The 70,410-nt window shown below is 48.5% G+C and overlaps 1 protein-coding gene, 1 long non-coding RNA gene and 5 pseudogenes across 2 annotated transcripts; 6 read left to right on the top strand and 1 right to left on the bottom strand.

Moving 5' to 3' along the window:
- The first annotated feature begins 38 nt into the window (after positions 1-38).
- Positions 39-4,708, top strand: LOC134736748 (heterogeneous nuclear ribonucleoprotein A3-like). The gene is made up of 3 exons (XM_063640010.1): positions 39-98; positions 3,242-3,326; positions 3,694-4,708. The coding sequence occupies exons 1-3, from the start codon at positions 39-41 to the stop codon at positions 4,347-4,349; spliced, it is 801 nt and encodes a 266-aa protein (XP_063496080.1). The 3' UTR covers positions 4,350-4,708.
- Positions 4,709-22,061: 17,353 nt separating this feature from the next.
- On the top strand, positions 22,062-23,232 carry LOC134736715 (heterogeneous nuclear ribonucleoprotein A3-like; annotated as a pseudogene).
- A 5,124-nt stretch (positions 23,233-28,356) lies between these two features.
- Positions 28,357-29,527, top strand: LOC134736714 (heterogeneous nuclear ribonucleoprotein A3-like; annotated as a pseudogene).
- A 5,123-nt stretch (positions 29,528-34,650) lies between these two features.
- On the top strand, positions 34,651-35,821 carry LOC134736713 (heterogeneous nuclear ribonucleoprotein A3-like; annotated as a pseudogene).
- A 5,125-nt stretch (positions 35,822-40,946) lies between these two features.
- LOC134736712 (heterogeneous nuclear ribonucleoprotein A3-like) lies at positions 40,947-42,117 on the top strand (annotated as a pseudogene).
- Positions 42,118-47,334: 5,217 nt separating this feature from the next.
- LOC129481881 (heterogeneous nuclear ribonucleoprotein A3-like) lies at positions 47,335-48,753 on the top strand (annotated as a pseudogene).
- Positions 48,754-51,198: 2,445 nt separating this feature from the next.
- LOC129481882 (uncharacterized) lies at positions 51,199-55,796 on the bottom strand. The gene is made up of 5 exons (XR_008657537.2): positions 55,423-55,796; positions 53,757-54,868; positions 52,508-52,623; positions 51,519-51,995; positions 51,199-51,376 (listed from the first exon to the last, which is right to left on the bottom strand). It is a non-coding gene; the product is annotated as an uncharacterized lncRNA (long non-coding RNA).
- Positions 55,797-70,410: the final 14,614 nt, after the last annotated feature.

The following is a 70,410-nucleotide window of genomic DNA, read 5'->3' as shown; positions in this document are numbered from 1 at the left end:
CTCACGTTCCTTTATTCATATAAATACAGTTGAAAGGAATGGGGGAGATTAACATTTCCCGTTTTATGTTTGCGAAATGCTTTGACACAACCTTGACGGTATCTTTCAATGGCATGAGGTTAATTGTACGGTTAAACAACTTTCTATCCTCCGGAACTAGTATTATAGTGAAAATCTTTACAGTAAGTTGATGTTTACAACCTATAAGCAGGTGAAATCTCTGTATGTGACCTGTTTATCAGTTGTATTATCTTAGCTCTTGTGAACAGTGTGGAAAAGTAAGCCGTGAGGAGGGCGATGTTACCAGCTTTAAAGGACCTAAAGTGTGCTTTTTAAGCACACCCTGGATCACAGAAACTCACTAAGACAGGACTTCAGCAGCCTTTTGCGTTTGGACAAGTCAGCATAAATAAAGAATGACAAGGCAGCAGCAAGAGCTTCAACTACAGAGAAGTGAAGGCATAAGATACTATGAGGAGAGTGAGCAACTTTCCAAAAGCTAGTTAAATGTGCTTATACCAACTGAAATGTCGAAGAAAGTCTAGCAGGAAGGAGCTCTTGGCCTTTTGGAACATCAATGAGACATAGTTGCCACAGTCACTAGGTCTAGCACTTAGACCTGCAAGGAAGGGCAATAAGCATTAGGTAATCCTTGAATTTGAATTCTTTCACTAACTAAAGAGTAATTTACTGGAAAAAAAAAAAAAAAGAAAAAGAGAGAAGCAATGGGAAGCAGGAGGGGACCTGTGCCACAGTCCAAGCCACAGCTTGAAATCCCTGCCACAGGAGCAAGGAGCTTTCTGCAAGATTCACCCCACCCCCAACCCTCCACCGCCCAGGTAGTCCTGACCCAGTTGGCCCTGCACGCGACCGCAGCCGCAGTCCGGCGAAGTCCCTTTGGTTTCCTGACATTCCTTACAGCCAGAAGATTCAGGGAGAGAGTCGGCCTATGAGCAGAGGAGAGGATGTCCCTCAAGAGTGACACAGGAAGTGCAGAGGAAATGCGACAGCACCTGTCCTGGTAGACAAGGCCAGTGACGGTCGCCCAGCGCTGATTCTAGGATGCTAGGGCAATCCGCCCTGTGGACCCCGTGGAGAGGTCAGGCCGGAGCCTCGGAGGCCGGACACCCAAGGGCTGCCACGGAGGACTGCTGCGTTGCCCAGCGTCAGGGACTGGTTTGTAAGACAACCGTGGGAACCACAGTGACAGGAGAATCAGCTAGCTCCTCGCGCATGCGCACTGGCTGGGCCAACTCGCGCTCCGCTGCCAGCAGTCAGGCCTCGTCCCCTTTAAATAAGGGCAGCTGCGCCCCAGCAGAAGGGGATCCTGCTGCAGCCCCGGCGCTGCGGCTGGATCCGGGGTCCAGTTTGGGGCCGCGTGGGGGATGGGGTCGCGGGTGTCCCAGGGCCGAGCACCCAAGAGTCCGGTGTTCAGGACCTCCCTGAGCCGAGTTCCACCGATGCAGCGTGAGCTTCAGGGCGCCTGCAGGGTTCTCAGGACTCCTCTTCAGATGTGACTTTGGACCCCTCCGAGTGAGAATGGATGGGCTCACCACATGTGGTGAGGCGGGCCAGGGCCTCGCTGCAGCACAGAAGGATCCCATGGCCCTCGAGGCGTGGTGTCAGGTGAAAATTCACTGATCCGTGAGCCCTCTGCCTCCCTCCTCCTTTGAAAGAGCAGTGGACCGCCCCGCTTCTAAAAGCCCTGGGGCTCCTGCAAGCCGACACCGCTTTCCAGGACACGTGCAGACAGGGACCCGGCAAATCCGAGTAGAGACGAGGCGATCAGGCGCGCACTGACGTATCCTAGAGCTGATGGCGCGAATGCATGTCACCGGAGGCATATGGGGCGATAGCGAAACCAAGAAGGGTGTCCAGACATGTGCCCGGAGGCAAGGGGGAACAAGTGGCCTTTCCCTGAGTGCCAAGGGAAATGAAAGAAGACCTGGGATCCAGGAGGGGCCTGTGCCTCCGGCCAAGCCACAGTTTGAAATGCCTGCCAGAGGAGCAAAGAGCTTTCCGCAAGATTAACCCCACCCCCAACCCTTCACGCCCAGGCAGCCCTGACGCATCCTCCCCTGCACGCGACCCCAGCCGCAGTCCGGCGCAGTACCTTTGGTTTCCTGACATTCCTTACAGCCAGAAGGTTGAGGGAGACAGTCCGCCTATGAGCAGAGGAGAGGATGTCCCTCAAGAGTGACACGGGAATTGCAGAGGAGATTCGACAGCACCTGTCCTAGAAGACAAGGCCTGTCAACGTCGCCCAGCGCTGATTCTAGGATTCTAGGGGAATCCGCCCTGTGGACCCCATGGAGAGGTCAGGCCGGAGCCTCGGAGGCTGGACACCCAAGGGCTGCCGCGGAGGACTGCTGCGTTGCCCAGCCTCAGGGACTGGTTTCTAAGACAACCGTGGGAACCACTGTGACGGGAGAATCCGCTCGCTCCTCGCGCATGCGCACTGGCTGGGCCAACTCGCGCTCCGCTCCCAGCAGTCAGGCCCCGTCCCCTTTAAATAAGGGCAGCTGCGCCCCAGCAGAGGGGGATCCTGCTGCAGCCCCGGCGCTGCGGCTGGATCCGGGGTCCAGTTTGGGGCCGGATGGGGGAGGGGGCCGCGCGTGTCCCAGGGCCCAGCACCCAAGAGTCCGGTGTTCGGGACCTCCTTGAGCCGAGTTCCACCGACGCAGCGGGAGCTTCAGGGTGCCTGCAGGGTTCTCAGGACTCCTCTTCAGATGTGACTTTGGACCCCTCCGAGTGAGAAAGGATGGGCTCACCACATCTGCTGAGGCGGGCCAGGGCCTCGCTGCAGCACAGAATGATCCCATGGCCCTGGAGGCGTGGTGTCAGCTGAAAATTCACTGATCCGTGAGCCCTCTGCCTCCCTCTTCCGTTGAAAGAGCAGTGGCCCGCCCCGCTTCTGAAAGCCCTGGGGCTCCTGCAAGCCGACACCGCTTTCCAGGACACGTGCGTGCAGACAAGGACCGGGCCAAACCGAGGTGGAGACGAGGCGATGAGGCGCGCACTGACGTATCCCAGAGCAGACGGCGTGAATGCCTGTCACCGGGGGCACGTGGGGCGATGGCGAAACCAACAAAGGTGTCCAGGCGTGTGCCCGGTGGCGAGCGGGAAGGAGTGGCCTTTCCCTGAGTGCCAAGGGAAATGAAAGGAGACCTGGGGAACTCGAGTTGGAAGAGCCGAGTCCGGACTCAAAAGGAAGCTGAAACCGCCACCCTGTCGTCCCCAGCCCGACCCCGGCCGTCGCCGTCCCCGCCGGGGGGAGGAGGGCCATGATCCAAAGGAATCAGAGCGGTTGAGAAAACGTTTTACTGGTGATCTGAGCTCGGAAACTACAGATGACAGTTTAAGAGCACATTCTGAGAAATGGGGCACACTCACAGATTGTGTGGTAATGAGAGACCCCCCATAAAAATCGTTCCAGGGGCTTTGGTTTTGTGAATTATTCTTGTGTTGAAGAGGCGGATGCAGCCATGTGTGCTGGACCACACAAGGTTGATGGGCGTGTAGTGGAACCAAAGAGAGCTGTTTCTGGAGAGGATTCTGTAAAGCCTGGTGCCCATCTAACACTGAAAACAATTTTTGTTGGTGGTATTTAAGAAGATACAGAAGAATATAATTTGAGAGACTACGTTGAAAAGTACGGCAAGATGGAAACCATAGAAGTTCTGTGAGACGGGCAGAGTGGACAAAAGAGAGGATTTGCTTTTGTAACTTTTGACGATCATGACACAGTTGATAAAATTGTTGTTCAGCAATACCACACTATTAATGGGCATAATTATGAAGCGAAAAAGGCCCTCTCTAAACAAGAGATGCAGTCTGCAGGATCACACAGAGGTCGTGGAGGTGGATCTGGCAATTTTATGGGTCGCGCCGGAAACTTTGGAGGTGGCGGAGGTAATTTTGGCCGTGGTGGAAACTTTGGTGGAAGAGGATGCTATGGTGGTGGAGGTGGTGGCAGCAGAGGTAGTTATGGAGGAGGTGATGGTGGATATAGTGGATCTGGAGGAGATGGTGGCAACTATGGCGGTGGTCCTGGTTATAGAAGTAGAGGGGGCTATGGTGGTGGTGGACCAGGATACGGAAACCAAGGTGGTGCACAGGGTGGAGGTGGTGGAGGATATGACGGTTACAATGAAGGAGGAAGTTTTGGCGGTGGCAACTACGGTGGTGGTGGCAACTCTAATGATTTTGGAAGTTATAGTGGACAACAGCAATCAAATTGTGGACCCAGGGAAGGGGGCAGTTTTGGTGGAAGAGGCTCGGGCAGTCCCTATGGTGGTGGTTATGGATCTGGTGGTGGAAGTGGTGGATATGGTAGCAGCAGGTTCTAAAAACAGCAGAAAAGGGCTACAGTTCTTAGCAGGAGAGAGAGCGAGGAGTTGTCAGGAAAGCTGCAGGTTACTTTGCGACAGGCGTCCCAAAAGCGTTAGAGGAACTGTAAAAATCCGCCACAGAAGGAACGATGATCCATAGTCAGAAAAGTGAGTGCAGCTTAAACAGGGAACCCTTCTGGTTCAGGACTGTCGCAGCCACAGTTCGCACAAAGTGCAGCTATTGATTAATGCAATGTAGTGTCAATTAGATGTACATTCCTGAGGTCTTTTATCTGTTGTAGCTTTGTCTTTTTCTTTTTCTTTTCATTACATCAGGTATATTGCCCTGTAAATTGTGGTAGTGGTACCAGGAATAGAAAATTAAGGAATTTTTAACTTGTCAATATTTGTGCAGTTCAGTTTTTCTACATTTTAGTACAGAAACTTTAACAAAATGCAGTTTCCACGGTGTTTCCCTGTGAGTTAACAAGCAAAGAAGATCATTGTTAATTACTACTTTGTAGGAATGTTGCTGAAGTTAACTGTGAAGAAACACCTGCTGACTTGCAGTTTAAGGGGAATCTATTCTCCCCATTTCCAAAGCATGATATGAATGGGCGCGGACATGTGGAGAGAATAGATCATTTGTGTGTTTGCAATGTGTGTTTTAGATAAATAGGGTTGGGTATTTAAATTAGCATTTGTGAATTTAATAGCATTAAGGTTACTTTCAAATGAGAAAAATGTCAACATTTCTATTTGGTTTTGTGCATTTTCTTTTACAATGTAATCATGATTTTAGTGTGTTAGACTTGCTGAGTCCTAGCCGTGTTTAGAACATCTCTATTCTACCTTTATCTTGGTCAGATTTGAACTGCAGCCATAGGTTTTGGGTGTAAGGAGGGTTTAGTGCCCTCCATTTATATTCTGAAAAGGGAGAGTGGATGTTTTCCCTCTCCTACATTAGAAACCATTCTTAAAACCTGTTGAAAATATAGAACCATTAGGCCTGCTATATCTGAGCAAATTAGTGGGTACCTTTTTTTTTCTTCTTTGAAGCACAAGCGGCCCATAAATCTTGAGTTACTTTCCTTAAATTCTTTTTTTTTTTGATATAAGTTTTCAGAGCAAGAGAATAAAAATCATGTGTTATTAAACCCCTAAGTGGCTGGCATGCTTTCCTGTTTGTATTCTATTCCTTTTGCTGGATGAAACCAAGGATAGTTTAGGTATAATTGTCCAAAATAACCTAACTGCAGCAGAAATGTAGCACAGTTGCTTAGTACAGGCTTCTCACTTCTTACAGACCTGAATTCAAACTTGGATAGTCTGAGTTCTTAAGTCCCCAAAGAACACACGGTCATTTCTTGTTTACATTTCAACATAAATCATGTTGTCACCAATGAGTTTGGAAGGCCCTGTTAGAGAAGAGTTTTCGTTACTTAGGTCGTATATACGTATATTAATATAAACAAATGTCTAGTGTTTTGCTCCCGCGAATGCTTACAATTTCATTCGAACCCTGAGTATGTGCCCTACCGTTACTCTTTCTTTGGTAGTTGTACGTTGAATTCAAGTCTTTTTTGTTTGAAGAATTACTAAGCAAACAAGCAATCACAAGGGGAATGGGGCGTGCTAGTGTTTGAAAATGCTCTCTTGTTGCTCTAATTCTGGGCCTCTGTGCATGAATATTTGGATGCGTGCTGTGCCAGCATGGAAATTGGTCTTCACACACACTGCAGTTTTCCAGAAACATTCACAAACCAACAAATGGAACAGACATTCCATTTGTTAATGGGCATAAATGTGAAGAGCAGTGTCGAAAATAGGCTAATATTAGGAAGTGGTTAAGTCCTTAATTACTTCAAGCGTGGTTATATAATGGACACTGTCAATGTTCATAACTTAAACCTGGGTACCCGGTCAAAATAATGCTTGGGAAATATTAAAATTCAGCTCAATTGTCTCACGTTCCTTTATTCATATAAATACAGTTGAAAGGAATGGGGGAGATTAACATTTCCCGTTTTATGTTTGCGAAATGCTTTGACACAACCTTGACGGTATCTTTCAATGGCATGAGGTTAATTGTACGGTTAAACAACTTTCTATCCTCCGGAACTAGTATTATAGTGAAAATCTTTACAGTAAGTTGATGTTTACAACCTATAAGCAGGTGAAATCTCTGTATGTGACCTGTTTATCAGTTGTATTATCTTAGCTCTTGTGAACAGTGTGGAAAAGTAAGCCGTGAGGAGGGCGATGTAACCAGCTTTAAAGGACCTAAGGTGTGCTTTTTAAGCACACCCTGGATCACAGAAACTCACTAAGACAGGACTTCAGCAGCCTTTTGCGTTTGGACAAGTCAGCATAAATAAAGAATGACAAGGCAGCAGCAAGAGCTTCAACTACAGAGAAGTGAAGTCATAAGATACTATGAGGAGAGTGAGCAACTTTCCAAAAGCTAGTTAAATGTGCTTATACCAACTGAAATGTCGAAGAAAGTCTAGCAGGAAGGAGCTCTTGGCCTTTTGGAACATCAATGAGACATAGTTGCCACAGTCACTAGGTCTAGCACTTAGACCTGCAAGGAAGGGCAATAAGCATTAGGTAATCCTTGAATTTGAATTCTTTCACTAACTAAAGAGTAATTTACTGGAAAAAAAAAAAAAAAGAAAAAGAGAGAAGAAATGGGAAGCAGGAGGGGACCTGTGCCACAGTCCAAGCCACAGCTTGAAATCCCTGCCACAGGAGCAAGGAGCTTTCTGCAAGATTCACCCCACCCCCAACCCTCCACCGCCCAGGTAGTCCTGACCCAGTTGGCCCTGCACGCGACCGCAGCCGCAGTCCGGCGAAGTCCCTTTGGTTTCCTGACATTCCTTACAGCCAGAAGATTCAGGGAGAGAGTCGGCCTATGAGCAGAGGAGAGGATGTCCCTCAAGAGTGACACAGGAAGTGCAGAGGAAATGCGACAGCACCTGTCCTGGTAGACAAGGCCAGTGACGGTCTCCCAGCGCTGATTCTAGGATGCTAGGGCAATCCGCCCTGTGGACCCCGTGGAGAGGTCAGGCCGGAGCCTCGGAGGCCGGACACCCAAGGGCTGCCACGGAGGACTGCTGCGTTGCCCAGCGTCAGGGACTGGTTTGTAAGACAACCGTGGGAACCACAGTGACAGGAGAATCAGCTAGCTCCTCGCGCATGCGCACTGGCTGGGCCAACTCGCGCTCCGCTGCCAGCAGTCAGGCCTCGTCCCCTTTAAATAAGGGCAGCTGCGCCCCAGCAGAAGGGGATCCTGCTGCAGCCCCGGCGCTGCGGCTGGATCCGGGGTCCAGTTTGGGGCCGCGTGGGGGATGGGGGCGCGGGTGTCCCAGGGCCGAGCACCCAAGAGTCCGGTGGTCAGGACCTCCCTGAGCCGAGTTCCACCGATGCAGCGTGAGCTTCAGGGCGCCTGCAGGGTTCTCAGGACTCCTCTTCAGATGTGACTTTGGACCCCTCCGAGTGAGAATGGATGGGCTCACCACATGTGGTGAGGCGGGCCAGGGCCTCGCTGCAGCACAGAAGGATCCCATGGCCCTCGAGGCGTGTGTCAGGTGAAAATTCACTGATCCGTGAGCCCTCTGCCTCCCTCCTCCTTTGAAAGAGCAGTGGACCGCCCCGCTTCTAAAAGCCCTGGGGCTCCTGCAAGCCGACACCGCTTTCCAGGACACGTGCAGACAGGGACCCGGCAAATCCGAGTAGAGACGAGGCGATCAGGCGTGCACTGACGTATCCTAGAGCTGATGGCGCGAATGCATGTCACCGGAGGCATATGGGGCGATAACGAAACCAAGAAGGGTGTCCAGACATGTGCCCGGAGGCAAGGGGGAACAAGTGGCCTTTCCCTGAGTGCCAAGGGAAATGAAAGAAGACCTGGGATCCAGGAGGGGCCTGTGCCTCCGGCCAAGCCGCAGTTTGAAATGCCTGCCAGAGGAGCAAAGAGCTTTCCGCAAGATTAACCCCACCCCCAACCCTTCACGCCCAGGCAGCCCTGACGCATCCTCCCCTGCACGCGACCCCAGCCGCAGTCCGGCGCAGTACCTTTGGTTTCCTGACATTCCTTACAGCCAGAAGGTTGAGGGAGACAGTCCGCCTATGAGCAGAGGAGAGGATGTCCCTCAAGAGTGACACAGGAATTGCAGAGGAGATTCGACAGCACCTGTCCTAGAAGACAAGGCCTGTCAACGTCGCCCAGCGCTGATTCTAGGATTCTAGGGGAATCCGCCCTGTGGACCCCATGGAGAGGTCAGGCCGGAGCCTCGGAGGCTGGACACCCAAGGGCTGCCGCGGAGGACTGCTGCGTTGCCCAGCCTCAGGGACTGGTTTCTAAGACAACCGTGGGAAGCACTGTGACGGGAGAATCCGCTCGCTCCTCGCGCATGCGCACTGGCTGGGCCAACTCGCGCTCCGCTCCCAGCAGTCAGGCCCCGTCCCCTTTAAATAAGGGCAGCTGCGCCCCAGCAGAGGGGGATCCTGCTGCAGCCCCGGCGCTGCGGCTGGATCCGGGGTCCAGTTTGGGGCCGGATGGGGGAGGGGGCCGCGCGTGTCCCAGGGCCCAGCACCCAAGAGTCCGGTGTTCGGGACCTCCTTGAGCCGAGTTCCACCGACGCAGCGGGAGCTTCAGGGTGCCTGCAGGGTTCTCAGGACTCCTCTTCAGATGTGACTTTGGACCCCTCCGAGTGAGAAAGGATGGGCTCACCACATGTGGTGAGGCGGGCCAGGGCCTCGCTGCAGCACAGAATGATCCCATGGCCCTCGAGGCGTGGTGTCAGCTGAAAATTCACTGATCCGTGAGCCCTCTGCCTCCCTCTTCCGTTGAAAGAGCAGTGGCCCGCCCCGCTTCTGAAAGCCCTGGGGCTCCTGCAAGCCGACACCGCTTTCCAGGACACGTGCGCGCAGACAAGGACCGGGCCAAACCGAGGTGGAGACGAGGCGATGAGGCGCGCACTGACGTATCCCAGAGCAGAAGGCGTGAATGCCTGTCACCGGGGGCACGTGGGGCGATGGCGAAACCAACAAAGGTGTCCAGGCGTGTGCCCGGTGGCGAGCGGGAAGGAGTGGCCTTTCCCTGAGTGCCAAGGGAAATGAAAGGAGACCTGGGGAACTCGAGTTGGAAGAGCCGAGTCCGGACTCAAAAGGAAGCTGAAACCGCCACCCTGTCGTCCCCAGCCCGACCCCGGCCGTCGCCGTCCCCGCCGGGGGGAGGAGGGCCATGATCCAAAGGAATCAGAGCGGTTGAGAAAACGTTTTACTGGTGATCTGAGCTCGGAAACTACAGATGACAGTTTAAGAGCACATTCTGAGAAATGGGGCACACTCACAGATTGTGTGGTAATGAGAGACCCCCCATAAAAATCGTTCCAGGGGCTTTGGTTTTGTGAATTATTCTTGTGTTGAAGAGGCGGATGCAGCCATGTGTGCTGGACCACACAAGGTTGATGGGCGTGTAGTGGAACCAAAGAGAGCTGTTTCTGGAGAGGATTCTGTAAAGCCTGGTGCCCATCTAACACTGAAAACAATTTTTGTTGGTGGTATTTAAGAAGATACAGAAGAATATAATTTGAGAGACTACGTTGAAAAGTACGGCAAGATGGAAACCATAGAAGTTCTGTGAGACGGGCAGAGTGGACAAAAGAGAGGATTTGCTTTTGTAACTTTTGACGATCATGACACAGTTGATAAAATTGTTGTTCAGCAATACCACACTATTAATGGGCATAATTATGAAGCGAAAAAGGCCCTCTCTAAACAAGAGATGCAGTCTGCAGGATCACACAGAGGTCGTGGAGGTGGATCTGGCAATTTTATGGGTCGCGCCGGAAACTTTGGAGGTGGCGGAGGTAATTTTGGCCGTGGTGGAAACTTTGGTGGAAGAGGATGCTATGGTGGTGGAGGTGGTGGCAGCAGAGGTAGTTATGGAGGAGGTGATGGTGGATATAGTGGATCTGGAGGAGATGGTGGCAACTATGGCGGTGGTCCTGGTTATAGAAGTAGAGGGGGCTATGGTGGTGGTGGACCAGGATACGGAAACCAAGGTGGTGCACACGGTGGAGGTGGTGGAGGATATGACGGTTACAATGAAGGAGGAAGTTTTGGCGGTGGCAACTACGGTGGTGGTGGCAACTCTAATGATTTTGGAAGTTATAGTGGACAACAGCAATCAAATTGTGGACCCAGGGAAGGGGGCAGTTTTGGTGGAAGAGGCTCGGGCAGTCCCTATGGTGGTGGTTATGGATCTGGTGGTGGAAGTGGTGGATATGGTAGCAGCAGGTTCTAAAAACAGCAGAAAAGGGCTACAGTTCTTAGCAGGAGAGAGAGCGAGGAGTTGTCAGGAAAGCTGCAGGTTACTTTGCGACAGGCGTCCCAAAAGCGTTAGAGGAACTGTAAAAATCCGCCACAGAAGGAACGATGATCCATAGTCAGAAAAGTGAGTGCAGCTTAAACAGGGAACCCTTCTGGTTCAGGACTGTCGCAGCCACAGTTCGCACAAAGTGCAGCTATTGATTAATGCAATGTAGTGTCAATTAGATGTACATTCCTGAGGTCTTTTATCTGTTGTAGCTTTGTCTTTTTCTTTTTCTTTTCATTACATCAGGTATATTGCCCTGTAAATTGTGGTAGTGGTACCAGGAATAGAAAATTAAGGAATTTTTAACTTGTCAATATTTGTGCAGTTCAGTTTTTCTACATTTTAGTACAGAAACTTTAACAAAATGCAGTTTCCACGGTGTTTCCCTGTGAGTTAACAAGCAAAGAAGATCATTGTTAATTACTACTTTGTAGGAATGTTGCTGAAGTTAACTGTGAAGAAACACCTGCTGACTTGCAGTTTAAGGGGAATCTATTCTCCCCATTTCCAAAGCATGATATGAATGGGCGCGGACATGTGGAGAGAATAGATCATTTGTGTGTTTGCAATGTGTGTTTTAGATAAATAGGGTTGGGTATTTAAATTAGCATTTGTGAATTTAATAGCATTAAGGTTACTTTCAAATGAGAAAAATGTCAACATTTCTATTTGGTTTTGTGCATTTTCTTTTACAATGTAATCATGATTTTAGTGTGTTAGACTTGCTGAGTCCTAGCCGTGTTTAGAACATCTCTATTCTACCTTTATCTTGGTCAGATTTGAACTGCAGCCATAGGTTTTGGGTGTAAGGAGGGTTTAGTGCCCTCCATTTATATTCTGAAAAGGGAGAGTGGATGTTTTCCCTCTCCTACATTAGAAACCATTCTTAAAACCTGTTGAAAATATAGAACCATTAGGCCTGCTATATCTGAGCAAATTAGTGGGTACCTTTTTTTTTCTTCTTTGAAGCACAAGCGGCCCATAAATCTTGAGTTACTTTCCTTAAATTCTTTTTTTTTTTGATATAAGTTTTCAGAGCAAGAGAATAAAAATCATGTGTTATTAAACCCCTAAGTGGCTGGCATGCTTTCCTGTTTGTATTCTATTCCTTTTGCTGGATGAAACCAAGGATAGTTTAGGTATAATTGTCCAAAATAACCTAACTGCAGCAGAAATGTAGCACAGTTGCTTAGTACAGGCTTCTCACTTCTTACAGACCTGAATTCAAACTTGGATAGTCTGAGTTCTTAAGTCCCCAAAGAACACACGGTCATTTCTTGTTTACATTTCAACATAAATCATGTTGTCACCAATGAGTTTGGAAGGCCCTGTTAGAGAAGAGTTTTCGTTACTTAGGTCGTATATACGTATATTAATATAAACAAATGTCTAGTGTTTTGCTCCCGCGAATGCTTACAATTTCATTCGAACCCTGAGTATGTGCCCTACCGTTACTCTTTCTTTGGTAGTTGTACGTTGAATTCAAGTCTTTTTTGTTTGAAGAATTACTAAGCAAACAAGCAATCACAAGGGGAATGGGGCGTGCTAGTGTTTGAAAATGCTCTCTTGTTGCTCTAATTCTGGGCCTCTGTGCATGAATATTTGGATGCGTGCTGTGCCAGCATGGAAATTGGTCTTCACACACACTGCAGTTTTCCAGAAACATTCACAAACCAACAAATGGAACAGACATTCCATTTGTTAATGGGCATAAATGTGAAGAGCAGTGTCGAAAATAGGCTAATATTAGGAAGTGGTTAAGTCCTTAATTACTTCAAGCGTGGTTATATAATGGACACTGTCAATGTTCATAACTTAAACCTGGGTACCCGGTCAAAATAATGCTTGGGAAATATTAAAATTCAGCTCAATTGTCTCACGTTCCTTTATTCATATAAATACAGTTGAAAGGAATGGGGGAGATTAACATTTCCCGTTTTATGTTTGCGAAATGCTTTGACACAACCTTGACGGTATCTTTCAATGGCATGAGGTTAATTGTACGGTTAAACAACTTTCTATCCTCCGGAACTAGTATTATAGTGAAAATCTTTACAGTAAGTTGATGTTTACAACCTATAAGCAGGTGAAATCTCTGTATGTGACCTGTTTATCAGTTGTATTATCTTAGCTCTTGTGAACAGTGTGGAAAAGTAAGCCGTGAGGAGGGCGATGTAACCAGCTTTAAAGGACCTAAGGTGTGCTTTTTAAGCACACCCTGGATCACAGAAACTCACTAAGACAGGACTTCAGCAGCCTTTTGCGTTTGGACAAGTCAGCATAAATAAAGAATGACAAGGCAGCAGCAAGAGCTTCAACTACAGAGAAGTGAAGTCATAAGATACTATGAGGAGAGTGAGCAACTTTCCAAAAGCTAGTTAAATGTGCTTATACCAACTGAAATGTCGAAGAAAGTCTAGCAGGAAGGAGCTCTTGGCCTTTTGGAACATCAATGAGACATAGTTGCCACAGTCACTAGGTCTAGCACTTAGACCTGCAAGGAAGGGCAATAAGCATTAGGTAATCCTTGAATTTGAATTCTTTCACTAACTAAAGAGTAATTTACTGGAAAAAAAAAAAAAAAGAAAAAGAGAGAAGAAATGGGAAGCAGGAGGGGACCTGTGCCACAGTCCAAGCCACAGCTTGAAATCCCTGCCACAGGAGCAAGGAGCTTTCTGCAAGATTCACCCCACCCCCAACCCTCCACCGCCCAGGTAGTCCTGACCCAGTTGGCCCTGCACGCGACCGCAGCCGCAGTCCGGCGAAGTCCCTTTGGTTTCCTGACATTCCTTACAGCCAGAAGATTCAGGGAGAGAGTCGGCCTATGAGCAGAGGAGAGGATGTCCCTCAAGAGTGACACAGGAAGTGCAGAGGAAATGCGACAGCACCTGTCCTGGTAGACAAGGCCAGTGACGGTCGCCCAGCGCTGATTCTAGGATGCTAGGGCAATCCGCCCTGTGGACCCCGTGGAGAGGTCAGGCCGGAGCCTCGGAGGCCGGACACCCAAGGGCTGCCACGGAGGACTGCTGCGTTGCCCAGCGTCAGGGACTGGTTTGTAAGACAACCGTGGGAACCACAGTGACAGGAGAATCAGCTAGCTCCTCGCGCATGCGCACTGGCTGGGCCAACTCGCGCTCCGCTGCCAGCAGTCAGGCCTCGTCCCCTTTAAATAAGGGCAGCTGCGCCCCAGCAGAAGGGGATCCTGCTGCAGCCCCGGCGCTGCGGCTGGATCCGGGGTCCAGTTTGGGGCCGCGTGGGGGATGGGGGCGCGGGTGTCCCAGGGCCGAGCACCCAAGAGTCCGGTGGTCAGGACCTCCCTGAGCCGAGTTCCACCGATGCAGCGTGAGCTTCAGGGCGCCTGCAGGGTTCTCAGGACTCCTCTTCAGATGTGACTTTGGACCCCTCCGAGTGAGAATGGATGGGCTCACCACATGTGGTGAGGCGGGCCAGGGCCTCGCTGCAGCACAGAAGGATCCCATGGCCCTCGAGGCGTGTGTCAGGTGAAAATTCACTGATCCGTGAGCCCTCTGCCTCCCTCCTCCTTTGAAAGAGCAGTGGACCGCCCCGCTTCTAAAAGCCCTGGGGCTCCTGCAAGCCGACACCGCTTTCCAGGACACGTGCAGACAGGGACCCGGCAAATCCGAGTAGAGACGAGGCGATCAGGCGTGCACTGACGTATCCTAGAGCTGATGGCGCGAATGCATGTCACCGGAGGCATATGGGGCGATAACGAAACCAAGAAGGGTGTCCAGACATGTGCCCGGAGGCAAGGGGGAACAAGTGGCCTTTCCCTGAGTGCCAAGGGAAATGAAAGAAGACCTGGGATCCAGGAGGGGCCTGTGCCTCCGGCCAAGCCGCAGTTTGAAATGCCTGCCAGAGGAGCAAAGAGCTTTCCGCAAGATTAACCCCACCCCCAACCCTTCACGCCCAGGCAGCCCTGACGCATCCTCCCCTGCACGCGACCCCAGCCGCAGTCCGGCGCAGTACCTTTGGTTTCCTGACATTCCTTACAGCCAGAAGGTTGAGGGAGACAGTCCGCCTATGAGCAGAGGAGAGGATGTCCCTCAAGAGTGACACAGGAATTGCAGAGGAGATTCGACAGCACCTGTCCTAGAAGACAAGGCCTGTCAACGTCGCCCAGCGCTGATTCTAGGATTCTAGGGGAATCCGCCCTGTGGACCCCATGGAGAGGTCAGGCCGGAGCCTCGGAGGCTGGACACCCAAGGGCTGCCGCGGAGGACTGCTGCGTTGCCCAGCCTCAGGGACTGGTTTCTAAGACAACCGTGGGAACCACTGTGACGGGAGAATCCGCTCGCTCCTCGCGCATGCGCACTGGCTGGGCCAACTCGCGCTCCGCTCCCAGCAGTCAGGCCCCGTCCCCTTTAAATAAGGGCAGCTGCGCCCCAGCAGAGGGGGATCCTGCTGCAGCCCCGGCGCTGCGGCTGGATCCGGGGTCCAGTTTGGGGCCGGATGGGGGAGGGGGCCGCGCGTGTCCCAGGGCCCAGCACCCAAGAGTCCGGTGTTCGGGACCTCCTTGAGCCGAGTTCCACCGACGCAGCGGGAGCTTCAGGGTGCCTGCAGGGTTCTCAGGACTCCTCTTCAGATGTGACTTTGGACCCCTCCGAGTGAGAAAGGATGGGCTCACCACATGTGGTGAGGCGGGCCAGGGCCTCGCTGCAGCACAGAATGATCCCATGGCCCTCGAGGCGTGGTGTCAGCTGAAAATTCACTGATCCGTGAGCCCTCTGCCTCCCTCTTCCGTTGAAAGAGCAGTGGCCCGCCCCGCTTCTGAAAGCCCTGGGGCTCCTGCAAGCCGACACCGCTTTCCAGGACACGTGCGCGCAGACAAGGACCGGGCCAAACCGAGGTGGAGACGAGGCGATGAGGCGCGCACTGACGTATCCCAGAGCAGACGGCGTGAATGCCTGTCACCGGGGGCACGTGGGGCGATGGCGAAACCAACAAAGGTGTCCAGGCGTGTGCCCGGTGGCGAGCGGGAAGGAGTGGCCTTTCCCTGAGTGCCAAGGGAAATGAAAGGAGACCTGGGGAACTCGAGTTGGAAGAGCCGAGTCCGGACTCAAAAGGAAGCTGAAACCGCCACCCTGTCGTCCCCAGCCCGACCCCGGCCGTCGCCGTCCCCGCCGGGGGGAGGAGGGCCATGATCCAAAGGAATCAGAGCGGTTGAGAAAACGTTTTACTGGTGATCTGAGCTCGGAAACTACAGATGACAGTTTAAGAGCACATTCTGAGAAATGGGGCACACTCACAGATTGTGTGGTAATGAGAGACCCCCCATAAAAATCGTTCCAGGGGCTTTGGTTTTGTGAATTATTCTTGTGTTGAAGAGGCGGATGCAGCCATGTGTGCTGGACCACACAAGGTTGATGGGCGTGTAGTGGAACCAAAGAGAGCTGTTTCTGGAGAGGATTCTGTAAAGCCTGGTGCCCATCTAACACTGAAAACAATTTTTGTTGGTGGTATTTAAGAAGATACAGAAGAATATAATTTGAGAGACTACGTTGAAAAGTACGGCAAGATGGAAACCATAGAAGTTCTGTGAGACGGGCAGAGTGGACAAAAGAGAGGATTTGCTTTTGTAACTTTTGACGATCATGACACAGTTGATAAAATTGTTGTTCAGCAATACCACACTATTAATGGGCATAATTATGAAGCGAAAAAGGCCCTCTCTAAACAAGAGATGCAGTCTGCAGGATCACACAGAGGTCGTGGAGGTGGATCTGGCAATTTTATGGGTCGCGCCGGAAACTTTGGAGGTGGCGGAGGTAATTTTGGCCGTGGTGGAAACTTTGGTGGAAGAGGATGCTATGGTGGTGGAGGTGGTGGCAGCAGAGGTAGTTATGGAGGAGGTGATGGTGGATATAGTGGATCTGGAGGAGATGGTGGCAACTATGGCGGTGGTCCTGGTTATAGAAGTAGAGGGGGCTATGGTGGTGGTGGACCAGGATACGGAAACCAAGGTGGTGCACACGGTGGAGGTGGTGGAGGATATGACGGTTACAATGAAGGAGGAAGTTTTGGCGGTGGCAACTACGGTGGTGGTGGCAACTCTAATGATTTTGGAAGTTATAGTGGACAACAGCAATCAAATTGTGGACCCAGGGAAGGGGGCAGTTTTGGTGGAAGAGGCTCGGGCAGTCCCTATGGTGGTGGTTATGGATCTGGTGGTGGAAGTGGTGGATATGGTAGCAGCAGGTTCTAAAAACAGCAGAAAAGGGCTACAGTTCTTAGCAGGAGAGAGAGCGAGGAGTTGTCAGGAAAGCTGCAGGTTACTTTGCGACAGGCGTCCCAAAAGCGTTAGAGGAACTGTAAAAATCCGCCACAGAAGGAACGATGATCCATAGTCAGAAAAGTGAGTGCAGCTTAAACAGGGAACCCTTCTGGTTCAGGACTGTCGCAGCCACAGTTCGCACAAAGTGCAGCTATTGATTAATGCAATGTAGTGTCAATTAGATGTACATTCCTGAGGTCTTTTATCTGTTGTAGCTTTGTCTTTTTCTTTTTCTTTTCATTACATCAGGTATATTGCCCTGTAAATTGTGGTAGTGGTACCAGGAATAGAAAATTAAGGAATTTTTAACTTGTCAATATTTGTGCAGTTCAGTTTTTCTACATTTTAGTACAGAAACTTTAACAAAATGCAGTTTCCACGGTGTTTCCCTGTGAGTTAACAAGCAAAGAAGATCATTGTTAATTACTACTTTGTAGGAATGTTGCTGAAGTTAACTGTGAAGAAACACCTGCTGACTTGCAGTTTAAGGGGAATCTATTCTCCCCATTTCCAAAGCATGATATGAATGGGCGCGGACATGTGGAGAGAATAGATCATTTGTGTGTTTGCAATGTGTGTTTTAGATAAATAGGGTTGGGTATTTAAATTAGCATTTGTGAATTTAATAGCATTAAGGTTACTTTCAAATGAGAAAAATGTCAACATTTCTATTTGGTTTTGTGCATTTTCTTTTACAATGTAATCATGATTTTAGTGTGTTAGACTTGCTGAGTCCTAGCCGTGTTTAGAACATCTCTATTCTACCTTTATCTTGGTCAGATTTGAACTGCAGCCATAGGTTTTGGGTGTAAGGAGGGTTTAGTGCCCTCCATTTATATTCTGAAAAGGGAGAGTGGATGTTTTCCCTCTCCTACATTAGAAACCATTCTTAAAACCTGTTGAAAATATAGAACCATTAGGCCTGCTATATCTGAGCAAATTAGTGGGTACCTTTTTTTTTCTTCTTTGAAGCACAAGCGGCCCATAAATCTTGAGTTACTTTCCTTAAATTCTTTTTTTTTTTGATATAAGTTTTCAGAGCAAGAGAATAAAAATCATGTGTTATTAAACCCCTAAGTGGCTGGCATGCTTTCCTGTTTGTATTCTATTCCTTTTGCTGGATGAAACCAAGGATAGTTTAGGTATAATTGTCCAAAATAACCTAACTGCAGCAGAAATGTAGCACAGTTGCTTAGTACAGGCTTCTCACTTCTTACAGACCTGAATTCAAACTTGGATAGTCTGAGTTCTTAAGTCCCCAAAGAACACACGGTCATTTCTTGTTTACATTTCAACATAAATCATGTTGTCACCAATGAGTTTGGAAGGCCCTGTTAGAGAAGAGTTTTCGTTACTTAGGTCGTATATACGTATATTAATATAAACAAATGTCTAGTGTTTTGCTCCCGCGAATGCTTACAATTTCATTCGAACCCTGAGTATGTGCCCTACCGTTACTCTTTCTTTGGTAGTTGTACGTTGAATTCAAGTCTTTTTTGTTTGAAGAATTACTAAGCAAACAAGCAATCACAAGGGGAATGGGGCGTGCTAGTGTTTGAAAATGCTCTCTTGTTGCTCTAATTATGGCCCTCTGTGCATGAATATTTGGATGCGTGCTGTGCCAGCATGGAAATTGGTCTTCACACACACTGCAGTTTTCCAGAAACATTCACAAACCAACAAATGGAACAGACATTCCATTTGTTAATGGGCATAAATGTGAAGAGCAGTGTCGAAAATAGGCTAATATTAGGAAGTGGTTAAGTCCTTAATTACTTCAAGCGTGGTTATATAATGGACACTGTCAATGTTCATAACTTAAACCTGGGTACCCGGTCAAAATAATGCTTGGGAAATATTAAAATTCAGCTCAATTGTCTCACGTTCCTTTATTCATATAAATACAGTTGAAAGGAATGGGGGAGATTAACATTTCCCGTTTTATGTTTGCGAAATGCTTTGACACAACCTTGACGGTATCTTTCAATGGCATGAGGTTAATTGTACGGTTAAACAACTTTCTATCCTCCGGAACTAGTATTATAGTGAAAATCTTTACAGTAAGTTGATGTTTACAACCTATAAGCAGGTGAAATCTCTGTATGTGACCTGTTTATCAGTTGTATTATCTTAGCTCTTGTGAACAGTGTGGAAAAGTAAGCCGTGAGGAGGGCGATGTAACCAGCTTTAAAGGACCTAAGGTGTGCTTTTTAAGCACACCCTGGATCACAGAAACTCACTAAGACAGGACTTCAGCAGCCTTTTGCGTTTGGACAAGTCAGCATAAATAAAGAATGACAAGGCAGCAGCAAGAGCTTCAACTACAGAGAAGTGAAGTCATAAGATACTATGAGGAGAGTGAGCAACTTTCCAAAAGCTAGTTAAATGTGCTTATACCAACTGAAATGTCGAAGAAAGTCTAGCAGGAAGGAGCTCTTGGCCTTTTGGAACATCAATGAGACATAGTTGCCACAGTCACTAGGTCTAGCACTTAGACCTGCAAGGAAGGGCAATAAGCATTAGGTAATCCTTGAATTTGAATTCTTTCACTAACTAAAGATTAATTTACTGGAAAAAAAAAAAAAAGAAAAAGAGAGAAGAAATGGGAAGCAGGAGGGGACCTGTGCCACAGTCCAAGCCACAGCTTGAAATCCCTGCCACAGGAGCAAGGAGCTTTCTGCAAGATTCACCCCACCCCCAACCCTCCACCGCCCAGGTAGTCCTGACCCAGTTGGCCCTGCACGCGACCGCAGCCGCAGTCCGGCGAAGTCCCTTTGGTTTCCTGACATTCCTTACAGCCAGAAGATTCAGGGAGAGAGTCGGCCTATGAGCAGAGGAGAGGATGTCCCTCAAGAGTGACACAGGAAGTGCAGAGGAAATGCGACAGCACCTGTCCTGGTAGACAAGGCCAGTGACGGTCGCCCAGCGCTGATTCTAGGATGCTAGGGCAATCCGCCCTGTGGACCCCGTGGAGAGGTCAGGCCGGAGCCTCGGAGGCCGGACACCCAAGGGCTGCCACGGAGGACTGCTGCGTTGCCCAGCGTCAGGGACTGGTTTGTAAGACAACCGTGGGAACCACAGTGACAGGAGAATCAGCTAGCTCCTCGCGCATGCGCACTGGCTGGGCCAACTCGCGCTCCGCTGCCAGCAGTCAGGCCTCGTCCCCTTTAAATAAGGGCAGCTGCGCCCCAGCAGAAGGGGATCCTGCTGCAGCCCCGGCGCTGCGGCTGGATCCGGGGTCCAGTTTGGGGCCGCGTGGGGGATGGGGGCGCGGGTGTCCCAGGGCCGAGCACCCAAGAGTCCGGTGGTCAGGACCTCCCTGAGCCGAGTTCCACCGATGCAGCGTGAGCTTCAGGGCGCCTGCAGGGTTCTCAGGACTCCTCTTCAGATGTGACTTTGGACCCCTCCGAGTGAGAATGGATGGGCTCACCACATGTGGTGAGGCGGGCCAGGGCCTCGCTGCAGCACAGAAGGATCCCATGGCCCTCGAGGCGTGTGTCAGGTGAAAATTCACTGATCCGTGAGCCCTCTGCCTCCCTCCTCCTTTGAAAGAGCAGTGGACCGCCCCGCTTCTAAAAGCCCTGGGGCTCCTGCAAGCCGACACCGCTTTCCAGGACACGTGCAGACAGGGACCCGGCAAATCCGAGTAGAGACGAGGCGATCAGGCGTGCACTGACGTATCCTAGAGCTGATGGCGCGAATGCATGTCACCGGAGGCATATGGGGCGATAACGAAACCAAGAAGGGTGTCCAGACATGTGCCCGGAGGCAAGGGGGAACAAGTGGCCTTTCCCTGAGTGCCAAGGGAAATGAAAGAAGACCTGGGATCCAGGAGGGGCCTGTGCCTCCGGCCAAGCCGCAGTTTGAAATGCCTGCCAGAGGAGCAAAGAGCTTTCCGCAAGATTAACCCCACCCCCAACCCTTCACGCCCAGGCAGCCCTGACGCATCCTCCCCTGCACGCGACCCCAGCCGCAGTCCGGCGCAGTACCTTTGGTTTCCTGACATTCCTTACAGCCAGAAGGTTGAGGGAGACAGTCCGCCTATGAGCAGAGGAGAGGATGTCCCTCAAGAGTGACACGGGAATTGCAGAGGAGATTCGACAGCACCTGTCCTAGAAGACAAGGCCTGTCAACGTCGCCCAGCGCTGATTCTAGGATTCTAGGGGAATCCGCCCTGTGGACCCCATGGAGAGGTCAGGCCGGAGCCTCGGAGGCTGGACACCCAAGGGCTGCCGCGGAGGACTGCTGCGTTGCCCAGCCTCAGGGACTGGTTTCTAAGACAACCGTGGGAACCACTGTGACGGGAGAATCCGCTCGCTCCTCGCGCATGCGCACTGGCTGGGCCAACTCGCGCTCCGCTCCCAGCAGTCAGGCCCCGTCCCCTTTAAATAAGGGCAGCTGCGCCCCAGCAGAGGGGGATCCTGCTGCAGCCCCGGCGCTGCGGCTGGATCCGGGGTCCAGTTTGGGGCCGGATGGGGGAGGGGGCCGCGCGTGTCCCAGGGCCCAGCACCCAAGAGTCCGGTGTTCGGGACCTCCTTGAGCCGAGTTCCACCGACGCAGCGGGAGCTTCAGGGTGCCTGCAGGGTTCTCAGGACTCCTCTTCAGATGTGACTTTGGACCCCTCCGAGTGAGAAAGGATGGGCTCACCACATGTGGTGAGGCGGGCCAGGGCCTCGCTGCAGCACAGAATGATCCCATGGCCCTGGAGGCGTGGTGTCAGCTGAAAATTCACTGATCCGTGAGCCCTCTGCCTCCCTCTTCCGTTGAAAGAGCAGTGGCCCGCCCCGCTTCTGAAAGCCCTGGGGCTCCTGCAAGCCGACACCGCTTTCCAGGACACGTGCGTGCAGACAAGGACCGGGCCAAACCGAGGTGGAGACGAGGCGATGAGGCGCGCACTGACGTATCCCAGAGCAGACGGCGTGAATGCCTGTCACCGGGGGCACGTGGGGCGATGGCGAAACCAACAAAGGTGTCCAGGCGTGTGCCCGGTGGCGAGCGGGAAGGAGTGGCCTTTCCCTGAGTGCCAAGGGAAATGAAAGGAGACCTGGGGAACTCGAGTTGGAAGAGCCGAGTCCGGACTCAAAAGGAAGCTGAAACCGCCACCCTGTCGTCCCCAGCCCGACCCCGGCCGTCGCCGTCGCCGCCGGGGGGAGGAGGGCCATGATCCAAAGGAATCAGAGCGGTTGAGAAAACGTTTTACTGGTGATCTGAGCTTGGAAACTACAGATGACAGTTTAAGAGCACATTCAGAGAAATGGGGCACACTCACAGATTGTGTGGTAATGAGAGACCCCCATACAAATCGTTCCAGGGGCTTTGGTTTTGTGACTTATTCTTGTGTTGAAGAGGCGGATGCAGCCATGTGTGCTGGACCACACAAGGTTGATGGGCGTGTAGTGGAACCAAAGAGAGCTGTTTCTGGAGAGGATTCTGTAAAGCCTGGTGCCCATCTAACACTGAAAACAATTTTTGTTGGTGGTATTTAAGAAGATACAGAAGAATATAATTTGAGAGACTACGTTGAAAAGTACGGCAAGATGGAAACCATAGAAGTTCTGTGAGACGGGCAGAGTGGACAAAAGAGAGGATTTGCTTTTGTAACTTTTGACGATCATGACACAGTTGATAAAATTGTTGTTCAGCAATACCACACTATTAATGGGCATAATTATGAAGTGAAAAAGGCCCTCTCTAAACAAGAGATGCAGTCTGCAGGATCACACAAAGGTCGTGGAGGTGGATCTGGCAATTTTATGGGTCGCGCGGGAAACTTTGGAGGTGGCGGAGGTAATTTTGGCCGTGGTGGAAACTTTGGTGGAAGAGGATGCTATGGTGGTGGAGGTGGTGGCAGCAGAGGTAGTTATGGAGGAGGTGATGGTGGATATAGTGGATCTGGAGGAGATGGTGGCAACTATGGCGGTGGTCCTGGTTATAGAAGTAGAGGGGGCTATGGTGGTGGTGGACCAGGATACGGAAACCAAGGTGGTGCACACGGTGGAGGTGGTGGAGGATATGACGGTTACAATGAAGGAGGAAGTTTTGGCGGTGGCAACTACGGTGGTGGTGGCAACTCTAATGATTTTGGAAGTTATAGTGGACAACAGCAATCAAATTATGGACCCAGGGAAGGGGGCAGTTTTGGTGGAAGAGGCTCGGGCAGTCCCTATGGTGGTGGTTATGGATCTGGTGGTGGAAGTGGTGGATATGGTAGCAGCAGGTTCTAAAAACAGCAGAAAAGGGCTACAGTTCTTAGCAGGAGAGAGAGCGAGGAGTTGTCAGGAAAGCTGCAGGTTACTTTGCGACAGGCCTCCCAAAAGCGTTAGAGGAACTGTAAAAATCCGCCACAGAAGGAACGATGATCCATAGTCAGAAAAGTGAGTGCAGCTTAAACAGGGAACCCTTCTGGTTCAGGACTGTCGCAGCCACAGTTCGCAAAAAGTGCAGCTATTGATTAATGCAATGTAGTGTCAATTAGATGTACATTCCTGAGGTCTTTTATCTGTTGTAGCTTTGTCTTTTTCTTTTTCTTTTCATTACATCAGGTATATTGCCCTGTAAATTGTGGTAGTGGTACCGGGAATAGAAAATTAAGGAATTTTTAACTTGTCAATATTTGTGTAGTTCAGTTTTTCTACATTTTAGTACAGAAACTTTAACAAAATGCAGTTTCCAAGGTGTTTCCCTGTGAGTTAACAAGCAAAGAAGATCGTTGTTAATTACTACTTTGTAGGAATGTTGCTGAAGTTAACTGTGAAGAAACACCTGCCGACTTGCAGTTTAAGGGGAATCTATTCTCCCCATTTCCAAAGCATGATATGAATGGGCGCGGACATGTGGAGAGAATAGATCATTTGTGTGTTTGCAATGTGTGTTTTAGATAAATAGGGTTGTGTATTTAAATTAGCATTTGTGAATTTAATAGCATTAAGGTTACTTTCAAATGAGAAAAATGTCAACATTTCTATTTGGTTTTGTGCATTTTCTTTTAAAATGTAATCATGATTTTAGTGTGTTAGACTTGCTGAGTCCTAGCCGTGTTTAGAACATCTCTATTCTATATTTATCTTGGTCAGATTTGAACTGCAGCCATAGGTTTTGGGTGTAAGGAGGGTTTAGTGCCCTCCATTTATATTCTGAAAAGGGAGAGTGGATGTTTTCCCTCTCCTACATTAGAAACCATTCTTAAAACCTGTTGAAAATATAGAACCATTAGGCCTGCTATATCTGAGCAAATTAGTGGGTACCTTTTTTTTTCTGCTTTGAAGCACAAGCGGCCCATAAATCTTGAGTTACTTTCCTTAAATTCTTTTTTTTTTTTGATATAAGTTTTCAGAGCAAGAGAATGAAAATCATGTGTTATTAAACCCCTAAGTGGCTGGCATGCTTTCCTGTTTGTATTCTATTCCTTTTGCTGGATGAAACCAAGGATAGTTTAGGTATAATTGTCCAAAATAACCTAACTGCAGCAGAAATGTAGCACAGTTGCTTAGTACAGGCTTCTCACTTCTTACAGACCTGAATTCAAACTTGGATAGTCTGAGTTCTTAAGTTCCCAAAGAACACACGGTCATTTCTTGTTTACATTTCAACATAAATCATGTTGTCACCATTGAGTTTGGAAGGCCCTGTTAGAGAAGAGTTTTCGTTACTTAGGTCGTATATTCGTATATTAATATAAACAAATGTCTAGTGTTTTGCTCCCGCGAGTGCTTACAATTTCATTCGAACCCTGAGTATGTGCCCTACCGTTACTCTTTCTTTGGTAGTTATACGTTGAATTCAAGTCTTTTTTGTTTGAAGAATTACTAAGCAAACAAGCAATCACAAGGGGAATGGGGCGTGCTAGTGTTTGAAAATGCTCTCTTGTTGCTCTAATTCTGGGCCTCTGTGCATGAATATTTGGATGCGTGCTGTGCCAGCATGGAAATTGGTCTTCACACACACTGCAGTTTTCCAGAAACATTCACAAACCAACAAATGGAACAGACATTCCATTTGTTAATGGGCATAAATGTGAAGAGCAGTGTCGAAAATAGGCTAATATTAGGAAGTGGTTAAGTCCTTAATTACTTCAAGCGTGGTTATATAATGGACACTGTCAATGTTCATAACTTAAACCTGGGTACCCGGTCAAAATAATGCTTGGGAAATATTAAAATTCAGCTCAAATGTCTCACGTTCCTTTATTCATATAAATACAGTTGAAAGGAATGGGGGAGATTAACATTTCCCGTTTTATGTTTGCGAAATGGTTTGACACAACCTTGACGGTATCTTTCAATGGCATGAGGTTAATTGTACGGTTAAACAACTTTCTATCCTCCGGAACTAGTATTATAGTGAAAATCTTTACAGTAAGTTGATGTTTACAACCTATAAGCAGGTGAAATCTCTGTATGTGACCTGTTTATCAGTTGTATTATCTTAGCTCTTGTGAACAGTGTGGAAAAGTAAGCCGTGAGGAGGGCGATGTAACCAGCTTTAAAGGACCTAAGGTGTGCTTTTTAAGCACACCCTGGATCACAGAAACTCACTAAGACAGGACTTCAGCAGCCTTTTGCGTTTGGACAAGTCAGCATAAATAAAGAATGACAAGGCAGCAGCAAGAGCTTCAACTACAGAGAAGTGAAGGCATAAGATACTATGAGGAGAGTGAGCAACTTTCCAAAAGCTAGTTAAATGTGCTTATACCAACTGAAATGTCGAAGAAAGTCTAGCAGGAAGGAGCTCTTGGCCTTTTGGAACATCAATGAGACATAGTTGCCACAGTCACTAGGTCTAGCACTTAGACCTGCAAGGAAGGGCAATAAGCATTAGGTAATCCTTGAATTTGAATTCTTTCACTAACTAAAGAGTAATTTACTGGAAAAAAAAAAAAAAGAAAAAGAGAGAAGCAATGGGAAGCAGGAGGGGACCTGTGCCACAGTCCAAGCCACAGCTTGAAATCCCTGCCACAGGAGCAAGGAGCTTTCTGCAAGATTCACCCCACCCCCAACCCTCCACCGCCCAGGTAGTCCTGACCCAGTTGGCCCTGCACGCGACCGCAGCCGCAGTCCGGCGAAGTCCCTTTGGTTTCCTGACATTCCTTACAGCCAGAAGATTCAGGGAGGGAGTCGGCCTATGAGCAGAGGAGAGGATGTCCCTCAAGAGTGACACAGGAAGTGCAGAGGAAATGCGACAGCACCTGTCCTGGTAGACAAGGCCAGTGACGGTCGCCCAGCGCTGATTCTAGGATGCTAGGGCAATCCGCCCTGTGGACCCCGTGGAGAGGTCAGGCCGGAGCCTCGGAGGCCGGACACCCAAGGGCTGCCACGGAGGACTGCTGCGTTGCCCAGCGTCAGGGACTGGTTTGTAAGACAACCGTGGGAACCACAGTGACAGGAGAATCAGCTAGCTCCTCGCGCATGCGCACTGGCTGGGCCAACTCGCGCTCCGCTGCCAGCAGTCAGGCCTCGTCCCCTTTAAATAAGGGCAGCTGCGCCCCAGCAGAAGGGGATCCTGCTGCAGCCCCGGCGCTGCGGCTGGATCCGGGGTCCAGTTTGGGGCCGCGTGGGGGATGGGGGCGCGGGTGTCCCAGGGCCGAGCACCCAAGAGTCCGGTGTTCAGGACCTCCCTGAGCCGAGTTCCACCGATGCAGCGTGAGCTTCAGGGCGCCTGCAGGGTTCTCAGGACTCCTCTTCAGATGTGACTTTGGACCCCTCCGAGTGAGAATGGATGGGCTCACCACATGTGGTGAGGCGGGCCAGGGCCTCGCTGCAGCACAGAAGGATCCCATGGCCCTCGAGGCGTGGTGTCAGGTGAAAATTCACTGATCCGTGAGCCCTCTGCCTCCCTCCTCCTTTGAAAGAGCAGTGGACCGCCCCGCTTCTAAAAGCCCTGGGGCTCCTGCAAGCCGACACCGCTTTCCAGGACACGTGCAGACAGGGACCCGGCAAATCCGAGTAGAGACGAGGCGATCAGGCGCGCACTGACGTATCCTAGAGCTGATGGCGCGAATGCATGTCACCGGAGGCATATGGGGCGATAGCGAAACCAAGAAGGGTGTCCAGACATGTGCCCGGAGGCAAGGGGGAACAAGTGGCCTTTCCCTGAGTGCCAAGGGAAATGAAAGAAGACCTGGGACCCAGGAGGGGCCTGTGCCTCCGGCCAAGCCACAGTTTGAAATGCCTGCCAGAGGAGCAAAGAGCTTTCCGCAAGATTAACCCCACCCCCAACCCTTCACGCCCAGGCAGCCCTGACGCATCCTCCCCTGCACGCGACCCCAGCCGCAGTCCGGCGCAGTACCTTTGGTTTCCTGACATTCCTTACAGCCAGAAGATTGAGGGAGACAGTCCGCCTATGAGCAGAGGAGAGGATGTCCCTCAAGAGTGACACGGGAATTGCAGAGGAGATTCGACAGCACCTGTCCTAGAAGACAAGGCCTGTCAACGTCGCCCAGCGCTGATTCTAGGATTCTAGGGGATTCCGCCCTGTGGACCCCATGGAGAGGTCAGGCCGGAGCCTCGGAGGCTGGACACCCAAGGGCTGCCGCGGAGGACTGCTGCGTTGCCCAGCCTCAGGGACTGGTTTCTAAGACAACCGTGGGAACCACTGTGACGGGAGAATCCGCTCGCTCCTCGCGCATGCGCACTGGCTGGGCCAACTCGCGCTCCGCTCCCAGCAGTCAGGCCCCGTCCCCTTTAAATAAGGGCAGCTGCGCCCCAGCAGAGGGGGATCCTGCTGCAGCCCCGGCGCTGCGGCTGGATCCGGGGTCCAGTTTGGGGCCGGATGGGGGAGGGGGCCGCGCGTGTCCCAGGGCCCAGCACCCAAGAGTCCGGTGTTCGGGACCTCCTTGAGCCGAGTTCCACCGACGCAGCGGGAGCTTCAGGGTGCCTGCAGGGTTCTCAGGACTCCTCTTCAGATGTGACTTTGGACCCCTCCGAGTGAGAAAGGATGGGCTCACCACATGTGGTGAGGCGGGCCAGGGCCTCGCCGCAGCACAGAATGATCCCATGGCCCTGGAGGCGTGGTGTCAGCTGAAAATTCACTGATCCGTGAGCCCTCTGCCTCCCTCTTCCGTTGAAAGAGCAGTGGCCCGCCCCGCTTCTGAAAGCCCTGGGGCTCCTGCAAGCCGACACCGCTTTCCAGGACACGTGCGTGCAGACAAGGACCGGGCCAAACCGAGGTGGAGACGAGGCGATGAGGCGCGCACTGACGTATCCCAGAGCAGACGGCGTGAATGCCTGTCACCGGGGGCACGTGGGGCGATGGCGAAACCAACAAAGGTGTCCAGGCGTGTGCCCGGTGGCGAGCGGGAAGGAGTGGCCTTTCCCTGAGTGCCAAGGGAAATGAAAGGAGACCTGGGGAACTCGAGTTGGAAGAGCCGAGTCCGGACTCAAAAGGAAGCTGAAACCGCCACCCTGTCGTCCCCAGCCCGACCCCGGCCGTCGCCGTCGCCGCCGGGGGGAGGAGGGCCATGATCCAAAGGAATCAGAGCGGTTGAGAAAACGTTTTACTGGTGATCTGAGCTTGGAAACTACAGATGACAGTTTAAGAGCACATTCGGAGAAATGGGGCACACTCACAGATTGTGTGGTAATGAGAGACCCCCATACAAATCGTTCCAGGGGCTTTGGTTTTGTGACTTATTCTTGTGTTGAAGAGGCGGATGCAGCCATGTGTGCTGGACCACACAAGGTTGATGGGCGTGTAGTGGAACCAAAGAGAGCTGTTTCTGGAGAGGATTCTGTAAAGCCTGGTGCCCATCTAACACTGAAAACAATTTTTGTTGGTGGTATTTAAGAAGATACAGAAGAATATAATTTGAGAGCCTACGTTGAAAAGTACGGCAAGATGGAAACCATAGAAGTTCTGTGAGACGGGCAGAGTGGACAAAAGAGAGGATTTGCTTTTGTAACTTTTGACGATCATGACACAGTTGATAAAATTGTTGTTCAGCAATACCACACTATTAATGGGCATAATTATGAAGCGAAAAAGGCCCTCTCTAAACAAGAGATGCAGTCTGCAGGATCACACAGAGGTCGTGGAGGTGGATCTGGCAATTTTATGGGTCGCGCGGGAAACTTTGGAGGTGGCGGAGGTAATTTTGGCCGTGGTGGAAACTTTGGTGGAAGAGGATGCTATGGTGGTGGAGGTGGTGGCAGCAGAGGTAGTTATGGAGGAGGTGATGGTGGATATAGTGGATCTGGAGGAGATGGTGGCAACTATGGCGGTGGTCCTGGTTATAGAAGTAGAGGGGGCTATGGTGGTGGTGGACCAGGATACGGAAACCAAGGTGGTGCACACGGTGGAGGTGGTGGAGGATATGACGGTTACAATGAAGGAGGAAGTTTTGGCGGTGGCAACTACGGTGGTGGTGGCAACTCTAATGATTTTGGAAGTTATAGTGGACAACAGCAATCAAATTATGGACCCAGGGAAGGGGGCAGTTTTGGTGGAAGAGGCTCGGGCAGTCCCTATGGTGGTGGTTATGGATCTGGTGGTGGAAGTGGTGGATATGGTAGCAGCAGGTTCTAAAAACAGCAGAAAAGGGCTACAGTTCTTAGCAGGAGAGAGAGCGAGGAGTTGTCAGGAAAGCTGCAGGTTACTTTGCGACAGGCCTCCCAAAAGCGTTAGAGGAACTGTAAAAATCCGCCACAGAAGGAACGATGATCCATAGTCAGAAAAGTGAGTGCAGCTTAAACAGGGAACCCTTCTGGTTCAGGACTGTCGCAGCCACAGTTCGCAAAAAGTGCAGCTATTGATTAATGCAATGTAGTGTCAATTAGATGTACATTCCTGAGGTCTTTTATCTGTTGTAGCTTTGTCTTTTTCTTTTTCTTTTCATTACATCAGGTATATTGCCCTGTAAATTGTGGTAGTGGTACCGGGAATAGAAAATTAAGGAATTTTTAACTTGTCAATATTTGTGTAGTTCAGTTTTTCTACATTTTAGTACAGAAACTTTAACAAAATGCAGTTTCCAAGGTGTTTCCCTGTGAGTTAACAAGCAAAGAAGATCGTTGTTAATTACTACTTTGTAGGAATGTTGCTGAAGTTAACTGTGAAGAAACACCTGCCGACTTGCAGTTTAAGGGGAATCTATTCTCCCCATTTCCAAAGCATGATATGAATGGGCGCGGACATGTGGAGAGAATAGATCATTTGTGTGTTTGCAATGTGTGTTTTAGATAAATAGGGTTGTGTATTTAAATTAGCATTTGTGAATTTAATAGCATTAAGGTTACTTTCAAATGAGAAAAATGTCAACATTTCTATTTGGTTTTGTGCATTTTCTTTTAAAATGTAATCATGATTTTAGTGTGTTAGACTTGCTGAGTCCTAGCCGTGTTTAGAACATCTCTATTCTATATTTATCTTGGTCAGATTTGAACTGCAGCCATAGGTTTTGGGTGTAAGGAGGGTTTAGTGCCCTCCATTTATATTCTGAAAAGGGAGAGTGGATGTTTTCCCTCTCCTACATTAGAAACCATTCTTAAAACCTGTTGAAAATATAGAACCATTAGGCCTGCTATATCTGAGCAAATTAGTGGGTACCTTTTTTTTTCTGCTTTGAAGCACAAGCGGCCCATAAATCTTGAGTTACTTTCCTTAAATTCTTTTTTTTTTTTGATATAAGTTTTCAGAGCAAGAGAATGAAAATCATGTGTTATTAAACCCCTAAGTGGCTGGCATGCTTTCCTGTTTGTATTCTATTCCTTTTGCTGGATGAAACCAAGGATAGTTTAGGTATAATTGTCCAAAATAACCTAACTGCAGCAGAAATGTAGCACAGTTGCTTAGTACAGGCTTCTCACTTCTTACAGACCTGAATTCAAACTTGGATAGTCTGAGTTCTTAAGTTCCCAAAGAACACACGGTCATTTCTTGTTTACATTTCAACATAAATCATGTTGTCACCATTGAGTTTGGAAGGCCCTGTTAGAGAAGAGTTTTCGTTACTTAGGTCGTATATTCGTATATTAATATAAACAAATGTCTAGTGTTTTGCTCCCGCGAGTGCTTACAATTTCATTCGAACCCTGAGTATGTGCCCTACCGTTACTCTTTCTTTGGTAGTTATACGTTGAATTCAAGTCTTTTTTGTTTGAAGAATTACTAAGCAAACAAGCAATCACAAGGGGAATGGGGCGTGCTAGTGTTTGAAAATGCTCTCTTGTTGCTCTAATTCTGGGCCTCTGTGCATGAATATTTGGATGCGTGCTGTGCCAGCATGGAAATTGGTCTTCACACACACTGCAGTTTTCCAGAAACATTCACAAACCAACAAATGGAACAGACATTCCATTTGTTAATGGGCATAAATGTGAAGAGCAGTGTCGAAAATAGGCTAATATTAGGAAGTGGTTAAGTCCTTAATTACTTCAAGCGTGGTTATATAATGGACACTGTCAATGTTCATAACTTAAACCTGGGTACCCGGTCAAAATAATGCTTGGGAAATATTAAAATTCAGCTCAAATGTCTCACGTTCCTTTATTCATATAAATACAGTTGAAAGGAATGGGGGAGATTAACATTTCCCGTTTTATGTTTGCGAAATGCTTTGACACAACCTTGACGGTATCTTTCAATGGCATGAGGTTAATTGTACGGTTAAACAACTTTCTATCCTCCGGAACTAGTATTATAGTGAAAATCTTTACAGTAAGTTGATGTTTACAACCTATAAGCAGGTGAAATCTCTGTATGTGACCTGTTTATCAGTTGTATTATCTTAGCTCTTGTGAACAGTGTGGAAAAGTAAGCCGTGAGGAGGGCGATGTAACCAGCTTTAAAGGACCTAAGGTGTGCTTTTTAAGCACACCCTGGATCACAGAAACTCACTAAGACAGGACTTCAGCAGCCTTTTGCGTTTGGACAAGTCAGCATAAATAAAGAATGACAAGGCAGCAGCAAGAGCTTCAACTACAGAGAAGTGAAGGCATAAGATACTATGAGGAGAGTGAGCAACTTTCCAAAAGCTAGTTAAATGTGCTTATACCAACTGAAATGTCGAAGAAAGTCTAGCAGGAAGGAGCTCTTGGCCTTTTGGAACATCAATGAGACATAGTTGCCACAGTCACTAGGTCTAGCACTTAGACCTGCAAGGAAGGGCAATAAGCATTAGGTAATCCTTGAATTTGAATTCTTTCACTAACTAAAGAGTAATTTACTGGAAAAAAAAAAAAAGAAAAAGAGAGAAGCAATGGGAAGCAGGAGGGGACCTGTGCCACAGTCCAAGCCACAGCTTGAAATCCCTGCCACAGGAGCAAGGAGCTTTCTGCAAGATTCACCCCACCCCCAACCCTCCACCGCCCAGGTAGTCCTGACCCAGTTGGCCCTGCACGCGACCGCAGCCGCAGTCCGGCGAAGTCCCTTTGGTTTCCTGACATTCCTTACAGCCAGAAGATTCAGGGAGAGAGTCGGCCTATGAGCAGAGGAGAGGATGTCCCTCAAGAGTGACACAGGAAGTGCAGAGGAAATGCGACAGCACCTGTCCTGGTAGACAAGGCCAGTGACGGTCGCCCAGCGCTGATTCTAGGATGCTAGGGCAATCCGCCCTGTGGACCCCGTGGAGAGGTCAGGCCGGAGCCTCGGAGGCCGGACACCCAAGGGCTGCCACGGAGGACTGCTGCGTTGCCCAGCGTCAGGGACTGGTTTGTAAGACAACCGTGGGAACCACAGTGACAGGAGAATCAGCTAGCTCCTCGCGCATGCGCACTGGCTGGGCCAACTCGCGCTCCGCTGCCAGCAGTCAGGCCTCGTCCCCTTTAAATAAGGGCAGCTGCGCCCCAGCAGAAGGGGATCCTGCTGCAGCCCCGGCGCTGCGGCTGGATCCGGGGTCCAGTTTGGGGCCGCGTGGGGGATGGGGGCGCGGGTGTCCCAGGGCCGAGCACCCAAGAGTCCGGTGTTCAGGACCTCCCTGAGCCGAGTTCCACCGATGCAGCGTGAGCTTCAGGGCGCCTGCAGGGTTCTCAGGACTCCTCTTCAGATGTGACTTTGGACCCCTCCGAGTGAGAATGGATGGGCTCACCACATGTGGTGAGGCGGGCCAGGGCCTCGCTGCAGCACAGAAGGATCCCATGGCCCTCGAGGCGTGGTGTCAGGTGAAAATTCACTGATCCGTGAGCCCTCTGCCTCCCTCCTCCTTTGAAAGAGCAGTGGACCGCCCCGCTTCTAAAAGCCCTGGGGCTCCTGCAAGCCGACACCGCTTTCCAGGACACGTGCAGACAGGGACCCGGCAAATCCGAGTAGAGACGAGGCGATCAGGCGCGCACTGACGTATCCTAGAGCTGATGGCGCGAATGCATGTCACCGGAGGCATATGGGGCGATAGCGAAACCAAGAAGGGTGTCCAGACATGTGCCCGGAGGCAAGGGGGAACAAGTGGCCTTTCCCTGAGTGCCAAGGGAAATGAAAGAAGACCTGGGACCCAGGAGGGGCCTGTGCCTCCGGCCAAGCCACAGTTTGAAATGCCTGCCAGAGGAGCAAAGAGCTTTCCGCAAGATTAACCCCACCCCCAACCCTTCACGCCCAGGCAGCCCTGACGCATCCTCCCCTGCACGCGACCCCAGCCGCAGTCCGGCGCAGTACCTTTGGTTTCCTGACATTCCTTACAGCCAGAAGATTGAGGGAGACAGTCCGCCTATGAGCAGAGGAGAGGATGTCCCTCAAGAGTGACACGGGAATTGCAGAGGAGATTCGACAGCACCTGTCCTAGAAGACAAGGCCTGTCAACGTCGCCCAGCGCTGATTCTAGGATTCTAGGGGATTCCGCCCTGTGGACCCCATGGAGAGGTCAGGCCGGAGCCTCGGAGGCTGGACACCCAAGGGCTGCCGCGGAGGACTGCTGCGTTGCCCAGCCTCAGGGACTGGTTTCTAAGACAACCGTGGGAACCACTGTGACGGGAGAATCCGCTCGCTCCTCGCGCATGCGCACTGGCTGGGCCAACTCGCGCTCCGCTCCCAGCAGTCAGGCCCCGTCCCCTTTAAATAAGGGCAGCTGCGCCCCAGCAGAGGGGGATCCTGCTGCAGCCCCGGCGCTGCGGCTGGATCCGGGGTCCAGTTTGGGGCCGGATGGGGGAGGGGGCCGCGCGTGTCCCAGGGCCCAGCACCCAAGAGTCCGGTGTTCGGGACCTCCTTGAGCCGAGTTCCACCGACGCAGCGGGAGCTTCAGGGTGCCTGCAGGGTTCTCAGGACTCCTCTTCAGATGTGACTTTGGACCCCTCCGAGTGAGAAAGGATGGGCTCACCACATGTGGTGAGGCGGGCCAGGGCCTCGCTGCAGCACAGAATGATCCCATGGCCCTGGAGGCGTGGTGTCAGCTGAAAATTCACTGATCCGTGAGCCCTCTGCCTCCCTCTTCCGTTGAAAGAGCAGTGGCCCGCCCCGCTTCTGAAAGCCCTGGGGCTCCTGCAAGCCGACACCGCTTTCCAGGACACGTGCGTGCAGACAAGGACCGGGCCAAACCGAGGTGGAGACGAGGCGATGAGGCGCGCACTGACGTATCCCAGAGCAGACGGCGTGAATGCCTGTCACCGGGGGCACGTGGGGCGATGGCGAAACCAACAAAGGTGTCCAGGCGTGTGCCCGGTGGCGAGCGGGAAGGAGTGGCCTTTCCCTGAGTGCCAAGGGAAATGAAAGGAGACCTGGGGAACTCGAGTTGGAAGAGCCGAGTCCGGACTCAAAAGGAAGCTGAAACCGCCACCCTGTCGTCCCCAGCCCGACCCCGGCCGTCGCCGTCGCCGCCGGGGGGAGGAGGGCCATGATCCAAAGGAATCAGAGCGGTTGAGAAAACGTTTTACTGGTGATCTGAGCTTGGAAACTACAGATGACAGTTTAAGAGCACATTCGGAGAAATGGGGCACACTCACAGATTGTGTGGTAATGAGAGACCCCCATACAAATCGTTCCAGGGGCTTTGGTTTTGTGACTTATTCTTGTGTTGAAGAGGCGGATGCAGCCATGTGTGCTGGACCACACAAGGTTGATGGGCGTGTAGTGGAACCAAAGAGAGCTGTTTCTGGAGAGGATTCTGTAAAGCCTGGTGCCCATCTAACACTGAAAACAATTTTTGTTGGTGGTATTTAAGAAGATACAGAAGAATATAATTTGAGAGCCTACGTTGAAAAGTACGGCAAGATGGAAACCATAGAAGTTCTGTGAGACGGGCAGAGTGGACAAAAGAGAGGATTTGCTTTTGTAACTTTTGACGATCATGACGCAGTTGATAAAATTGTTGTTCAGCAATACCACACTATTAATGGGCATAATTATGAAGCGAAAAAGGCCCTCTCTAAACAAGAGATGCAGTCTGCAGGATCACACAGAGGTCGTGGAGGTGGATCTGGCAATTTTATGGGTCGCGCGGGAAACTTTGGAGGTGGCGGAGGTAATTTTGGCCGTGGTGGAAACTTTGGTGGAAGAGGATGCTATGGTGGTGGAGGTGGTGGCAGCAGAGGTAGTTATGGAGGAGGTGATGGTGGATATAGTGGATCTGGAGGAGATGGTGGCAACTATGGCGGTGGTCCTGGTTATAGAAGTAGAGGGGGCTATGGTGGTGGTGGACCAGGATACGGAAACCAAGGTGGTGCACACGGTGGAGGTGGTGGAGGATATGACGGTTACAATGAAGGAGGAAGTTTTGGCGGTGGCAACTACGGTGGTGGTGGCAACTCTAATGATTTTGGAAGTTATAGTGGACAACAGCAATCAAATTATGGACCCAGGGAAGGGGGCAGTTTTGGTGGAAGAGGCTCGGGCAGTCCCTATGGTGGTGGTTATGGATCTGGTGGTGGAAGTGGTGGATACGGTAGCAGCAGGTTCTAAAAACAGCAGAAAAGGGCTACAGTTCTTAGCAGGAGAGAGAGCGAGGAGTTGTCAGGAAAGCTGCAGGTTACTTTGCGACAGGCCTCCCAAAAGCGTTAGAGGAACTGTAAAAATCCGCCACAGAAGGAACGATGATCCATAGTCAGAAAAGTGAGTGCAGCTTAAACAGGGAACCCTTCTGGTTCAGGACTGTCGCAGCCACAGTTCGCAAAAAGTGCAGCTATTGATTAATGCAATGTAGTGTCAATTAGATGTACATTCCTGAGGTCTTTTATCTGTTGTAGCTTTGTCTTTTTCTTTTTCTTTTCATTACATCAGGTATATTGCCCTGTAAATTGTGGTAGTGGTACCGGGAATAGAAAATTAAGGAATTTTTAACTTGTCAATATTTGTGTAGTTCAGTTTTTCTACATTTTAGTACAGAAACTTTAACAAAATGCAGTTTCCAAGGTGTTTCCCTGTGAGTTAACAAGCAAAGAAGATCGTTGTTAATTACTACTTTGTAGGAATGTTGCTGAAGTTAACTGTGAAGAAACACCTGCCGACTTGCAGTTTAAGGGGAATCTATTCTCCCCATTTCCAAAGCATGATATGAATGGGCGCGGACATGTGGAGAGAATAGATCATTTGTGTGTTTGCAATGTGTGTTTTAGATAAATAGGGTTGTGTATTTAAATTAGCATTTGTGAATTTAATAGCATTAAGGTTACTTTCAAATGAGAAAAATGTCAACATTTCTATTTGGTTTTGTGCATTTTCTTTTAAAATGTAATCATGATTTTAGTGTGTTAGACTTGCTGAGTCCTAGCCGTGTTTAGAACATCTCTATTCTATATTTATCTTGGTCAGATTTGAACTGCAGCCATAGGTTTTGGGTGTAAGGAGGGTTTAGTGCCCTCCATTTATATTCTGAAAAGGGAGAGTGGATGTTTTCCCTCTCCTACATTAGAAACCATTCTTAAAACCTGTTGAAAATATAGAACCATTAGGCCTGCTATATCTGAGCAAATTAGTGGGTACCTTTTTTTTTCTGCTTTGAAGCACAAGCGGCCCATAAATCTTGAGTTACTTTCCTTAAATTCTTTTTTTTTTTTGATATAAGTTTTCAGAGCAAGAGAATGAAAATCATGTGTTATTAAACCCCTAAGTGGCTGGCATGCTTTCCTGTTTGTATTCTATTCCTTTTGCTGGATGAAACCAAGGATAGTTTAGGTATAATTGTCCAAAATAACCTAACTGCAGCAGAAATGTAGCACAGTTGCTTAGTACAGGCTTCTCACTTCTTACAGACCTGAATTCAAACTTGGATAGTCTGAGTTCTTAAGTTCCCAAAGAACACACGGTCATTTCTTGTTTACATTTCAACATAAATCATGTTGTCACCATTGAGTTTGGAAGGCCCTGTTAGAGAAGAGTTTTCGTTACTTAGGTCGTATATTCGTATATTAATATAAACAAATGTCTAGTGTTTTGCTCCCGCGAGTGCTTACAATTTCATTCGAACCCTGAGTATGTGCCCTACCGTTACTCTTTCTTTGGTAGTTATACGTTGAATTCAAGTCTTTTTTGTTTGAAGAATTACTAAGCAAACAAGCAATCACAAGGGGAATGGGGCGTGCTAGTGTTTGAAAATGCTCTCTTGTTGCTCTAATTCTGGGCCTCTGTGCATGAATATTTGGATGCGTGCTGTGCCAGCATGGAAATTGGTCTTCACACACACTGCAGTTTTCCAGAAACATTCACAAACCAACAAATGGAACAGACATTCCATTTGTTAATGGGCATAAATGTGAAGAGCAGTGTCGAAAATAGGCTAATATTAGGAAGTGGTTAAGTCCTTAATTACTTCAAGCGTGGTTATATAATGGACACTGTCAATGTTCATAACTTAAACCTGGGTACCCGGTCAAAATAATGCTTGGGAAATATTAAAATTCAGCTCAAATGTCTCACGTTCCTTTATTCATATAAATACAGTTGAAAGGAATGGGGGAGATTAACATTTCCCGTTTTATGTTTGCGAAATGCTTTGACACAACCTTGACGGTATCTTTCAATGGCATGAGGTTAATTGTACGGTTAAACAACTTTCTATCCTCCGGAACTAGTATTATAGTGAAAATCTTTACAGTAAGTTGATGTTTACAACCTATAAGCAGGTGAAATCTCTGTATGTGACCTGTTTATCAGTTGTATTATCTTAGCTCTTGTGAACAGTGTGGAAAAGTAAGCCGTGAGGAGGGCGATGTAACCAGCTTTAAAGGACCTAAGGTGTGCTTTTTAAGCACACCCTGGATCACAGAAACTCACTAAGACAGGACTTCAGCAGCCTTTTGCGTTTGGACAAGTCAGCATAAATAAAGAATGACAAGGCAGCAGCAAGAGCTTCAACTACAGAGAAGTGAAGGCATAAGATACTATGAGGAGAGTGAGCAACTTTCCAAAAGCTAGTTAAATGTGCTTATACCAACTGAAATGTCGAAGAAAGTCTAGCAGGAAGGAGCTCTTGGCCTTTTGGAACATCAATGAGACATAGTTGCCACAGTCACTAGGTCTAGCACTTAGACCTGCAAGGAAGGGCAATAAGCATTAGGTAATCCTTGAATTTGAATTCTTTCACTAACTAAAGAGTAATTTACTGGAAAAAAAAAAAAAAAGAAAAAGAGAGAAGCAATGGGAAGCAGGAGGGGACCTGTGCCACAGTCCAAGCCACAGCTTGAAATCCCTGCCACAGGAGCAAGGAGCTTTCTGCAAGATTCACCCCACCCCCAACCCTCCACCGCCCAGGTAGTCCTGACCCAGTTGGCCCTGCACGCGACCGCAGCCGCAGTCCGGCGAAGTCCCTTTGGTTTCCTGACATTCCTCACAGCCAGAAGATTCAGGGAGGGAGTCGGCCTATGAGCAGAGGAGAGGATGTCCCTCAAGAGTGACACAGGAAGTGCAGAGGAAATGCGACAGCACCTGTCCTGGTAGACAAGGCCAGTGACGGTCGCCCAGCGCTGATTCTAGGATGCTAGGGCAATCCGCCCTGTGGACCCCGTGGAGAGGTCAGGCCGGAGCCTCGGAGGCCGGACACCCAAGGGCTGCCACGGAGGACTGCTGCGTTGCCCAGCGTCAGGGACTGGTTTGTAAGACAACCGTGGGAACCACAGTGACAGGAGAATCAGCTAGCTCCTCGCGCATGCGCACTGGCTGGGCCAACTCGCGCTCCGCTGCCAGCAGTCAGGCCTCGTCCCCTTTAAATAAGGGCAGCTGCGCCCCAGCAGAAGGGGATCCTGCTGCAGCCCCGGCGCTGCGGCTGGATCCGGGGTCCAGTTTGGGGCCGCGTGGGGGATGGGGGCGCGGGTGTCCCAGGGCCGAGCACCCAAGAGTCCGGTGTTCAGGACCTCCCTGAGCCGAGTTCCACCGATGCAGCGTGAGCTTCAGGGCGCCTGCAGGGTTCTCAGGACTCCTCTTCAGATGTGACTTTGGACCCCTCCGAGTGAGAATGGATGGGCTCACCACATGTGGTGAGGCGGGCCAGGGCCTCGCTGCAGCACAGAAGGATCCCATGGCCCTCGAGGCGTGGTGTCAGGTGAAAATTCACTGATCCGTGAGCCCTCTGCCTCCCTCCTCCTTTGAAAGAGCAGTGGACCGCCCCGCTTCTAAAAGCCCTGGGGCTCCTGCAAGCCGACACCGCTTTCCAGGACACGTGCAGACAGGGACCCGGCAAATCCGAGTAGAGACGAGGCGATCAGGCGCGCACTGACGTATCCTAGAGCTGATGGCGCGAATGCATGTCACCGGAGGCATATGGGGCGATAGCGAAACCAAGAAGGGTGTCCAGACATGTGCCCGGAGGCAAGGGGGAACAAGTGGCCTTTCCCTGAGTGCCAAGGGAAATGAAAGAAGACCTGGGACCCAGGAGGGGCCTGTGCCTCCGGCCAAGCCACAGTTTGAAATGCCTGCCAGAGGAGCAAAGAGCTTTCCGCAAGATTAACCCCACCCCCAACCCTTCACGCCCAGGCAGCCCTGACGCATCCTCCCCTGCACGCGACCCCAGCCGCAGTCCGGCGCAGTACCTTTGGTTTCCTGACATTCCTTACAGCCAGAAGATTGAGGGAGACAGTCCGCCTATGAGCAGAGGAGAGGATGTCCCTCAAGAGTGACACGGGAATTGCAGAGGAGATTCGACAGCACCTGTCCTAGAAGACAAGGCCTGTCAACGTCGCCCAGCGCTGATTCTAGGATTCTAGGGGATTCCGCCCTGTGGACCCCATGGAGAGGTCAGGCCGGAGCCTCGGAGGCTGGACACCCAAGGGCTGCCGCGGAGGACTGCTGCGTTGCCCAGCCTCAGGGACTGGTTTCTAAGACAACCGTGGGAACCACTGTGACGGGAGAATCCGCTCGCTCCTCGCGCATGCGCACTGGCTGGGCCAACTCGCGCTCCGCTCCCAGCAGTCAGGCCCCGTCCCCTTTAAATAAGGGCAGCTGCGCCCCAGCAGAGGGGGATCCTGCTGCAGCCCCGGCGCTGCGGCTGGATCCGGGGTCCAGTTTGGGGCCGGATGGGGGAGGGGGCCGCGCGTGTCCCAGGGCCCAGCACCCAAGAGTCCGGTGTTCGGGACCTCCTTGAGCCGAGTTCCACCGACGCAGCGGGAGCTTCAGGGTGCCTGCAGGGTTCTCAGGACTCCTCTTCAGATGTGACTTTGGACCCCTCCGAGTGAGAAAGGATGGGCTCACCACATGTGGTGAGGCGGGCCAGGGCCTCGCTGCAGCACAGAATGATCCCATGGCCCTGGAGGCGTGGTGTCAGCTGAAAATTCACTGATCCGTGAGCCCTCTGCCTCCCTCTTCCGTTGAAAGAGCAGTGGCCCGCCCCGCTTCTGAAAGCCCTGGGGCTCCTGCAAGCCGACACCGCTTTCCAGGACACGTGCGTGCAGACAAGGACCGGGCCAAACCGAGGTGGAGACGAGGCGATGAGGCGCGCACTGACGTATCCCAGAGCAGACGGCGTGAATGCCTGTCACCGGGGGCACGTGGGGCGATGGCGAAACCAACAAAGGTGTCCAGGCGTGTGCCCGGTGGCGAGCGGGAAGGAGTGGCCTTTCCCTGAGTGCCAAGGGAAATGAAAGGAGACCTGGGGAACTCGAGTTGGAAGAGCCGAGTCCGGACTCAAAAGGAAGCTGAAACCGCCACCCTGTCGTCCCCAGCCCGACCCCGGCCGTCGCCGTCGCCGCCGGGGGGAGGAGGGCCATGATCCAAAGGAATCAGAGCGGTTGAGAAAACGTTTTACTGGTGATCTGAGCTTGGAAACTACAGATGACAGTTTAAGAGCACATTCGGAGAAATGGGGCACACTCACAGATTGTGTGGTAATGAGAGACCCCCATACAAATCGTTCCAGGGGCTTTGGTTTTGTGACTTATTCTTGTGTTGAAGAGGCGGATGCAGCCATGTGTGCTGGACCACACAAGGTTGATGGGCGTGTAGTGGAACCAAAGAGAGCTGTTTCTGGAGAGGATTCTGTAAAGCCTGGTGCCCATCTAACACTGAAAACAATTTTTGTTGGTGGTATTTAAGAAGATACAGAAGAATATAATTTGAGAGCCTACGTTGAAAAGTACGGCAAGATGGAAACCATAGAAGTTCTGTGAGACGGGCAGAGTGGACAAAAGAGAGGATTTGCTTTTGTAACTTTTGACGATCATGACACAGTTGATAAAATTGTTGTTCAGCAATACCACACTATTAATGGGCATAATTATGAAGCGAAAAAGGCCCTCTCTAAACAAGAGATGCAGTCTGCAGGATCACACAGAGGTCGTGGAGGTGGATCTGGCAATTTTATGGGTCGCGCGGGAAACTTTGGAGGTGGCGGAGGTAATTTTGGCCGTGGTGGAAACTTTGGTGGAAGAGGATGCTATGGTGGTGGAGGTGGTGGCAGCAGAGGTAGTTATGGAGGAGGTGATGGTGGATATAGTGGATCTGGAGGAGATGGTGGCAACTATGGCGGTGGTCCTGGTTATAGAAGTAGAGGGGGCTATGGTGGTGGTGGACCAGGATACGGAAACCAAGGTGGTGCACACGGTGGAGGTGGTGGAGGATATGACGGTTACAATGAAGGAGGAAGTTTTGGCGGTGGCAACTACGGTGGTGGTGGCAACTCTAATGATTTTGGAAGTTATAGTGGACAACAGCAATCAAATTATGGACCCAGGGAAGGGGGCAGTTTTGGTGGAAGAGGCTCGGGCAGTCCCTATGGTGGTGGTTATGGATCTGGTGGTGGAAGTGGTGGATATGGTAGCAGCAGGTTCTAAAAACAGCAGAAAAGGGCTACAGTTCTTAGCAGGAGAGAGAGCGAGGAGTTGTCAGGAAAGCTGCAGGTTACTTTGCGACAGGCCTCCCAAAAGCGTTAGAGGAACTGTAAAAATCCGCCACAGAAGGAACGATGATCCATAGTCAGAAAAGTGAGTGCAGCTTAAACAGGGAACCCTTCTGGTTCAGGACTGTCGCAGCCACAGTTCGCAAAAAGTGCAGCTATTGATTAATGCAATGTAGTGTCAATTAGATGTACATTCCTGAGGTCTTTTATCTGTTGTAGCTTTGTCTTTTTCTTTTTCTTTTCATTACATCAGGTATATTGCCCTGTAAATTGTGGTAGTGGTACCGGGAATAGAAAATTAAGGAATTTTTAACTTGTCAATATTTGTGTAGTTCAGTTTTTCTACATTTTAGTACAGAAACTTTAACAAAATGCAGTTTCCAAGGTGTTTCCCTGTGAGTTAACAAGCAAAGAAGATCGTTGTTAATTACTACTTTGTAGGAATGTTGCTGAAGTTAACTGTGAAGAAACACCTGCCGACTTGCAGTTTAAGGGGAATCTATTCTCCCCATTTCCAAAGCATGATATGAATGGGCGCGGACATGTGGAGAGAATAGATCATTTGTGTGTTTGCAATGTGTGTTTTAGATAAATAGGGTTGTGTATTTAAATTAGCATTTGTGAATTTAATAGCATTAAGGTTACTTTCAAATGAGAAAAATGTCAACATTTCTATTTGGTTTTGTGCATTTTCTTTTAAAATGTAATCATGATTTTAGTGTGTTAGACTTGCTGAGTCCTAGCCGTGTTTAGAACATCTCTATTCTATATTTATCTTGGTCAGATTTGAACTGCAGCCATAGGTTTTGGGTGTAAGGAGGGTTTAGTGCCCTCCATTTATATTCTGAAAAGGGAGAGTGGATGTTTTCCCTCTCCTACATTAGAAACCATTCTTAAAACCTGTTGAAAATATAGAACCATTAGGCCTGCTATATCTGAGCAAATTAGTGGGTACCTTTTTTTTTCTGCTTTGAAGCACAAGCGGCCCATAAATCTTGAGTTACTTTCCTTAAATTCTTTTTTTTTTTTGATATAAGTTTTCAGAGCAAGAGAATGAAAATCATGTGTTATTAAACCCCTAAGTGGCTGGCATGCTTTCCTGTTTGTATTCTATTCCTTTTGCTGGATGAAACCAAGGATAGTTTAGGTATAATTGTCCAAAATAACCTAACTGCAGCAGAAATGTAGCACAGTTGCTTAGTACAGGCTTCTCACTTCTTACAGACCTGAATTCAAACTTGGATAGTCTGAGTTCTTAAGTTCCCAAAGAACACACGGTCATTTCTTGTTTACATTTCAACATAAATCATGTTGTCACCATTGAGTTTGGAAGGCCCTGTTAGAGAAGAGTTTTCGTTACTTAGGTCGTATATTCGTATATTAATATAAACAAATGTCTAGTGTTTTGCTCCCGCGAGTGCTTACAATTTCATTCGAACCCTGAGTATGTGCCCTACCGTTACTCTTTCTTTGGTAGTTGTACGTTGAATTCAAGTCTTTTTTGTTTGAAGAATTACTAAGCAAACAAGCAATCACAAGGGGAATGGGGCGTGCTAGTGTTTGAAAATGCTCTCTTGTTGCTCTAATTCTGGGCCTCTGTGCATGAATATTTGGATGCGTGCTGTGCCAGCATGGAAATTGGTCTTCACACACACTGCAGTTTTCCAGAAACATTCACAAACCAACAAATGGAACAGACATTCCATTTGTTAATGGGCATAAATGTGAAGAGCAGTGTCGAAAATAGGCTAATATTAGGAAGTGGTTAAGTCCTTAATTACTTCAAGCGTGGTTATATAATGGACACTGTCAATGTTCATAACTTAAACCTGGGTACCCGGTCAAAATAATGCTTGGGAAATATTAAAATTCAGCTCAATTGTCTCACGTTCCTTTATTCATATAAATACAGTTGAAAGGAATGGGGGAGATTAACATTTCCCGTTTTATGTTTGCGAAATGCTTTGACACAACCTTGACGGTATCTTTCAATGGCATGAGGTTAATTGTACGGTTAAACAACTTTCTATCCTCCGGAACTAGTATTATAGTGAAAATCTTTACAGTAAGTTGATGTTTACAACCTATAAGCAGGTGAAATCTCTGTATGTGACCTGTTTATCAGTTGTATTATCTTAGCTCTTGTGAACAGTGTGGAAAAGTAAGCCGTGAGGAGGGCGATGTAACCAGCTTTAAAGGACCTAAGGTGTGCTTTTTAAGCACACCCTGGATCACAGAAACTCACTAAGACAGGACTTCAGCAGCCTTTTGCGTTTGGACAAGTCAGCATAAATAAAGAATGACAAGGCAGCAGCAAGAGCTTCAACTACAGAGAAGTGAAGGCATAAGATACTATGAGGAGAGTGAGCAACTTTCCAAAAGCTAGTTAAATGTGCTTATACCAACTGAAATGTCGAAGAAAGTCTAGCAGGAAGGAGCTCTTGGCCTTTTGGAACATCAATGAGACATAGTTGCCACAGTCACTAGGTCTAGCACTTAGACCTGCAAGGAAGGGCAATAAGCATTAGGTAATCCTTGAATTTGAATTCTTTCACTAACTAAAGAGTAATCTACTGGAAAAAAAAAAAAAAAAGAAAAAGAGAGAAGAAATGGGAAGCAGGAGGGGACCTGTGCCACAGTCCAAGCCACAGCTTGAAATCCCTGCCACAGGAGCAAGGAGCTTTCTGCAAGATTCACCCCACCCCCAACCCTCCACCGCCCAGGTAGTCCTGACCCAGTTGGCCCTGCACGCGACCGCAGCCGCAGTCCGGCGAAGTCCCTTTGGTTTCCTGACATTCCTTACAGCCAGAAGATTCAGGGAGAGAGTCGGCCTATGAGCAGAGGAGAGGATGTCCCTCACGAGTGACACAGAAAGTGCAGAGGAAATGCGACAGCACCTGTCCTGATAGACAAGGCCAGTGACGGTCGCCCAGCGCTGATTCTAGGATGCTAGGGCAATCCGCCCTGTGGACCCCGTGGAGAGGTCAGGCCGGAGCCTCGGAGGCCGGACACCCAAGGGCTGCCACGGAGGACTGCTGCGTTGCCCAGCCTCAGGGACTGGTTTCTAAGACAACCGTGGGAACCACAGTGACAGGAGAATCAGCTAGCTCCTCGCGCATGCGCACTGGCTGGGCCAACTCGCTCTCCGTTCCCAGCAGTCCGGCCTCCTCCCCTTTAAATAAGGGCAGCTGCGCCCCAGCAGAGGGGGATCCTGCTGCAGCCCCGGGGCTGCGGCTGGATCCCGGGTCCAGTTTGGGGCCCCGTGGGGGATGGGGGCGCGGGTGTCCCAGGGCCGAGCACCCAAGAGTCCGGTGTTCAGGACCTCCCTGAGCCGAGTTCCACCGATGCAGCGGGAGCTTCAGGGCGCCTGCAGGTTTCTCAGGACTCCTCTTCAGATGTGACTTTGGACCCCTCCGAGTGAGAATGGATGGGCTCACCACATCTGGTGAGGCGGGCCAGGGCCTCGCTGCAGCACAGAAGGATCCCATGGCCCTCGAGGCGTGGTGTCAGGTGAAAATTCACTGATCCGTGAGCCCTCTGCCTCCCTCCTCCTATGAAAGAGCAGTGGACCGCCCCGCTTCTAAAAGCCCTGGGGCTCCTGCAAGCCGACACCGCTTTCCAGGACACGTGCAGACAGGGACCCGGCGAATCCGAGTAGACACGAGGCGATCAGGCGCGCACTGACGTATCCTAGAGCTGATGGCGTGAATGCATGTCACCGGAGGCATATGGGGCGATAGCGAAACCAAGAAGGGTGTCCAGGCACGTGCCCGGAGGCAAGGGGGAACAAGTGGCCTTTCCCTGAGTGCCAAGGGAAATGAAAGAAGACCTGGGATCCAGGAGGGGCCTGTGCCTCCGGCCAAGCCACAGTTTGAAATGCCTGCCAGAGGAGCAAAGAGCTTTCCGCAAGATTAACCCCACCCCCAACCAATCAATCCCAGGCAGCCCTGACGCATCCTCCCCTGCACGCGACCCCAGCCGCAGTCCGGCGCAGTACCTTTGGTTTCCTGACATTCCTTACAGCCAGAAGATTCAGGGAGACAGTCCGCCTATGAGCAGAGGAGAGGATTTCCCTCAAGAGTGACACGGGAATTGCAGAGGAGATTCGACAGCACCTGTCCTAGAAAACAAGGCCTGTCAACGTCGCCCAGCGCTGATTCTAGGATTCTAGGGGAATCCGCCCTGTGGACCCCATGGAGAGGTCAGGCCGGAGCCTCGGAGGCTGGACACCGAAGGGCTGCCGCGGAGGACTGCTGCGTTGCCCAGCCTCAGGGACTGGTTTCTAAGACAACCGTGGGAACCACTGTGACGGGAGAATCCGCTCGCTCCTCGCGCATGCGCACTGGCTGGGCCAACTCGCGCTCCGCTCCCAGCAGTCGGGCCTCGTCCCCTTTAAATAAGGGCAGCTGCGCCCCAGCAGAGGGGGATCCTGCTGCAGCCCCGGCGCTGCGGCTGGATCCGGGGTCCAGTTTGGGGCCGGATGGGGGAGGGGGCCGCGCGTGTCCCAGGGCCCAGCACCCAAGAGTCCGGTGTTCAGGACCTCCTTGAGCCGAGTTCCACCGACGCAGCGGGAGCTTCAGGGTGCCTGCAGGGTTCTCAGGACTCCTCTTCAGATGTGACTTTGGACCCCTCCGAGTGAGAAAGGATGGGCTCACCACATCTGGTGAGGCGGGCCAGGGCCTCGCCGCAGCACAGAATGATCCCATGGCCCTCGAGGCGTGGTGTCAGCTGAAAATTCACTGATCCGTGAGCCCTCTGCCTCCCTCTTCCGTTGAAAGAGCAGTGGCCCGCCCCGCTTCTGAAAGCCCTGGGGCTCCTGCAAGCCGACACCGCTTTCCAGGACACGTGCGTGCAGACAAGGACCGGGCCAAACCGAGGTGGAGACGAGGCGATGAGGCGCGCACTGACGTATCCCAGAGCAGACGGCGTGAATGCCTGTCACCGGGGGCACGTGGGGCGATGGCGAAACCAACAAAGGTGTCCAGGCGTGTGCCCGGTGGCGAGCGGGAAGGAGTGGCCTTTCCCTGAGTGCCAAGGGAAATGAAAGGAGACCTGGGGAACTCGAGTTGGAAGAGCCGAGTCCGGACTCAAAAGGAAGCTGAAACCGCCACCCTGTCGTCCCCAGCCCGACCCCGGCCGTCGCCGTCGCCGCCGGGGGGAGGAGTGCCATGATCCAAAGGAATCAGAGCGGTTGAGAAAACGTTTTACTGGTGATCTGAGCTTGGAAACTACAGATGACAGTTTAAGAGCACATTCTGAGAAATGGGGCACACTCACAGATTGTGTGGTAATGAGAGACCCCCATACAAATCGTTCCAGGGGCTTTGGTTTTGTGACTTATTCTTGTGTTGAAGAGGCGGATGCAGCCATGTGTGCTGGACCACACAAGGTTGATGGGCGTGTAGTGGAACCAAAGAGAGCTGTTTCTGGAGAGGATTCTGTAAAGCCTGGTGCCCATCTAACACTGAAAACAATTTTTGTTGGTGGTATTTAAGAAGATACAGAAGAATATAATTTGAGAGACTACGTTGAAAAGTACGGCAAGATGGAAACCATAGAAGTTCTGTAAGACGGGCAGAGTGGACAAAAGAGAGGATTTGCTTTTGTAACTTTTGACGATCATGACACAGTTGATAAAATTGTTGTTCAGCAATACCACACTATTAATGGGCATAATTATGAAGCGAAAAAGGCCCTCTCTAAACAAGAGATGCAGTCTGCAGGATCACACAGAGGTCGTGGAGGTGGATCTGGCAATTTTATGGGTCGCGCAGGAAACCTTGGAGGTGGCGGAGGTAATTTTGGCCGTGGTGGAAACTTTGGTGGAAGAGGATGCTAGGGTGGTGGAGGTGGTGGCAGCAGAGGTAGTTATGGAGGAGGTGATGGTGGATATAGTGGATCTGGAGGAGATGGTGGCAACTATGGCGGTGGTCCTGGTTATAGAAGTAGAGGGGGCTATGGTGGTGGTGGACCAGGATACGGAAACCAAGGTGGTGCACACGGTGGAGGTGGTGGAGGATATGACGGTTACAATGAAGGAGGAAGTTTTGGCGGTGGCAACTACGGTGGTGGTGGCAACTCTAATGATTTTGGAAGTTATAGTGGACAACAGCAATCAAATTATGGACCCAGGGAAGGGGGCAGTTTTGGTGGAAGAGGCTCGGGCAGTCCCTATGGTGGTGGTTATGGATCTGGTGGTGGAAGTGGTGGATATGGTAGCAGCAGGTTCTAAAAACAGCAGAAAAGGGCTACAGTTCTTAGCAGGAGAGAGAGCGAGGAGTTGTCAGGAAAGCTGCAGGTTACTTTGCGACAGGCGTCCCAAAAGCGTTAGAGGAACTGTAAAAATCCGCCACAGAAGGAACGATGATCCATAGTCAGAAAAGTGAGTGCAGCTTAAACAGGGAACCCTTCTGGTTCAGGACTGTCGCAGCCACAGTTCGCACAAAGTGCAGCTATTGATTAATGCAATGTAGTGTCAATTAGATGTACATTCCTGAGGTCTTTTATCTGTTGTAGCTTTGTCTTTTTCTTTTTCTTTTCATTACATCAGGTATATTGCCCTGTAAATTGTGGTAGTAGTACCAGGAATAGAAAATTAAGGAATTTTTAACTTGTCAATATTTGTGCAGTTCAGTTTTTCTACATTTTAGTACAGAAACTTTAACAAAATGCAGTTTCCACGGTGTTTCCCTGTGAGTTAACAAGCAAAGAAGATCATTGTTAATTACTACTTTGTAGGAATGTTGCTGAAGTTAACTGTGAAGAAACACCTGCTGACTTGCAGTTTAAGGGGAATCTATTCTCCCCATTTCCAAAGCATGATATGAATGGGCGCGGACATGTGGAGAGAATAGATCATTTGTGTGTTTGCAATGTGTGTTTTAGATAAATAGGGTTGGGTATTTAAATTAGCATTTGTGAATTTAATAGCATTAAGGTTACTTTCAAATGAGAAAAATGTCAACATTTCTATTTGGTTTTGTGCATTTTCTTTTACAATGTAATCATGATTTTAGTGTGTTAGACTTGCTGAGTCCTAGCCGTGTTTAGAACATCTCTATTCTACCTTTATCTTGGTCAGATTTGAACTGCAGCCATAGGTTTTGGGTGTAAGGAGGGTTTAGTGCCCTCCATTTATATTCTGAAAAGGGAGAGTGGATGTTTTCCCTCTCCTACATTAGAAACCATTCTTAAAACCTGTTGAAAATATAGAACCATTAGGCCTGCTATATCTGAGCAAATTAGTGGGTACCTTTTTTTTTCTTCTTTGAAGCACAAGCACCCCATAAATCTTGAGTTACTTTCCTTAAATTCTTTTTTTTTTGATATAAGTTTTCAGAGCAAGAGAATAAAAATCATGTGTTATTAAACCCCTAAGTGGCTGGCATGCTTTCCTGTTTGTATTCTATTCCTTTTGCTGGATGAAACCAAGGATAGTTTAGGTATAATTGTCCAAAATAACCTAACTGCAGCAGAAATGTAGCACAGTTGCTTAGTACAGGCTTCTCACTTCTTACAGACCTGAATTCAAACTTGGATAGTCTGAGTTCTTAAGTCCCCAAAGAACACACGGTCATTTCTTGTTTACATTTCAACATAAATCATGTTGTCACCAATGAGTTTGGAAGGCCCTGTTAGAGAAGAGTTTTCGTTACTTAGGTCGTATATACGTATATTAATATAAACAAATATCTAGTGTTTTGCTCCCGCGAGTGCTTACAATTTCATTCGAACCCTGAGTATGTGCCCTACCGTTACTCTTTCTTTGGTAGTTGTACCTTGAATTCAAGTCTTTTCTGTTTGAAGAAGTACTAAGCAAACAAGCAATCACAAGGGGAATGGGGCGTGCTAGTGTTTGAAAATGCTCTCTTGTTGCTCTAATTCTAGGCCTCTGTGCATGAATATTTGGATGCATGCTGTGCCAGCATGGAAATTGGTCTTCACACACACTGCAGTTTTCCAGAAACATTCACAAACCAACAAATGGAACAGACATTCCATTTGTTAATGGGCATATATGTGAAGAGCAGTGTCGAAAATAGGCTAATATTAGGAAGTGGTTAAGTCCTTAATTACTTCAAGCGTGGTTATATAATGGACACTGTCAATGTTCATAACTTAAACCTGGGTACCCGGTCAAAATAATGCTTGGGAAATATTAAAATTCAGCTCAATTGTCTCACGTTCCTTTATTCATATAAATACATTTGAAAGGAATGGGGGAGATTAACATTTCCCGTTTTATGTTTGCGAAATGCTTTGACACAACCTTGACAGTATCTTTCAATGGCATGAGGTTAATTGTACGGTTAAACAACTTTCTATCCTCTGGAACCAGTATTATAGTGAAAATCTTTACAGTAAGTTGATGTTTACAACCTATAAGCAGGTGAAATCTCTGTATGTGACCTGTTTATCAGTTGTATTATCTTAGCTCTTGTGAACAGTGTTGAAAAGTAAGCCATGAGGAGGGCGATATAACCAGCTTTAAAGGACCTAAGGTGTGCTTTTTAAGCACACCCTGGATCACAGAAACTCACTAAGACAGGACTTCAACAGCCTTTTTTGTTTGGACAACTCAGCATAAATAAGAATCACAAGGCAGCAGAAGAACTTCCACTGCAGAGAAGTGAAGGCATAAGATAGTAAGATGATAGTGGGGAACTTTCCAAAAGCTAGTTAAATGTGCTTATTCCAACTGAAATATCAAAGAAAGTCTAGCAGGAAGGAGCTCTTGGCCTTTTGGAACATCAATGAGACATAGTTGCCACAGTCACTAGGTCTAGCATTTAGACCTGCAAGGAAGGGCGGTAAGCTTTAGTTAATGCTTGAATTTGAATTCTTTCACTAATTAAAGAGTAATTTATTGTAAAAATAAAAAAAAAAGGAAAGAAAGAAGACCTGGGAACCCGGAGGGGGCCTGTGCCTCAGTCCAAGCCACAGTTTGAAATGACTGCCAGAAGAGGAAGGAGCTTTCTTCAAGATTCTCCCCACCCCGAACCCTCTACCACCCAGGTAGCCCTGAGGCATCCTCCCCTGCACGCGACCCCAGCCGCAGTCCGGCGCAGTACCTTTTGTTTCCTGACATTCCTTACAGCCAGAAGATTCAGGGAGTCAGTCCGCCTATGAGCAGAGGAGAGGATGTCCCTCAAGAGTGAAACAGGAAGTACAGAGGAAATGCGACAGCACCTCTCCTAGAAGACAAGGCCAGTCACGTTCGCCCAGCACTGATTCTAGGCAATGCGGCCCCCCCCTCCCTGAGGTGAAACATGGAGACCCAGGAAGCTTCCTTGTCTGAGCCACGTACGGAAGCCAAGAGCTCCAGGGTCGTCAGACCTGCCCTATCCAGCAGAAACAGGTTTGGAGAGAAACAGTTTAGAGAGAAAGAGTCATGACAGGGATCTCCATGAAGTGTCTCCCGGATGGACTGGGAAGTCAATCTTCGTAGAAGATATGCAGCCTGACCAAGAGGCATCTAGGCCCCTCAGAAACAGCGGAGACAGAGCAAGAGGCAGTAGAGAGCAGAGGCCAGAGCCCAGGCAGGGTACAGCGCCGTGCCATCGCCAGGGGCATAAGGCAGGGTGTGCGAAACGGGGGCTTGTCCAGGGAAGCTAGCCTTCCAGGGACAGGGATTGTTGCCGTCTCCCATTCCCGACTTCCTCTTCAAGATTGTATCATGGTGTGGCTTCATTTCACAGAGAAGAGCCGCGGAAAGGTACAACCATCTTCTTGGACTTGGGTCCGCTCCTCTCCTGCCAGACAATGTGCTCCTGTGGGGCTTTTGTCCTCGGCTGGAGTGTGGTCCACTTGATCCTAGAAAAGAGGCCTCTCGGGATGGGGATGAGACTTCCATTGCTCTGGGACGAACGCGTCTGCTCATGTGATCGAGGCCTTCACAAACCCAAAGTGGAAGCGCCGCGAAAATGATGGACAACCGGCCACAGGACCCCAGCAGAGACGCAGAAAGAGGCTCACCAAAGACCAGCGGACATGCAAGAAATCGCTTTTTGACGCACAGGGAACATTCGTGCACAGACACACACGCACACGGGCACACACACACGCACACACACACACACCCAATGACAGAGAGAGGGAAAGAAGCACAGAGAGAGTGAGAGACAGAGAGAGAAGAGAGAATGGGTGACACACCCACACACGCAGTGCCACAGAGGAGGCACAGAAGTAAATGCCCCCAGGCAAGCCCTGCGGCTTCGGGCGTTCTGCTCTCAATGGCAAGGACCCTCGGGTGAGAGAACAGCCCATGGGCACGCAGGCAGACCTGTCCTGGAGATCTCGGGGGCACAATTACTGAGGAAACTCACCCGAACACCGTCCGGGCAGGCCGGAGGCTGGGATGCCACGCTGCTTCACCCGAACTCCGCCTGTGGTTTCGTCATCCTGGTCGGGCCTTTGCCACTCCTGGCAGCTGGAGACGTTCCTATGGACCCCGTGGAGAGATCAGGCCGGAGTCTCGGAGGCCCGACACCCAAGTGCTGCCACGGAGGGCTCCCGCGTTGCCCAGCCTCAGGGACCGGTTTTTAAGACAACCGTGAAAACCAGTGTGACGGGAGAATCAGCTCGCGCCTCGCGCATGCGCACTGGCTGGGCCAACTTGTGCTCTGCTCCTGACAGTCAGGCTGCCTCCCCTTTAAATTACGGCGGCTGCGCCGCGGCACAGGGGGCTCCTGTTGCAGCCCCGGCTGCGGCTGCATCCGGGGTCCAGTTTGGGGCCGCGTGGGGGAGGGGGCCGCGGGTGTCTCAGGGCCAAGTCCCCAGGAATCCGGTGTTCAGGACCTCCTTGAGCCGAGTTCAACCGATGGAGCGGGAGCTTCAGGGCGCCTGCAGAGTCCTCAGGACTCCTCTTCAGATGTGATTTTGGACCCCTCCAGGTGAGATAGGATGGGCTTACCACATCTGGTGAGGCAGGGAGGGTCTTGCTACAGCACAGAATGATCCCATGGCCCTCGAGGCGTGGTGTCAGCTGAAAATTCATTGATCCGTGAGCCCTCTGCCTCCCTCCTCCTTTGAAAGAGCAGTGAATCGCCACGCTTCTAAAAGCCCTGGGGCTCCTGCAAGCCCACACCGCTTTCCAGGACACATGCAGATAGGGACCGGGCGAATCTGAGGTGGAGAGGATGCGATGAGACGTGCCACTGACGTATCCCAGAGCAGATGTCGTGAATGCGTGCCACAGGAGGCATGTGGGGCGATGGCGAAACCCACAAAGGTGTCCAGGCATGTGCCTGGTGGCAAGGGGGAACAAGTGGCCTTTCCCTGAGTGCCAAGGGAAATGAAAGAATACCTGGGAACCAGGAGGGGGCTTGTGCCTCAGTCCAAGCCACAGTTTGAAATGCCTGCCAGAGGAGCAAAGAGCTTTCTGCAAGATTCACCCCACCCCCAACCCTCTACCGCCCAGGTAGCCCTGACGCATCCTCCCCTGCACGTGACCCCAGCTGCAGTCTGGCGCAGTCCCTTTGGTTTCCTGGCATTCCTTACAGCCAGAAGATTCAGGTATTCAGTCCGCCTATGAGCAGAGGAAAGAATGTAAGTGCAGAGGAAATGCGACAGCACCTGTCCTAGAAGACAAGGACAGTCACGGTCGCCCAGCGCTGATTCTAGGATTCTAGGGCAATCCGCCCTGTGGACCCCGTGGAGAGGTCAGGCTGGAGCCTCGGAGGCTGGACAACCAAGCGCTGCCGCGGAGGACTGCTGCGTTGCCCAGCCTCAGGGACTGGTTTCTATGACAACCGTGGGAACCACTGTGACTGGAGAATGGGCTCTCGATTTGCGCATGCGCATTGGCTGGGCCGCCCGGCGCTCTGCTCCTGGCAGTCAGGCTGCGTCCTCTGTAAATAATGGCGGCTGTGCGGCGGCACCCTGGGCTGCTGCTGTAGTCGCGGCTGTGGCTGGATCCTGGGTCCAGTTTGGGGCCGCGTGGGAGCCCTCTCCCACCCCCAGGATTCCCGTCTTCAGGACCTCCTTGAGCAGAGTTCCACCGATGGTGTGGGAGCCTCAGGGCGCCTACTGGGTTCTGAGGACTCCTCTTCAGATCTGATTTTGGTCCCCTCAGGGTGAGAAAGGTTGGGCTCACCGTGTCTGGTGATTCAGGCAGGGCCTCACCGCAGCATAGAATGATCCCATGGCCCTCGAGGAGTGTTGTCAGCTGAAAATTCACTGATCGGTGAGCCCTCTGCCTCCCTCCTCCTTTGAAAGAGCAGTGGCCTGCAGGGCTTCTAAAAGCCCTGGGGCTCCTGCAAGCCGACACCTCTTTCCAGGACACGTGCAGACAGGGACGGGGCGAATCTGAGGTGGAGACAATGCGATCACGCGTGGCCCTGGCGTATCCCGTAGCAGATGCTGTGAATGTGTGTCACCGGAGGCATATGGAGCCATGGCAACACCAACAATGGTGTCCAGGCATGTGCCCCTTGGAAGGGGGGCAAATGTGACATTTCCATCAATGTCGGGGAAAATCAAAGAACACCTGCAAACCACCGCCACAGGCATAAGGGCAGGAGAGGCAAACGGGTGTCTTCTCCTGAGAGGCTAGGGTTCCATTGAGAAGAATCATGCCATGTCCTGTTCTTAGCTTCTTCTTTTAGATTTTGTGGTGTGGCTTTGTTTCTCAGACAAGAGCCACGAGGAGATAGAACCATCTCCTTTCACGTCGGTCTGCTCCCCTCCTGCAAGACAAGCAGCTCCTGTGAGACTTTTTTTTTTGCCTGCAGTATGGTCATGTTGATCTTAGAAAAGAGGCAGCTGAGGATCGGGATGAAATTTCAATGTCTTTGAGGCCGACGCATCTCCTCACTTCGTCAAGGCCTTCAGAAACCAATGTGGAACCGCCCCGGAAACTATGGACAACCAGCCACATGACCCAGGCAGAAATGCAGAAAGAGGCCCACTAAACACACGCTGACATGCGTGAAACCTCTTTGTAGCTCACTGGGCACATTGTTCCCAACACACACACACACACACACACACACACACACACACAGAGAGAGAGAAAGCAAGAGAAACAGACAGAGTGAGAGACATAGACAGAAGAGAGAATTGGAGACACAGGCATACAGATATACAGCAGTGGCAGAGAAACGCACATCCCCAGGCAATCCCTTAGTCTGCGGGGTTCTGCTCTTCGGGAGTACGACCCTCGGGTGAGAGAGCAGCCCACGGGCAAACAGGCCGACCTGTCCTCGAGATCACGGGGGGCATGTCTTTTGTGGGGACTCACCCGAACGCCGTCCATGCAGGCCTGAGGCTGAGATGCTGCGCTGCTTTCTCAGGACTCCCTCTGCTTTTTCTGCATCCTGGTCAGCCCTCCGTGTATCGTGGTGTCCTGAAACTGTTTTTTCGACCCCCCTGGATTGGTCAGGCTGGAGCCTCAACACGGACGCACTGCCCCGAAGGGCTCCTCCTTTGATAAGGTTCAAGGAGTCGTCCTTAGCCAACCGTTGGAGTCACTATGACAGCAGAAAGGGCACGCGCCTCGCCCATGCGCATTTCCCAGGCGGACTCCTGCTTTGCTGTTCAAAGTCCGGCTGCGGCTCCTTTAAACAGGTTCTGCGATGCGTGGACTGGGGTTTGTGTGGCAGTCGCGGTGGTTGCTGGAGCGGTGATGTAGTAGGGGGTATTGTGGGAGTGGGGGCTTCGGGCCCCCCAGGGCCAGACCCCCGGGAGTCCTGTCCTCAGGACCCCCTTGAGCCGATTTCTACCGGTGGAGGTGGGCCCTGCTTCAGGGTGCCGGTTCCGGTCTCCGGACGCATAGGCTGCTGTGCATTGTTGTGATCACAGCTCACTGCAGCCTCAATCTCCCAGATTTAAGCAATTTTCTTGTCTCAGCCTCCCACGTACCTGAGACTACAGGCATATGCCCCGACACTCAACTACTTTTCTTCAAAAACATTTTTGTATGAATGGGGACTTATTATGTTTCCTGGCTCATGTCAAATTCCTGGGCTCAAGCTGTTCTCCTGCGTTGGCCTCCTCAAGTGCTGAGATAACAGGTGTGAGCTTCCACATGCAGCTAAATTCTTATATCTTAAATCCCTACCTCCCACAATAAGCAGATGTTAGGCCCACTTATTTTATAACTTTTTGCTGTTTATGTCTCTTTTTGTCCCTGGTCACAGGGATTAGCAGCCCACTGTCCACCAAATTTCAAATCATTAGGGGCATTATGCTATGTCCCAGGAGTGGCTGAGGCTTCAAGGACCTGCTGCTCTAACATAGGTCTGCTGAGGAGTACAATTCATCTTGTGTTTCTGTGTTGTTTAACAACCTTCCTGAGCTCCTCTAAGTCAGTCCATCCTGCCACAACTGGCAAGAATCAAGAAACTCTCCAAGAAAATGTTTCTCAACCTGCCTGTTGTCAAGTAGAAGACAGGTCTGCTGACCCCCCACCGTGTTTGCTCTTCACTGCATGTTCCACCTGAACTTTCCCGTCTGCTCAGTGAGTCTTGACAGTGGGGTCAAGGGGACTCACTCTCAAAGACCAAGGCTGACCCTCTCTGAATACAATGCCATGACCTAATTGCTATCACTGTGGTTTTGTCTTCAGGGACTAAAGGATACAATAAGAATTTGTCCCTTTAATTTTCCTGTTGATGCACAAAATACTTAAATGCTTCTACATAGGTCTGCTCTTTTGCACCACAGAGCACTAAGGGAAAGTCCCCACAATAAATGTGCTTTTCACCTGAGCTGCTATGTGTGACAGTTAAGCAGCTAAAGGTTAAAAAAAAATCAAAGCTCCCCAAATGTTGTGGGTATGACAGCTGGTCCAACTTCACGGTCTGTACTTTCCCTCTGTAACAGCCTGGATAAATACAGAGATAACTAGCAACTGATACCCTAGTGTGCCAAGCAATCAATGTATTTGTGTGATTAAAAACCAGCATTTAACCATACTCTAGATACATTAAAAATCAACCCCACACTCATAGACTGTAATTCTACTTTGCTCCCAGATGGCAGTTACAATTGGAAAGGAAATACCTAGTTTACAGGAGGCATTAATACTCCATTGTTGCAGAAATGGAAGCCTTAAAAGAAAGTATTCTGGACTTTCTGACCTGGACACCAACCAATGGTGGAAAATATGTATCTAAGAATACACTTGGAACAGAAATGTGAAAAACCAAATGTAAGAGATATTATGAAGGATCAAATATAAAATGACCCACTGCTAAAGAGGCAACAAAGAAAATTATAGAAGAAAATGACAAGAGGCATTATGCCTTAATGAGTTTGTGCTACTATGTAAGAAAATACATCAGGCTGGGTAATTTCTGAAGAACAGAAATGTATTTCTCACAGTTCCATAGGCTGGAAGTCCAAGATCAAGGTGCCAGCAGGATTGGTGTCTGGTGAGGGCCTGGTCTTCGCATCCAAGATGGCACCTGTGCACTGTGTCTTCAGGAGGAGATGCACTGTGTCATCACACAGCAGAAGGTGGAAGGGCAAAACAGGGGAAGCCCACTCCCTCCAGTCTTTGTGTGAGGACCCTAAACCCATTTGTGAAGACTCTCCCTTCATGACTGAATCACTACCTAAAAGCCCTACTTCCTAATCCTATGACATTGGTGATTAATTTTAGGGGGACACATTCAGAACATAGCACCCTATATTCAATTTCTTTTTTTTTTTTTTTTTTTGAGGCAGAGTCTCGCTTTGTCGCCCAGGCTGGAGTGCAGTGGTGCAGTCTCGGCTTATTTTGTTGTTTTGCTTTTCTGTTTTGCAAATGGCTTAAAGTGCACAAAATTGGATTAATCATAATCCTTGGCTCATAGCATACCTTGGCTCCTATTTCATCCTTGTCCATGCCTGGGCCTCTATGTAAATGTATTTGAACAATATGTTAATCACTTGTGAACCCACAACACAACCCAAGAACTAGGGTTCTGACCATAACATCTGCTCCTCCTCTGTCCTTTTTCCTGATTTACACCTTCAGCCTGAGGGTAACTACTACCCTGAATTTATGTTTAGGATTGCTTTCCTTTAAAAAAAACATTGTTTTATTGCATACATATGATTGCCCTAAATGACATATTATTTAGGTTTTAAGGGTATAATTTATTTACCCATTTTTCTATTAATTTACCCATTCTCCTGTTAATGAACATTTGGCTTATTTCCAGATTTTTGCTAATATGAATGGCATTATATAAGCATTTTTTTTTACTACTTCTGGTGCATATGGGCAAGAGTTTCTCCAGGGCCTATGGTAGAGGAATTACTTTGCCATAACATATGAGAATGCTCAAATTTATAAGATAATCCAAATTGCTTTCCAAAGTGGTTGTTCTAATTTAAACTCTCACCTCCTGTATTAGTTCAAGATGATCTTGTTGATCCGCAGTCTCTCCATATTTGGTGATATGGTTTGGCTGTGTCCACACCCAAATCTCAGCTTGAATTCTATCTGCCAGAATTCCCACATGTTATGGGAGGGACCCAGGGTGAGGTAATTGCATCACAGAGGCCAGTCTTTCCTGTGCTATTCTCATAATAGTGAATAAGTCTCATGAGATCTGATGGGTTTATCAGGGGTTTCTGCTTTGGCTTCCTCCTCATTTTCTCTTGCTGCTGCCATGTAAGAAGTGCCTTTCACTTCCTGCCATGACTCTGAGGCCTCCTCCACCATGTGGGACTCTAAATCCAATTACAGTTCTTTTTCTTTACACCTCTTTTTCTTCTCAGACTTGGGTATGTCTTTATCAGCAGTGTGAAAACAGACTAATACAGTAAATTGGTACCAGTTGAGTGGGGTGGTGCTGAAAAGATACCGAAAAATGTGCAAGTGACTTTGAAACTTTGTAACAGGCAGAGGTTGGAACAGTTTGGAGGGCTCAGAAAAAGACTGGAAAATGTGGGAAAATCTGGAACCTGCTAGAGACTTGCTGAATGGCTTTGACAAAAATGCTGATAGTGTTTTGAACAATAAGGTCCAGGCAGAGGTGGTCTCAGATGGAGATGAGGAACTTGTTGGGAACTGGAGCAAAGTGACTCTCATTATGTTTTAGCAAAGAGAATGGCAGCATTTTGCCCCTGCTCTAGAGATTTGTGGAACTTCGAACTTGACAGTGATAATTTAGGGTATGTGCTAGAAAAAATTTCTAAGCAGTAAAGCATTCAAGAGGTGACTTGGGTTAAAGGCCTTCAGTTTTATAAAGGAAGCAAAGCGTATAAGTTTGGAAAATTTGCAGCCTGACAATGTGATAGAGGAGAAAATCCCATTTTCTGAGGATAAATTCAAGCTGTTGGCAGAAATTTGCATAAGTAACAAGAAACTGAATGTTAATACCCAAAGCAATGGGGAAAATGTGTACAGGACATGTCACAGGTCATCACAGCAACCCCTCCCATCACAAGCCCGGAGGCCTAGGAGGAAAAAATGGTTTTCTGGGCTGGGCCAGGTTCACTGTTCTATGTGTAGCATAGAGCTTTGTTTCTCTGCGTTTCAGCCCCTCCAGCCATGGCTGAAAGGGGCCAACATAGAACTCAGGCCATGGCCTTGAGAGCGCAAGCACCAAGCCTTGGTAGCTTCCATATTGTGTTGAGCCTGCACATGCATAGAAGTCAAGAATTGATATTTGGAAACCTCCACCTAGATTTCAGAGGATGTATGAAAACACCTGGATGCCCAAGAAAAAGTTTGCTGCAGGGGTGGTGCTCTGATGGAGAACCTCTGCTAGGGCTGTGCAGAAGGGAAATGTGGGGTCAGAGCCCCTACACAGAGTCCCTACTGGGGCACTTCCTAGTGGAGCTTTGTGGAGAGGGCCAGTCTTCTCCAAACCCCAGAATGGTACATTCACTGACAGCTTGCACCATCAGCCTGAAAAAGATGCGGACACTCAACATCAGCCCATGAAAACAGCCAGGAGGTGGGCTATACCCTGCAAAGCTATAGGGTCAGAACTACCCAAGGCTGTGGGAGCCCACCTGTTGCATCAGCATGACCTTGATGTGAAACATGGAGTCAAAGGAGATCATTTTGGAGCTTTAAAATTTGACTACCTCCCTGGATTTTGGACTTGCATGAGGCCTGTAACCCCTTTGCTTTGGCCAATTACTCCCATTTGGAACAGCTGTATTTACTCAATTATCTGTATCCCCATTGTATATAGGAAGTAACTAGCTTGATTTGGATTGTACAGGGTCATAGGCAAAAGAGACTTGCCTTGTTTCAGATGAGACTTTGGACAGCAGACATTTGGGTTAATGCTGAAATGAGTTAAGACTTTGGGGGACTGTTGGGAAGGCATGATAGGTTTTGAAATGTGAGGACATGAGATTTGGAGTGGCCAGGAGCAGAATAATATGGTTTGTCTATGTCCCTACCCACATCTCAACTTGGATTTTATTGCTCAGAATTCCCACGTGTTTGGGGAGGGACCCAGGGGGAGGTAGTTGAATCTTTGGGGCCGGTCTTTCCCATGCTATTCTTGTGATAGTGAATAAATCTCACAAGATCTGATGGGTTTATCAGGGGATTTGTCTTTTGCCGATTTTGCTTCCTTCTCTTATTCTCTTGCCACTGCCATGTAAGAAGTGGTGTTCATCCACCGCCATAACTCTGAGGCCTCCTCAGCCATGTGGAACCCTTAATCCAATTAAGCCTCTTTTTCTTCCCCATCTCAGGTATGTCTTTATCAGCAGTGTGAATATGGACTAATACATTTGGTATTGTCAACTTTTTAATATTTGTGGAGAGAATAGATGTGTAGTATCTTGTGTATTTTCCTGATTACTAATGAGGTTGAGAAATTTTTTATGCTTTGCGGGCCTTCTCTTTTGTGAAATCCCTATTAATGTCTTTTCCCAATTTTCTGTTGGGTTGCTATTTTTAAAATTAATTCATAGGAGCTCCTTATTCAAAATTAATACATAGGGGCAGTTAGTTGGTATGATATTAATCTTTCCTAGGTTTTAGGTACTGCAAATATCTTCTTCTAATTTATAGTTTCTTTTCACTTTTTTACTTTTATTTTTTAATTTCTATTTTTTTTGAGACAGAGTCTCACTCTGTCATTCAGGCTGGAGTGCAGTGGCTCACTGCAACCTCCACCTCCTGGGTTCAGACAATTCTTGTGCCTCAGCTTCCCAAGTAGCTGGGATTACAGGTGTCTGCCACTAATGCCTGGCTAATTTCTTGTATTTTTAGTAGAGATGGGGTTTCACCATGTTGGCCAGCCTGATCTCACACTCTTGACCTCAGTTGATCTGCTGTTGGGATTACAGGCTTGAGACACCATGCCCAGCCTCTCTTTCCACTTTTTGATGTGAAAAGTTCTTAATTTTGTGATAGTCAAAATGTCTACTCTTTTTTAATGGTTAAGTGGCTTTTTGTGTCTCATTCACTTACATTTTCTACTGAAAGTTTTAAAGTTTTTTTTTTCTGACATGTAGTCTTTTGTCCATCTGGAATTTAATGTTTGTATATAGAGTGAACTAGGAATATAATTTCATTTTGTTTCCTATATCAATAACCATTATTTTTCTGTTTTATTTATTGAAAAGTCCTTTCTTTCCTTGCTGATCTGCCATGTCACCTACATCACATATCGAAGATTAAATTTGTGGAGATTTGCTTGGGAGCTCGCTATTCTGTTTCATTGGTCAGTTTATCAGTGAAGACCACACTGTCTTAATTGCTGTAACTTTATAAAAGTTCTGATATTTGACAGGACAAATCTTTCCTCTTCTTCAGTAATGTCTTTGATATTCTTGGCCCCTTCCCTTTATATATATATATATATATATATATATATATAGATAGATAGATAGATATAGATATAGATATAGATATTATATATATATATATATATATATAGAGAGAGAGAGAGAGAGAGAGAGAGACAGGTCTCACTTTGTTGCCCAGGCTTGAGGAGTGTGGTGCAATCTTAGCTCACTGCAAACTCGAACTCCTGGGCTCAAGAACTCCTCCTACCTCAGCCTCCCAAGTACCTGGGACTCTAAGGCATGCACCACCACATCCAGCTAATTTTTAAAAAAATTATTATTTTTTCAACGATGGGGATCTTGCTATTCTACACAGGCTGGTCTCAAACTTTTGGCCTCAAGCAATCCTTCCACCTCAGGCTCCCAAAGTGCTGGGATCACAAGAGTGAGCCACCACACCTGGCTTCATTTTCCATATTTTAAGGCCATTTTCTAAAAGCTGCTCAAGACTGCTTTACTTGAGTGTTACTTGCAACTCCCTTACTAGCCTTGGAAATACTGTTAGTGAAGAAAATCTAAAGAGTCAAAAAATAAAATATTCTTTCTTTTCTTCCAATTGCAAAAGAGCAGACACCCTCCTGAATCACAAAGCTAGTTTCGATAAATTGGTGAACTGAGAGCATACACAGCAGTATTAATTCTGTTCTAATTTCTGCTTCACTGTGGAGTGTCTTCACAGAGTCTTAAAAGATTATTGCTATGAAATATTCTTATGCATGTAACACATAACCTCTACAATTCTGCGGTTGTACTTGGCTGTCTTACCTAATAATCAGTTGCTTTGCTTCATAATATTTAAATTGGCATCTCTAATTTCCAAAAGGCATAAATACTAGTATAGATTTTTAGTTAAGCCAGAAGAAAGTAGACTTTATTTACTAACATAACTTATATGTAAAGGTTTAATAAATCTCCCTGCTTCTTTTCTTTTGCATCATAACAACTACTGGAAATAATCTTTCTATAGAAGTTGGGTGTAAATGAACAATGACTTTTGTGGCCAGAGGTGAATGGCCCAGGGGCTCCTGCACTCCAGGTCCCACTGAGCCTGCCACACAGCTGAGCGTATCAGTATTTCCACACAGCTGTAGTGCAAGTTGTCCCAGAACACAGGTCAGATGCTCTCCTTTATTCAAATGGGGAGTTGAGAGTATTGTCATTGTAATTAAAGTAATAAATACATATTTATACACTGTTAAAATCTGGTTGGATTTGTGTCCCTTCACAAAACAAATCGCTTAAATGAAGCCACAGAGTTAATATAATTGAGTACATTTACTTCTATGAGATGCTCTTTTAAATGGAATTAGAATCTAATTTGAAATGTCAGTTAAAAATTTAAATATTCCACTCAATTACATTTAGATTTTTGTTTTGTTTTGTTTTGAGATGGAGTTTAGCTCTTGTCACCCAGGCTGGAGTGCAGGGGTGCAGTCTCAGCTCACTGCAAGCACCTTCTCCTGGGTTCAAGCAATTCTCCTGCCTCAACCTCCCAAGTAGCTGGGATTACAGATGCCTGCCACCACATCTGGCTAATTTTTGTATTTTCAGTAGAGATGGGGTTTCACCATGTTGGCCAGGCTGGTCTTGAACTCCTGACCTCAGGTGATCCACCCACCTCGGCCTCCTAAAGTGCTGGGATTACAGGCATGAGCCACCACGCTAGGCCTTTTTAGATTATTTTACTTTATTTTAGTTACTTGTTTTTATGACTTTGTTATAAAAATGCTAATTTAAAAAAATCAATCAATATAACAAAGAACATAGAAGATGATCAACAAGCGTTCCCACCTCCGTGATCTAGAAATAACTGCCATCAATCCAAAAGCTTACACATGGTGAATCCCTTCACACCAGTTCACAGTACAAAGTAACCCCTTGCTTGTAGAAAACATTATTATTATCATTATTATTTTTGAGATGGAATTTGTCTCTTGTAATCCAGGCTGGAGTGCAATGGCCCGATCTCAGCTCACTGCAACCTCTGCCTCACAGGTTCAAAGGATTCTCCTGCCTCAGCCTCCCAAGCAGCTGGGATTACCAGCGTGCACCACCATGGTCTGCTAATGTTTTTGTATTTTTGTAGAGACGGGGATTCAACATGTTGGCCAGGCTGGTCTCGAACTCCTGACCTCAGGTGATCCACTCGCCTCAACCTTCCAAAGTGTTGGGATTACAGGCAGGAGCCACCACACCCAGACTAGAAAACATTATTCAATAGCAAACAATAGCAGTATGCTTGGGGGTTTTAGGATTGATTATTTTCAAATCTCTAGAAAAGCTCAATGCATTACCTTGGGCTATAATCTCAGGGCAGAGTCTCATCTGTTAACGGGGGGCTGATCTAAGAGTCCTTCCAGCTCTCAGATTAATGGTTTCCCATGTTGAACTGCTCCCTGCCACCCACCCAACCTCAGTTTTGTTTGTTTGTTTTTACAGAGACAAGATCTCACTATATTGCGTATGCTGGTCTTGAACTCCTGGCCTCAAGCAATCTTCCTGCCTTGGCCTCCCAAAGTGCTGGAGTTACAGATGTGAGCCTTTTGCTCAGCCCATCCTTGGCCGTTCAAGTGTGGAGGTAAACAGTAGATGCCAACTTTACCTCCAGGTCAGAAGGGGCAGATGTCCCAGGGCAGAATGATAACCATAACCAGGCCTCCCACTGCATGAAGACATTATGTTCTGAAGCTTAAACCTGGACAAAGATCTGACCAGTAGCACTGTGTTCATGAATATCAGGTCAAAAATTTAAAACTGGGACTATCCAGAAGAATCTGGTAGGTGCAGTTGCAGTCCACAGTCCAGTGGTCAGCCACGATAACAGGCCGCCTGTACTTTCTCTTTATCATGGAGTCTTTGATGTAAAAATTGATGACACTTTCTTGCTTCTGGTGTGCTTCCCTTTCTTCCTCATTTTCCGTAAGTAGCTTCCTCCATCCCGCCTCGCAACAGGCCACAGTCAATTCAGGATATTTTAACCATGAAAATGAGTGTCCATAACATGGATTTAGAGGCCAGGCAGGGTGGATCACGCCTGTAATCCCAGCATTCTGGGAGGCTGAAGTGGGAGAATGGCTTGAGCTTAGGAGATTGAGACCAGCCTGGGAAACATGGTGAACCCTGTCTCTAACAAAAAAGTAAATACATAAAAATAAGCCATGTATGGTGGTGCATGCTACTAGTCCCAGATACTCAGGAGGCTGATCTGGGAGGATTGTGGAGCCAAGGAGGTCAAGTCTGGAGTGGGCCAAGATCATGCCACTGCAGTCCAGCCTGGGCAACAGACTGAGACATTATCTCAAGAAAAAAAAAAAAAGATTTAAAGGACAGGCTGACTTTCTTGTTACAAGCCAATGCTCATTTGCCATTCCATAAATCCCAGGGCACCTCTTAAGAATTATGCTAAGTCTACTCTACCTGTGCTCTATAAATGGAACAGCAACACTTGGATGATATCAGAGCTGTTTACCGCATGGTTTACTGAGTATTTTAATCCCACTGTTGAGACCTACATCTCAGAAAAAAAGATTCATTTCAAATACTTCAGCTTTTTGACAATGTACCTGGTCACTGAAGTGCTCTAATGGAGATGTACAGGGAAATGCATGCTGGTTTCATGCCTGCCAACACAACATCTGTTCTGTAGTCCGTGGATTGAGGCATCATTTTGACTTTCAAGTCTTATTATTTGAGAAATATATTTTATAAGGCTGTTACTGCCGTAGGTCATGATTCCTTTGATGGATCTGGGCAAAGTAAATTGGAAACCTTCTGGAAAGGATTCACTATGGTAGATGCCACTAAGAACATTCATGATTCACCAGAGGAGGTAAAAATAGCAGCGTTAATAGGAATTTGGAAGAAGTTGATTCTGACTCTCATAAATGACTCTGAGGGGTTCGAGACCTTAGCAGAGGAAGTAACCACAGTTGTGGTGAAGATAGCAAGAGAACTAGAATTACAAGTGGAGCCTGAAGATGTGACTGAATTGCTGCAATCTTTTTTTTTTTTTTGAGATGGAGTTTTGCTCTTGTTGCCCAGGTTGGAGTGCAATGGCATGATCTCGGCTCACTGCAACCTCCGCCTCCTGGGTTCAAGTGATTCTCCTGCCTCAGCCTCCTGAGTAGCTGGCATTATAGGCATGTGCCACCACATCTGGCTAATTTTGTATTTTTAGTAGACATGGTGTTTCACCATGTTGGTTAGTCTGGTCTCGAACTCCCAACCGCAGATGATCCATCCGCCTCAGCCTCCCAAAGTGCTGGGATTACAAGCATGAACCACTGTGCCCGGCCGAATTGCTGCAATCTGAATGGAAATAAATGGAATTAGATGGAAAAAAGTTTAGCCTGGTGCTCAGGATCGGCTCTCCCTTTACTACCACATTCCCGTGCAGAGCACCAAGGAATCAGAGAATTCTACACTCGACTTTGACCTTGTGGGTTATCATGGCAGTATATTTATTGAAGCAGGAGAATAAAACATGTTTAATTATGTGTTAGCTTCATTTATAACTCATAATTATTTAGACATAATGCAAATGTGGGCTGGAATTCGTGTTCTGATTTTTTGTGGCCTTGAGCTAAGGAAAAGGGACCCAGGGAAACGGGCTTTATATGCTTGGATGACTTCATGGAATCCCCAACTTCTTTAGCCTCTATGACGACTCAAGATTGTTACTAAAATCCACTTCGTATTATCTTTAAAAACCAAGGGATATTATTTTTGCTTATATTATATTACATATTATATATTCTATCATATAATGTTATATATAATATAATATAATATATAATTAATATATACTATAATATATATTAGATTCTATATTATATTATATATTATTTATATTATATAATTATATTTAATATGTATAAAATAATGTATTATTTTTGCCTATTATGAACGAGAAAAGAAAGTAGTTTCTTGGGATGGAATCTACTCCTGGTGAAGATGCTGTGAACATTGTGGAAAGAACAACAAAGGACTTAGAATATTCCATAAACTTAGTTGATAGAGGAGTGGCAGGGTTTGAGAGGACTGGTTCCAATTTTGATATAAATTCTACTGTGGGTAAAATGCTACCAAACTGCATAGCATGCTACAGTGAAATCTTTTGTGAAAGGAAAAGTCAGTCAGTGCGGCAAACTTCATTGTCATCTTATTTTAAGAAATTGACACACCCTCTCCAGCCCTCAGCAACCACCACCCTGATCAGTCAGTAGCTAGCAACATTGAGGCAAGAGCATCCAGCAGCAAAATGATGATGACTTGCTGACGGCCCAGATGATGGTCAGCATTTTTTGGCAATCACATATTTTCAAAGTAAGGTATATACATTATATTTTAGACATAATGCTATTGCACACTTAATTGACTACAGTAGTTTAAACATAACTTTTTTTTGAGATGGAGTCTGGCTCTGTTGCCCAGGTTGGAGTGCAGTGGTGTGATCTTGGCTCACTGCACTTGACTTTGCCTCCCGGGTTCCTACAATTCTCCTGCCTCAGCCTCCTGAGTAGGTGGGACTATAGGTGGGCACCATCATTTTTGTATTTCTGGTAGACACAGGGTTTCACCATGTTGGCCAAGCTGGTCTCGAACTTCTGACCTCAGGTGATGCACCTGCCTCGGCCTCCCAGTGTGCTGGGATTACAGGCGTGAGCCACCATACCATGCCTGGCAACATAACTCTTTATATGCACCAGAAAGCAAAAAACTTTGTGTGACTTGCAAAAAAATTCGTGTGACTTGCGCTGTTGTGATATTCGCCTTATTGTGGTTACCTAGAATGTGTAATATCTCCAAGGTGTGTCTGTATCCCTAAAAGCAGAGCTGGAATAAGGAACTGAGTGTGGGTGGTTTATTTGGGAAGTGATTCCAAGAAGCAAGAGTCAGAAGTGGGAAGAGTGAGCCAGGCAAGAAAGAAAACCCAAAATAATGGCATGCTATTGAGACTCCTGCCATGGAGTTTTTTCTGCAGGACCTTCTGAGAGGCTCCGGAAAGTTATTCAGAACTGTCCACCTGAAACATGAGCCTCGAGCATTTGCCCACCTGTCCCACACTTGTTGAGGTCTTCCCCTGAGGCTGTTAACCTGCAAGTGTTTCTGGGCTGTATTTGTGCTCAGGAAAAATCTTACAATAGTGGAGATGTCCTAGGGCAGAAAGTGTAGCTTGAGTTTGCTGGCAGCACAAGGGAAGCCTGCGCTTCCATGGAACTTCCCACCGAAGGTGGCTGAGACTGAATGAAAGGTGTGCTGAGAAGACATGACGCAGGCGCCATTGCCCTAAGCAATCGTAGCCTTCGATCTGGGCAAGAGGACCCCCGCCCTGAATCCTGCGCTTGAGAAGGTGCCTCTCTGGCTCTCCACTGACTGCACCCCGGCCCACCCAGAGCTCCCACCCTCTCTTCTAGGGCACACACTGGGCACTCAGGCCCCTGGCCAAATGTGCCTGAGCCTGCATGGCTTCTTCCCTGGGTCCATTTCAAAGCGCAACCTGTGCTTGTCCAAATGGTGCCCAAGGCTCTGCTGTCCGAAGGGGTGAGTATTGTGGATGGAGCTTGCATGGGGCCTAGGGAGTCCCCCACACAGGGGTACGCAAGGCTTCTCAAGTGAGGACAGGCCTAGCTACGATAAAAGAAAAAAGTTTAGCCTGGGGCTGAGGATTGGCTCTCCCTTTACTATCACATTCCCTGGCAGAGCACCAAGGAATCAGAGAATTCTACACTCGACTTTGACCTTGGGGGTTATTATGGCGGTATATTTATCAAAGTAGGAGAATAGAACATATTTAACTATTTGTTCGCTTCATTTATAACTCCTAATTATTTAGACATAATGCAAATGTGGGCTGGAATTCAAGTTCTGATTGTTTGTGGCCTTGAGCTAAGGAAAAGGGACCCAGGGAAATGGGCTTTATATGCTTGGATGGCTTCATGGAATCCCCAACTTCAATAGCTTCTGTGATGACTCAAGATTGTTACTAAAGTCCACTTTGTATTATCTTTAAGAACCAAGGGACATTATGTAGGTCAGTAGTTAGAAGGCACTTGACTCAAAATATCTATGAACCAAAGGATATAAATGACTAAAAGCAGGAGGATTATTACCTGAAAGGGTGGAGGGTTGATCTCAGGATATGACCTGTGAGATCCTTCCTGCTGGCTCAGTGCTGGCTGAACTTGGGGTAGGAGAGCACCAGAAACAACACATATCTGGGACAGGAGGGAATGCGGGGAGGAAGGAAAGAGAAACAGGCCTTTTTGTTTTTATTGATACATGACAATCATACATATTTCTAGGGTACATGTGATATTTTGATACATGCATACAATGTGTAGTGATCAAATCAGGATGATTTGCATATCCATCACCTCAAACATTTATCATTTATTTGTGTTGAGACCATTCCACATCTTTCCTTTAGTCATTTTGAAATATATAAGTTATTGTTAATGATCGTCACCCCACTGTGCTATTGAACACTAGAAATTCTTCTGTTCCTTCCATCTAACTGTGTTTTTGTGCCCATTAACCAACTTCTGGGAAGGGTAAAAGAGTGAGTGGATGAAAAGGGCCCTTTTTAAGGAAAAGTAAATTTTACGAGAAGGGAAGACATTTCAGGAGGAAAAATAAAAAGGTGGACCATGGGCTTAGAGTGGGGACTGCAGAAATTGAATGGCAAAGAGAAAAAACCAAGTTAGTGATGCGAAAATACATCTCAGTGTCATTCCTTTCACAGGTCCAATGTCTGATATTCTTCTGGGAAGCTGGATATGAGGTAGGAATCTTTCTTTGAGTCATACATTTTTATGATTATGATTGTTATTGAATGATAGCTGACAATTATTGAGAGCAATTATTGAGGACAATTATTGAGCTTTGACAAGCTCTTTTCAAAGGCCTTCCACGTCTAATTGCTAGATATTCTTATTATTCCCATTTTGTAGATGAAGGATGCACAGGCATAAAGCTTATGGGGAGGCAGAGAGCAGCTAAGTAACCTGACCATGGCCCAACAGCAAACAAATGATGGGGCCACATGCAAATCCAGACAGAACCCTTCTATTATATGAAGCTCAGTGTTTTCTTGTTTTCATCTTGTTATGAATACACCTATTTGCAAAGGGGTTTTGAAGCTACTTTGAAACATTTTGTGGCTGTGTGTAGTGGCTGACACCTGTAATACCAGCATTTTGGGAGACCAAGGAGGGCAGATTGCCTGAGCTGAGGAGTCTGAGACCAGCCTGGCCAACATGGTGAAACACTGTGTCTACTAAAAATACAAAAAAATTAGCTGGGCATGTTGGTGTGCACCTGTAATCCCAGCTACTCTGGAGACTGAGGCAGGAGAATCGCTTGAACCCGGGAGATGAAGGTTGCAGTAAGCTGAGATCACGCCACTGCACTCCAGCCTGGGCGACAGAGTGAGACTCCGTCTCCAAATAAATAAATAAATAAATAAATAAGTAAA

Source organism: Symphalangus syndactylus, chromosome 5 (assembly GCF_028878055.3).
Source record: "Symphalangus syndactylus isolate Jambi chromosome 5, NHGRI_mSymSyn1-v2.1_pri, whole genome shotgun sequence".
Taxonomy (NCBI): domain Eukaryota; kingdom Metazoa; phylum Chordata; class Mammalia; order Primates; family Hylobatidae; genus Symphalangus; species Symphalangus syndactylus.
The sequence above is the reverse complement of the archived record's forward strand: the minus strand, read 5'-3'. Positions and strand labels throughout refer to the sequence as shown.

What these genes read in the sequence shown, in the direction of transcription:
- LOC134736748 (XM_063640010.1), top strand. Translation starts at nt 39, where the DNA reads ATGGGGGAGATTAACATTTCCCGTTTTATGTTTGCGAAATGCTTTGAC. An exon ending in GCTTTGACACAACCTTGACG is followed by an intron (nt 99 to 3,241) that starts GTATCTTTCAAT and finishes TGTCGTCCCCAG; the next exon opens with CCCGACCCCGGCCGTCGCCG. An exon ending in GTTGAGAAAACGTTTTACTG is followed by an intron (nt 3,327 to 3,693) that starts GTGATCTGAGCT and finishes TGTGAGACGGGC; the next exon opens with AGAGTGGACAAAAGAGAGGA.